Genomic DNA, 50,960 nt, shown 5'->3' on the forward strand with positions numbered 1-50,960 from the left:
AGTTACGTATTGCTAGGCTGATGCATCAGTAATCGAAGACGATTGTTTAACAACGGAACAGGTTTGGATATAAACTATTTGTTTGTGCGGTGTCATTCCTCCACACGAACTCGAGACTTGGAGCGAGGTAGGGCTAGAGGTAGATTAGATTTGCTAATTTATCATGAATCAAATCGAATGATTGCACAGTTCGATAGGAGAATAATTATTTCTAAGTTAGAGTTAGAAAGAATATCTGAAGTCTCCAGCTTCTTCTATTTTTCCGAGCTTTCAGGATTTGGTCTTGAAACCTTGTTTCTTAGATTGAAGTGAGAATTCAGAGATCTCCTTCCTCTGTTTTTATTAATGCTCATTGTTGAGCGTGGAGACGTGACCTTCTATAAGGTTTTTTCCAGAACGGTGTCCCTGCAGGATTACCACCGCTTGTCGGAATTTACTTCCGCAAACGGGTCCAACGTAAAACGAAGGCACGGTCCAAGCAAATATCGTATCGGGATCAGTGGATACAAAGCGCTTAGAAGCACAGTTGAAATTAAAATAGCTTCAGTATTAAAACTTCCTTCGCAAAGAGAGAGAAAGAACGCAGAAAGCACGATGTGGTACGTGGATAAAAGATATTTTAGTTACCAGAAGATTGTCGCTTCGGTTCCCTTTGTTCTGCTGTCGAAACATGTGGTAGCTAACTGTCAAATCGTATGTATTTTCCTTCATTGACATTTAGATCCCTTTCTCACCACTCCCTTAGCGCGTGCGGTAAGATGCGCGGCTAAAACAAGACCATGCTGAGGGTGGCTGTTCGATTCCGGTGCCGGTCTAGGAATTTCGGATTGGAAATTGTCTCGACTTCCCGCATAAAAGTATCATCGTGCTAGCCTCATGATATACGAATGCAGAAATGGTATCCTGGCTTAGAAACCTCCAGTTAATAACTGTGGAAGTGCTTAATGAACACTAAGCTGCGAGGCGGCAATGTCCCAGTGTGGGATGTAATGCCAATGAAGAAGAAGAAGATCCTCACCAGCAAAAGATGTTCTGGACAGCGACGAAGCGACAATGTTTATCTTGTAACTAAATATCTTTTGTGTGGATGACGCCACTGAATGGCCACCACCAAAGCCGTTGTCGAAGCAGAGTCTCGAACGTCAACTGCAGTGTTTCGGCTTTTGAGACTCGAGCGCAGCATGATTGCCGGACTTGCGAATCAACAGCACCGATTCGGAAGTCCAGGTATATAGAGATGTAGTAAGATTCCAAATTGTCCTGGAGTTGGAATCAAATGGTATTTCAATCAACCAAAGCCTTCATGATGTTTCCAGCCGGTGTCAACTCTTGTTCTCTGAGCATTGGTCTTTCACTAAAGTCTCAAAACAGGCATATGAGATATTGTAAGATCTCCAAATCTGGAGTTTGAATCAAATGGTCACTGACCACCAAGGCTTCCACGATGTCTCCTGCGATGTCAACCCAATTTGTCTTCTGAGTATTAGTTCACTTCGTCTCAAATACAACATATGAGATGTTGTAAAATCTAAATTGTCCTGAGTTTAAATCAAATGGTCACGAATAAACGGTTCCATGGTGTCCCCAGCCTCGGTGTCAACCACTTTGTCCTCCGAGTATTTGTTTCACTGCGTCTACAATTCCTGCATGTTTGAATTTGTAAGATCTCCAAATTGTCCTGGAGTTTGAATCAAATGTTCTACCGAATCTACTAAACCTTGCATGATGTCCTCAGCCGGTATCATCAAAATCATGCCCTCCGAGTATTTATTCACTTTGCGTCTCAAGTCTAGGTATAGGAGATGTTTTAATGTCTCCAAATTGTCCTGGAGTTTGAATCAAATGGTCTACCAAATCAACCAAGGCTTCCATGATGTCTTCAGTCGCGGTATACACTCAATTATATTCCCCGAGTATTTGTCTTTCACTTGTCTAAATCCTGGCATATGAGGTGTTGTGAGATCTCAAAGTTGTCCTGAGTTTGGATAGCTTAATTTCGTCTCAAATTCTGGCATGTCAAATGTTGTAAGATCTCTCAATTATTCTAGAGATTGGATCAATAGTCATGAATCAACAAGGCTATGTAATCCACTAAATCTTTGGATCACATGGGATGCAAACCATTTTGGGATGTATCCAATTAGGTTCTGATATTTACAATTAGGTTCTATGGATCAAAAGAGCATGAAGCATTTTTGAAAGAAGCTAACAACCCTTTGGTTATGCGTATAGATATTGAAGCCTACCTACAGAGAAATCTCGATGACCTGGAATGGAATAATAGTTGAATGCGTATCTAATATGGATCTATGGATCAAAGGGATGAACCATTTAAAATAATAATCCTGTAGACCTAAAGGCCAGTACTCATGATTTTCTTAAATTACCTGGAATGGAAAAATAGTTGAATTTAGTCCTATGGATCAAAACGGTATGAGCAAGTTTTATTTAAAGAGATAACACCCTTTGGGTACGCGTTAACCGTAAGGAATGGAAGCCATTGTTGATTCGGTAGACCATTTGATTAAAACTCAGAACAATTTGGAGATCCTACAACATGTCATATGCCTGGATTTGAGACGTAAGTGAAGAATAATACTCAACTGACATAATTGGGTTGATACTGCGGCTGGGGACATCATGGAAGTCGTGGTTAATTCAGTAGACCATTTGATTCAAACTCAGGACGATTTGGAGATCTTGCAAATCTCATGTGTCTAGACTTTAAACGCAAGTGAAAGAAAAATACTCGGAGAACATAATTGGTTGATACTGCGGCTGGGGCATCAGAAAGCCTTGGTTGATTCGCCAGACCTTTGATTCGAACTCAGGACAATTTGGAGATCTTAGAACAACTCATGCCTACATTTGATACGCAAGCGAAACACAAATACGGAGGACATAATTGGGTTGTTACCACGGCTGGAGACATCATGGAAGCCATTGTTGATAGGCAGAACATTTGATTCAATCTCCAGGACAATGTGGAGATCTTGCAACATATCATATGTTTGGATTTGAGCAAATGAAAGACAAATATTCGGAGGACATAATTGATTAGGCAGAACATGTGATTCAAACTCAAGGGCAATTTGAGATCCTAGAACAACTCATATGCCTGGATTTGAGACGCGAGCGAAAACAACTCAAAAATCAATCCAATCTATGTTCTCCAAGATTTACTTGGAGGACATAATTGTATTGATACTGGATGGGACATCCAAGCCTCAGTTGATTCAGACCATTTCATTCAAACTCCAGAACGGTTTGGAGATCTTACAACATCTCATATGCCTGGATTTGAGACGCAAGTGAAAGACATACTTGGAGGACATGATTGGTTGTTACCGCGGCTGGAAACATCAGGAAAGATTGGTTGATTGGTAGAACATTTGATTCAAACTCCAGGACAATTTGGAATTCTTAGAAAACTCATATGCCACATTTTGAGCGCAAGTGAATGTCAAATACTTGAAGACATATTTGGGATGAAACCACGGCTGAGGAGTCTATAGGAATCGTGTATGACCTGGTAAGGAACGGCTGCTTAAGGCGTATTGAGTTTTTGTTTAATAGATCATATAGGGAATGCATATTTTAAAAGAGATAAAGCCCTTCGGTTAAGCGGGTATTCTTGGATGACCTGGAAAGTTTGGTTTAATATATCATAAAGGGCATGAAGCATTTAAAAAAATATCTTAAGTTACGCTTGTAGACCTTAGGTCTCGTTACGCGTATAGACTCGGAAATTCTTGGATGACCTGGAACGGAACAATTGTTGAAGAAATGATGTGTATACAAAGCATCTACTTTGTTCTTTGGGTTTCTAAGATGCCTTCTTTAAGCTACTTTTGGATGTCAATATAAATTCTTTTACGTCACGTGTCGTAAAAGGAGGCCGTAAAACAAGTGACGTATAAAAATTGCCGTAAAAGAGGGTTGAGTGTATAACGCCTTCTAGTACCACTAGTAACCACATGAAGTTGCTGGAACGCCGTTTTATCGGCTATCGTCCAAATCGTCTCGGAGCTACACAGAAGGTGGCGCGTGGACTCGAGGAATGGCTAGTCAGGCGCAAATAAGAGGTGGTCCAAGGGTTCGGAGTCTTCATGGGTCATACCGGTGCCCTGTGGTCGAACTCGATCCTTATCGAACAAGTCGCGTGAAAACAACATGGATCGTCGCTTTCGCGGCGTCGGTCAACGGGCGGGCCGAGCCCGAGGACGGAAAGGGCCTCGTCAAGGCTGGGGCAGGCGTAGGCACCGCGTCGGCAAGTCTCTGTGGTGGCGAAAGGCCCTATCGCAGAAAGGTCATTGGGTACGCGGCACATCATTCTTGATACCAGTCGCAGAGGAAGCAGGCGCGAAGTCGACCCCCCCACCTTCCGGACATAGGGCGTGGTAAGGCCACCTGAAAGCCGGCAATGCGCTGGCACGATACCATGGTGTTCTTCTAAAAAGGAGTCACGATGTTCGATGCTGCGACACGCATAACCTCGAGGTGCGTTGTGACTGGCCCCTTTGAAGCATTACTTTCTGGTTTGAAGGGACGATGGCTTGGCGGCAATGGAAACGGTTTAGCTGGTCGGGATGCAGTCCTGCCTCCCTCATTGAGGCCCTAACCCAGCACTTCCTGGACAACCCAGGATGTCTGTTGAGGATTCCCTCCATTGTCTAGGAAGAAAAAAAAACCACTAGTAACTTTGTTGGTTTCGTATTCTTCGATGCTGGGCTGATTTCGTAAGAGAAAAACAATTTAGAATCACTTTTGACTTCAGCACGCTTGAAAAAAGCTAATCCTACAGTTGTGTTCCGTTTAGCAGGAAAATTTAATGTTCTAAGGCAGAGGTTCCCAAACGGGTCGCCACCCCAGGGGGTCGAGCTGTTCAGTGGGGTCGCGAAGACAAATCTTAATTCAATGTTATTATTTTGTCCCACAAATCTAATCCATATTTTAAGTTGGATCTAAGTTATGATTGGATGATTAAGAACAACAAACCTGACGAGGTCAATCTTTTTTTGTTATACGATATTTGGGCAAGTGGAAAGAAGTCCATACAATCTAAATCGAAACCCGAACTCAATCCAAAACCAATCCTAATCCAATTGAATCAATCTAAATCAAATCCAAATCTATTTTAAATCAATCCAAATCTAATTCAATAATCCAAATCTAATTCAACCAATCCTAAACAAATCGAAATCAGTTCAAATCCAATCTGAATAAATTTCAAATTCAATCCAACCAACGAATTCAATTAATCCCACCCAAACATAATCCACATCCAATTAAAAAACTGACTAAGTTTGACAAATACAATGATGGGATAAAAAGCAACTATTATGATCTGTCCACACGCGAACTCATTTTTTATCTAATTTCACAAAATCAATAAGGTACACTGGGGAAGTAAAAGGAAAAATCGATAGTGCATGTTTGAATTAGTGTAAAACCAGTTTAAATGATTTAAATGCGTTCAATTAATATGGGCTATCAAAAAGTCAATTTTGCACCAACTGTGCGGTAACTATACCATTTTGGTCGTTGAAATTTATGAAATTGATATTAAAATTAGAGTTATTTTTCCACTTACCCTAGTGGGATGGGGTAAGGAAACCCATTTACCTTGACTTTCAAAAGTGATGAGTAATTAGAATAACTAAAATCAAAACGGTAATTGGTCTGAGTATCTTTTGTTGAATAATTTCATTGGCTTAAGGAATAGGTCTCCAAGAAATTCTCAATAGCTAGTGGAGGGCGGTTTTTGCCTTCGAACATTAAGTGTACGTAAATCTATAGGTTCCTCCAAAGATGAACTTTTCAGGAAAAATGGGGATTCAGGGTTATAAACTAATCAATCCTTTAACGAACTGAGGTTATGTCTGTGTGTGTTGTATGCATGTGTGTGAGCAAAACACGACAAAATTACCTCTATGTTTAAGCACTTGCCTTTAACCAATTTGTTCGCACAAAATTTGCATTCAACGGCAAAACTTGCTATAAATATAAATGAATGTGAATTATGGAATATATTCACCTACTGTTATTTTTTATTTCATACATTTTTTCATATGTAAAACATGTGAAAGGCATCAATACCAATAGGTGGATTAATCAGGCATTTTCATGTACATAAGACCAATCGCAACTGAAATCACAATGGTAACAAAGAAGGACATATTATTATTCACAGCTATCAAAATAAACCCTGGGGAACTAAAAAATGCGTGATCAGAACATTTTCCACTTCAGCAGTGTTTGATACCTGGGTAAGTGTAAAATCTTGAATTATTTGCTTTCTTGGTACAAACTACTACCAATTGAATGGGATTAGTTTATGTGTATAATGGTCACCTGTGATATAAATTCACTTGAAAAGAACAATTGGTGCAAATAAGAATTGGTTTTATGAATGCAAAAATCAACTTTTGCGAAACCTAAATTACAGTTCACGCGTTAACCGTGTTATGATGTATTATCATAAATTTCAACATAGTATTAGTGTGAGCATCAAAGATATTCTTGCATAATGTTATGATGTGGTAAAACTGTAAAGTGTACAATTTCAATTTTTCGAGTCGATTTTACACTTACCCCTTTTCCACTTCTCCAGTGTACCTTACATTTGGTACCTGGTGGTCTCATTAGATTCTCTAGGTGTCGCATATAAAAGTTTAGGAACCTTTGTTCTAGGGTTCACCAGGTACAAACTGACCGATTGAAAAAACTAGCAAAAAAGCCAGAAATACCACAAGATTAACTGCGAATGAGTTAGACCAGCGTTTCAATATTTGTATTTGTTTGTTAAAATATATATTTTTTGTGTTATATAGGTTTTGAGATTTTTATAAGAATTGATCATGACGCTTCAAATGGGCTTGAAGCAATGGAGAGTATTGAGATAGTGCTGATAAGTATATTGGAAAATTATTCCAAAATATAAAAGCTACAAAGCTCAAATATAAAGGTAAAGGAATTTGTTCTTGGATTTACTAGTTGAATAACATTCTATTTGATTTTTCGCGAATAAAATGTGGAAAAGTGTTTTTGCTTTGTGAAAGCAACTTATAAAAGCTAATAGTCGTGTAAGAGCTTGAACTTTTCAAGGGCGAAAATCTAACAAGATTTTTCTATTGGAAAATCTCACGCTTACCCTGCCAGACTTCATATCTAGTGACTTTAGTTGGGTGTACTGATGCACACACAATGTGAACCTGCACATGAGCAGCACGAATTTAACTGATGAAGAACGTTCGATAAAGCCATTGCGTCAACGTTAGCAGCCAGTTCAAAATCGAAAACAAAATTATTCATTTTTTAAGTGGTGTCCCGCTTTTGGTGAAAATTGAGTCAAATTTTCTTGGGAAAAAGAAAGTAATACAATTTTTAGACGCTTAATAAATGAAAGTTAGAGATCTATAGATCGACCATTTAGATTCAGGCTGATAATGAGAATTCTAAAGCAACTTGATGAATTATTTATCTAAATTCTTGCAAGACACATGTGTTGAGGGCTCTATTACAAAATTATAAAACAGGCTACTAACATGCTAGTTTAGCCATGCCAAATCGTAGCCAGGATGTCCCGGGCAAAATTTTTTTCATACTACTTTTCATTGATGACAGCGTCTGTCTATTGATGATGATGACACGCGCTTGTTACACTGTATAAAAAGCATAAATATCGAACCCATTGGTACAAATTAAATCAGAACTCACCTATCAGCAGCCCCGAGCAGGGTGAAGATCATTTCGCAGTTGTGGGTGAGCAGAAATACCACGTTGCTGCGATCATCGCTCCGAGCCGGTCATCGTATCAGACAGAGCGCCATTGCCCTAATTCCAGCAAACCGCATCCATCCGGAGCATAACCGGAGCGCCACACCGGTAAAACCCCACATGAGCCGAGCCGAGCGCGCGCACACGCAATGGTCAATGCATTTCAGTTTTGATTGGAAGCACCAACGAGGAAAAAACCGTTGGATTTCGGCGGGTTAGTTCGGACGCGTGTATTTCCACGGGCGGCGATGCACGCAGTCGCGTTGCATTAATTCGGATGTTTGCATTTTCGTTATGTTCCGAGATCAGTCGGTCGGTTCCGCCATAGCACAGGCGTCGGTCCAGGCAGCAGCATTGGGGTTGTGGAGAGGGAGTAACGAATAAATGATTAATCTCATAATTGTTATGGTGGATGGATGGATGGTGCGATGTTGAAAGGGATGAACATTTGTCTATCGTTGGTGGTGCGCGGAGAAAGCGCGAAAGCGATACGCCTGGTGGGCTTTCGGTATATTGGGAGGCGTTTAGCCTTATTTGATAGTGATGAATATTGAGAGGACTTCTATATGAATTCTTCATGCCTGCCGTATCCTAACGGAACTATCAAATCTATACTTTTGCATTTCTATCTCATTGTAAAATAACGTTCACGCAAAAGTTATATATCTATCTCATTATTTAATTAGATTTGCCTTCTTCCGACTCATTCGTATAAATTTCGTTCAGTTCGCAAAGATAAACACTAACAGCCTATCGCCCTACTGATCTTTTCGTTTTATTTGCTTTCATTTGTTCCTAGATAATCAACGTTGGAATAAATAAAGGAGATAAGACTCAAAATAAGCGGCAATTGGCCTTTGCCGTAAACTCTACATCATATTATAAAACGTTTATCACGATCGTCCACATTCGCCAGTAGATAATTGAAAGCGCTCACTACATTTCCGTTGAATATCCACCAATCAAGCTGCTCATGATTTCTAATTTTCGGTTGCCACACTCATCTACCTTGCTGGCGCGAAAGTAGGGCACTTCCGCATTTGTTTACAGGTGGTGCGCGCATTTCAAATCCCTCTTAGCAAGCACCACATGTACGCTAGCATTGCATACACCGTGGTGGTCGCGGCTTGCCAGAGATCTAATGCGATACGGCAGATAGGAAGCCGACTCGCTTTCTCCCGTATAAATCCGATATCGCTCGTTTTAAAATTGTGTGTTTTTCCACTGTACCGACTTCAATGAACAAATCAATCCGATTCTTTCCCCATCACTTCTATCGCCCAAATGGATCGTATTTAGCCCCGGCGGTAACCGTCGACGGTAAAGTGATGATGATGGTCGTCTCTGCCGGATGATTGTAATGACGTGCACCCAAACCGATGCAGTGCAGCAGCGTGCCGCGATCGCATCGCCGAGTCGTCGTCGTCGTCGTCAATACTCACCGATAATTAGTTGGAAATAGATCAACCGATATGGCGCTGAGCACCGATCCGCAGCAACCAACGGCGAGGAAAACCACGATCACCAGCAGCGTCAGGTAGAAATCGGAAGTCCACAGCGCGGCGACGCCGCACGCGCCACACGCCACGTACCAAATATCTGTTAGGGTGATAGGATGGGGAGAAAGAAGCGAAATAATGTTATAGGAAATCAAATGAGTTGGAGATTTTCGTGGCGAGGGAAACATTTTCAACAAAACGCAACCAGGTGGAAAGAAAAATGTCGAATGGTCGATGCTCCAGATATTTTAATGGTTCGGTCTGTCTACCTGAACGGCCTTGTTGATGTTGGTTTAGGCTGAAATGGGGATCAGTTTTAATGAAAGTACAAACGAAGTTAATCATTCATTAATGCAATGGGATTAATAATACTTTTGTGGTGAAGGATTTTTTTTAAGTTATAAGGGTGCCTAAAAGCATAAGATTCTCTTACTACTTCATTTATTCATTTATTTAGTCTACATCTAAATAGATAACACTGAATCAACAATTTGACGCCACAATACACGGTTCGAGGCCGCATCTCGAATACGCCCCACGCTCGCCAAGTCGTTTTGCACCTGGTCTGCCCACCTCGCTCGCTGCGCTCCACGCCGTCTCGTACCTGCCGGATCGGAAGCTAACACCATCTTTTCAGGGTTGCTGTCCGGCATTTTTGCAACATGCCCTGCCCATCGCACCCTTCCGGCTTTAGCTACCTTCTGGGTTCGCCGTAGAGCTGGGCAAGCTCGTGGTTTATTCTTCGCCGTCTCTCGAATACTCCGAGTGCTTGCAAGGAGGACTGACGCCAAAAAGGTCACTGAGAAAAGGAAGCTGAAGATCGGCAGGTCAGTATGCCCAGTAAGCGTGCTCCAGCCACCTTCAGTGGACAGGTGCTACCGGTGCCTTGAGTCCGGGAACAAGTCTTATGACTGCAACTCTAGCAGCACATATATTTCACATAGGTTCATTCATTTATTTAGTTAACATCTAAACAGATAACACTGAATCAACAATTTGACGCCACAATGCACGGTTCGAGGCCGCATCTCTCCATCCTCGGATACGCCCCACGCTCGCCAAGTCATTCTGCACCTGGTCTGCCCATCTCGCTCGCTGCGCTCCACGCCGTCTCGTACCTGCCGGATCGGAAGCGAACACCATCTTTGCAGGGTTGCTGTCCGGCATTCTTGCAACATGTCCTGCCCATCGTACCCTTCCGGCTTTAGCTACCTTCTGGATACTGGGTTCGCCGTAGAGGTTGGGCGAGCTCATGGTTCATTCTTCGCCGCCACACACCGTCTTCTTGCACACCGCCAAAGATGGTCCTAAGCACCGTCTCGAATACTCCGAGTGCTTGCAAGTCCTCCTCGAGCAGAGTCCATATTTCATGTCCGTAGAGGACTACCGGTCTTATTAACGTCTTGTACATGACACATTTGGTGCGGTGGCGAATCTTTTCGACCGCAGTTTCTTCTGGAGCCCGTAGTAGGCCCGACTTCCACAGATGATGCGCCTTCGTATTTCACGACTAACGTTGTTGTCAGCCGTTAGCAAGGATCCGAGGTAGACGAATTCCTCGACCACCTCGAAGGTATCCCCGTCTATCGTAACACTGCTTCCCAGGCGGGCCCTGTCGCGCTCGGTTCCGCCCACAAGCATGTACTTTGTCTTTGACGCATTCACCACCAGTCCAACTTTTGTTGCTTCACGTTTCAGGCGGGTGTACAGTTCTGCCACCTTTGCAAATGTTCGGCCGACAATGTCCATGTCATCCGCGAAGCAAATAAATTGACTGGATCTGTTGAAAATCGTACCCCGGCTGTTACACCCGGCTCTCCGTATGACACCTTCTAGCGCAATGTTGAACAATAGGCACGGCAGTCCATCACCTTGTCTTAGTCCCCGGCGCGATTCAAATGAACTGGAGTGTTCGCCCGAAATCTTCACACAGTTTTGCACACCATCCACCGTTGCTTTGATCAGTCTGGTAAGCTTCCCAGGGAAGCTGTTCTCGTCCATAATTTTTCATAGCTCTACGCGGTCTATACTGTCGTATGCCGCCTTGAAATCAACGAACAGATGGTGCGTTGGGACCCTGGTATTCACGGCATTTTGAAGGATTTGCCGTACAGTAAAGATCTGGTCCGTTGTCGAGCGGCCGTCAACGAAGCCGGCTTGATAACTTCCCACGAACTCGTTCACTAATGGTGACAGACGACGGAAGATGATCTGGGATATCACTTTGTAGGCGGCATTAAGGATGGTGATCGCTCGAAAGTTCTCACACTCCAGTTTGTCGCCTTTCTTGTAGATGGGGCATATAACCCCTTCCTTCCACTCCTCCGGTAGCTGTTCGGTTTCCCAGATTCTGACTATCAGTTTGTGCAGGCAAGTGGCCAGCTTTTCCGGGCCCATCTTGATGAGCTCAGCTCCGATACCATCCTTACCAGCTGCTTTATTGGTCTTTAGCTGTTGAATGGCATCCTTAACTTCCCTCAAGGTGGGGGCTGGTTGGCTTCCATCGTCCGCTGAACTGACGTAGTCATCTCCTCCGCTGCCTTGACTTTCACTGCCTGTACTCTCAGCGCCATTCAGATGTTCCTCGTAGTGCTGCTTCCACCTTTCGATCACCACACGTTCGTCCGTCAAGATGCTCCCATCCTTATCCCGGCACATTTCGGCTCGCGGCACGAAGCCTTTGCGGGATGCGTTGAGCTTCTGATAGAACTTGCGTGTATCTTGAGAACGGCACAGCTGTTCCATCTCCTCGCACTCCGCTTCTTCCAGGCGGCGTTTCTTCTCCTGAAAAAGGCGGGTCTGCTGTCTCCGCTTCCGTCTATAACGTTCCACATTCTGCCGGGTACCTTGCTGCAGCGCGACCGCCCGCGCTGCGTCCTTCTCCTCCAGAATCTGTCTGCACTCTTCGTCGAACCAATCGTTCCGTCGACTTCGACCCATATACCCGACGTTGTTCCCCGCTGCGTCGTTAATGGCTGCTTTAACTGTACTCCAGCAGTCCTCAAGAGGGGCCCCATCGTGGTCACCCTCTTCCGGCACCGCGGCCTTGAGATGCTGCGCGTATGCAGTGGCGACATCAGGTTGCTTCAGTCGCTCTAGGTCGTACCGCGGCGGTCGTCGGTACCGAACATTGTTGATGACGGATAGTTTTGGGCGCAGTTTAACCATCACCAGATAGTGGTCAGAGTCGATGTTAGCGCCACGATATGTCCTGACGTCGATAATGTCGGAGAAGTGCCGTCCATCAATCAGAACGTGGTCGATTTGTGATTCTGTCTGCAGTGGTGATCTCCAGGTGTACCGATACGGGAGGCTGTGTTGGAAGTAGGTGCTACGAATGGCCATATTCTTGGAGGCGGCGAAATCAATTAGTCGTAGGCCGTTTTCGTTCGTCAGCCGGTGAGCGCTGAACTTTCAATAGTCGGTCTAAACTCCTCCTCTTGGCCAACCTGAGCGTTCAAATCTCCTATGATGATTTTGACGTCGTGGCTTGGGCAGCTGTCGTACTCACGTTCCAGCTGCGCGTAGAATGCGTCCTTATCATCATCAGTGCTTCCGGAGTGTGGGCTATGGACGTTGATTATGCTGAAGTTGAAGAACCGGCCTTTGATCCTCAACCTGCACATTCTTTCATTGATCGGCCACCACCCGATCACGCGCCTTTGCATATCGCCCATCACTATGAAAGCTGTTCCCAGCTCATGTGTGTTGCCGCAGCTCTGGTAGATGGTATGATTACCTCTAAACGTTCGCACCATTGATCCCTTCAACAAACCTCCTGCAGCGCTACGATGCCGAATCCACGGTCCTTGAGCACATCGGCGAGTATGCGTGTGCTCCCGATGAAGTTGAGAGATTTGCAGTTCCACGAACCGAGTTTCCAATCGCTAGTCCCTTTTCGTCGCAGTGGTCTTCGCCGATGGTTCCGGTCCGTACTCTCTTGTTGATTGTTCGTTGCTTAAGATTTTTTAAAGGCTGGCTTGCAGGGCCTGACACCATAGGCCTTCACATAGGTTACTGCAACTCATAAATGACCAGATTTAGTCATATTCAAGTTGCTGCAACAACTTTTGTCTGACTTGTGTTGCTCGGGAAGGGCCCAGACCGAAGCAAGATGTGCCGTCGCTGCGGCGAGGAGGGACACAAGGCGCAGGAATGCGACAAGGCACCTAGGTGCCTTATCTGCGCCAGTAAGAAGCAGGCCCGGAAGGGCTGGCCTGCGTGTTCCTTCGGAGAAGCCAATCGGAAAAAGCCGTGCAAGTAACCACTGTGCACCTGCCCAGCAACTGCTGTGGCAGGCGGTCTCGGAGTCGAGGACCGATGTCGCCCTCCTGTCCGACCCGTACAACGTCCCTGCCGACAACGGCAACTAGGTGGCGGACGGGTCTGGGTCGGTGGCAATCTGCACAACGGGAAGGTACCCGGTTCAAGAGGTTGTACACTCCTCCGCGGAGGGTGTCGCGATAGCCAAGATCAATGGGGTGTTCTATTGTAGCTGCTACGCCCCACCAAGGTGGCCAATGGAACAGTTCAACCAGATGATCGACAGGCTATCGTCCGACCTAGTAGGTCGGAGCCCGTTCGTTATAGCGGGAGATTTTAATGCTTGGGCAGTGGAATGGGTCAGCCGCTGCACCAATCAGAGGGGACAAGCGTTACTCGAGGCACTTGCAAAACTCGACGAAGTGCTTGTCAATGACGGAGCCAGTAGCACATTTCGTAGGAATGGGGCCGAGTCATGGATAGATGTAACGTTTGACAGCCCCGGTCTGGTCTCTGACCGGGACTGGAGGGTAGACGAGGGCTACATCCATAATGATCACCTAGCAATTCGCTTCAAGATCAACTATGGTGTGCACCGTCCGAGGACGGGTGATCCTTATCAGGTCCGTGGGTGGAAGTCCAATCACTTCGACAGCGGCCACAGGAGGCCAACACCGACAGTCTAAGCGGGGATGCGCTGATAGCTGTCCTATCACGCGCGTGCGATGCTACTATGCCGAGGAAAGCCCTGCCAAGAAATGGCAGACGCCCGGTATACTGGTGGAGTGCCGAAACTGCAGCCCTACGATCAGCCTGCCTCAAGGCTAGACGTAGGACGCAACGAGCCCGCACCGAGGAGGAAAGAGCGGTCCGCCGGGAAGTGTTTCGAGCTGCGAGACTGGCCCTTAACAAGGCCATTAAGAGCAGCAAGAGAGCGTGCTTCGACAACCTGTGCGAGGGTGCCAATGCGAATCCGTGGGTGACGCCTATAGGATCGTGGTGGCCAAGACCAAAGGGGGCTCTACACCCCCCGAACGGTCACCGGACCGGTTGGCGAGGATTATCGAAGTACTCTTCTCGTCCCGAGCCACAAGTCCCTGGACTCCTCCTGCGCTGCAAGGCGCTGGGAGTGTGGCCGAAATGGTGGCTCCGGTGACGAACGAAGAGTTACTCGCAGTGGCTAACACCCTTGCGATGAAAAAAGCTCCAGGCCCCGATGGAGTTCCAAACAGTGCACTCAAGGCAGTGATCATAGCGAACCCGAACATGTTCAGGCTAGCTATGCAGAGATGCCTGGATAAGTGTCGTTTCCCTGAGAGATGGAAAAGGCAGAAGTTGGCACTGCTGCCGAAGTCCGGGAAGCCTCCGGGCGACCCATTGGCGTACAGACCAATTTGCCTGATCACGACACGATGGGTAAACTGCTCGAGAGGATCATCCTCAACAGGCTCACCCCGTACGCAGAGGGTACGGATGGCCTGTCGAGTAATCAGTTTGGTTTTCGGAAGGGTAAGTCTACGGTGGACGCTATCAATTCAGTCCTCAAGACTGCAGAGGTAGCGATCCAATGGAAAAGGCGAGGAATTCGATACTGTGCGTTGGTGACACTGGACGTGAAGAACGCATTCAACAGCGCAAGCTGGGATGCCATCGCGCTCTCGTTACACCGGCTTAGCCTGCCGGTGGGACTGTACCGGATCTTTGAAAGCTACTTCCAGGACCGTGTGCTGCTATACAAGACCGATGCCGGTCAGAAAAGTGTTCCCATTACCGCAGGAGTCCCGCAAGGGTCAATCCTGGGCCCGGTACTATGGAACCTGATGTATGACGGGGTTCTGAAGCTAAAGTTCCCACCTGGTGTGAAGATCGTCGGCTTTGCTGACGATGTAACCCTAGAGGTCTACGGGGAGTCAATCCCCGAAGTAGAACTAACCGCAGAACACGCGATCAGCACTGTGGCGGACTGGATGAGTGCGAGAGGCCTTGAGCTCGCTCAACATAAGACGGAGGTGGTTATCGTCAGCAACCGTAAGTCGGCACAACATGCAGTTGTACACGTGGGAGACGTCGAAAAGGCAAGCCCAAGAGGAGTGCCAACTGGCACATCAGGATTCATACCAGTAAGATCCTGATTATGGTATACTGGTCACGGCAAACGACATTGGACGATTCTCGGTTTTTGGATAGGATTAGGCGTATATGGGCTGACAGTCGAGCTATTCTGTTTCCTGAGTAAAAAAGAGTGACATCTTTTGAAATGGCAGGCAGGCTAATGGTTCGACTGCCTCCGTCCCGGTAAACAACCTGGCAGGCCTCCGGTAACGCTCAACACCTGTCACCTAGACTGGTGGGTAGTAGGTTCAGATGTAACATTCCTGATCTACGTCGATCCGGCTCTGAACACGGTGCTATAAGGCACCGAGTCAACCCTGCATGGACCTCACTGTTTACAAAGGCACCCATGGGATCACAAAGGCGACTATCTACAACGGGTAGAGATAACGGCCCGGAGGGGACCCTTTTAACATGGAAACGAATACAAAAATCAACGACGAAGGAGCAGGCGGAGCGATTGTTTTCGCAAAGAGTGGGAAGCTTCAGCGATCTCCAGTGATGGCGCAGGCAGCAGTAGCAAGTACCAGCAGTTTGGCCAAGACTTCTGAGAACCAGGCAGGCCAACAGGAGCTAGGACCCGAGAATAGGGTGTCCACACCAAAATCGGCAAGTAGTGTTATTCAGGAGGAACTACAACTTGGGAGGTCCAACCTGATGGAAGTGCGGAAGCGAGTCAACGAGCTTTATGACTTCGTGAAGGACAAACACAATGTCCACACTAAGATAAAGGTTCTAGTGACGAGCATCAAATCCGCCGTTAAAGCTGCCGAGCACGAACAGAACGCGCTCAAAAAAGAGCTGACGCAGCTGAAAAAACGCTGAGAGAGGGAGCGGAGCATGCAGCAGACACACAGCAGACACCAATGAGCATCCAAAAATACTCTCGCACGGAGAAGCGAAGCAGGGACTCGCCAGGGGAGCAGGAAGTCCCGAAGAAGCAGCGGAACGTGGACGATTGTGCTAACGTACTAAAGGATGGCGCCAAGAACGGTGAATGGCAAACCGTAGAAAGCCAGCGAGAGAAAGGAAGAAGCAGAAGGTGACTGTGGAAAGAAGAAGGAACAGAAGAAGAAGAAAAACGACGATCTTGTCAGGAGAGGTTTAAGGGCGACGCCCTCATCCTCGAAGTGAGCGACACGACGACGTATGCAGCAATCCTAAGGGAAGTCCGAGAAAACTAGGATCTCAAGGACCTGGGAGAGAAAGTAGTGAGGACTAGGCGTACCCAGAAGGGGAGTTGCTGTGCGAGCTGAAGAAAGATCCAACAATCAAAAGCTCGGCCTTCCGGGAGCTCGTTGCCAATTCCTTGGGCAGTGAAGCAAACGTAAGAGCTCTTACACAGGAAGCAGTAGTCGAGTGCAGAGACCTGGACGAGATTACGTCGGAAGACGAACTGATGGAGGCTCTTGTCTCACAATGTATGCTGAGTGAGGTGCAGATGACGATCCGGCTTAGGAAAGCGTACGGTGGTACACAAGTAGCAGCGATACGATTACCAGCAGTTGCTGCCAACAAAATGGTGGAGGTGGGCAAGGTGAAAGTCGGATGGTCGGTGTGCCCGTTGAGACTCACTCCGCGGGTCACCAAAGAGATGGAGAGATGCTTCAAATGCATGGCGTTTGGACACCAGGCGCGAAACTGCAAAGGTCCGGATAGATCCGGTCTATGTAGAAAATGTGGCGAAGAAGGACACGTTGCTAGGGACTGTACGAAGCAACCGCGATGCCTGCTCTGCAAACCGGAGGACGGAAACGACCATACGACGGGTGGCTTCAATGCCCTGCATACAAAAATGCGATGGCGGGCCGAGATTAATGGAGATCCTCCAGTTAAATCTCAATCATTGCGACACCGCACAGCAGCTGCTGTGGCAGTCGACAACATAAGCAATGTGCGACGTGTCAATTATTGCTGAGCCGTGTCGGATCCTTTCTGACAACGGCAACTTGGTGGCGGATGCTACAGGGATTGCGGCTATCCAAGTAATGGGCAGATTCCCTATCCAAGAGGTGGTAGACAGCTCTAACGAAGGTTTTGTTGTCGCCAAAATCAACAGGATCTTCGTGTGTAGCTGCTACGCACCCCACGGTGGACTTTAGAGCAGTATAACAGGATGCTGGATGCACTCACGGAGAAGCTGATCGGCCTTAAACCCGCAATCATCGGAGGCGACTTCAATGCTTGGGCAGTGGATTGGGGAAGCTGGCTGACCAACGCCACAGGTTACAGTTTGCTGGAGGCGCTTGCAAAGCTGGAAGTCAGACTGTGCAACGAAGGTACCGTTAGTACATTTCGCAGAGACAGCAGGGAGTCCATCATTGACGTGACGTTTTGCAGCCCGTCGCTGGTGAGAAACATGAACTGGAGAGTTTGTGAGGACTACACTCATAGTGATCACCAAGCTATCCGGTATAGTGTTGGAACACGGCTACCGACGACGCGGAGAGGGATAAGGACTACCGGGCGAAGATGGAAAACGAAGGACTTTGACAAGGAGCTTTTCATCGAAGCACTTCGAGTTGACAGCGGCGCAATAAATCTGGAAGCAGATGAACTGACGGAAACGTTAGCGAGGGCTTGCGATGCGTCGATGCCAAGAAAACTGGAGCCATTAGACAGCCGACGCCCAAATTACTGGTGGAACGAATCTCTTGCCAATCTTCGTGCTGCCTGTCTCAGGGCCAGGAGACGTTTTCAGAGGGCAAGGTCTGAAACGGTAAGAGAAGAACGTAAGATAGTTTTCCGGGAAGCTAGAGCGGCTTTCAAACGGGAGATCAAAGTCAGCAAGTCCAACTGCGTCAAGCAGTTGTGCCAAGAAGCTGACGCTGATCCTTCAGGGCAATGCTTATCGGGTGGCAATAACGAAAATCAAGGGTCCAGCGACGCCAGCGGAGATGTGTCCGGACAAGCTGAAGATCATCGTGGACGGTCTTTTCCCGCAACATGATTCTACGATGTGGCCGCCTGCACCGTACGAAGATGAAGACCGTGTCACCATTGCAGGTATGCAAGTCTCCAACGACGAGCTGTCATCAGTGGCGAAGGGTCTGAAGAAGAAGAAAGCTCCGGGTCCGGATGGAATTCCAAACGTGGCTTTAAAAACTGCGATACTGGCGTTTCCAGATTTGTTCAGGATGGTGCTGCAGAAATGCCTAGCAGATGGTTACTTTCCGAATAAGTGGAAGATTCAGAAACTGGTGTTGCTGCCAAAACTAAGAAAACCGTTGAGGAGTTCAGCATCGTATAGGCCTATATGCCTGCTGGATACACTGGGGAAGCTTCTGGAAAGGATTATCCTTAAAAGGCTGACGCAGTTCACGGAGGGTAAGATCGGCTTATCGGAGAAGCAGTTCGGATTCCGAAAAGGCAGATCGACGGTGGATGCAATTAAGGCGGTCGTTGAAGTTTCAGAGAAAGCATTCAAGAAAAAGAAGTGCGGCAATCGGTTCTGCGCCGTAGTAACGATTGACGTTAAAAACGCGTTCAACAGTGCCAGCTGGGAGGCCATCGCCGTAGCGTTGCATGGAATGCGGGTCCATTGCTATTTGTGTAGAGTCCTTGAGCTACTTCCAAAACCGGATTCTGGTCTACGATACGAATTCGGGCAGAAGTCGGTTAGGGTTACGGCGGGTGTTCCGCAAGGCACCATACTCGACCCAATGCTTTGGAGCGTTATGTACAACGGGGTGCTAAAGCTGAAGTTGCCCAAAGGCGTGAAGATATTCGCATTCGTGTTAAACGGAGAATCGCTGGAAGAGGTAGAAATGCTGGTGGCGGAGACGACCGACACAGTTGAAAACTGGATGAATGGAGTCAAGCTGCAGCTTGCTCACCACAAAACAGAAGTGATGCTGGTCAGCAACTGCCGAATCATACAGCGAATGCAGATTATCGTCGAAGAGCACGACATACCGTCCGTGCGGGCTTTGAGACATCTAGGAGTGATGATCGACGACCGTTTGAATTTCAACACCCATGTCGACTATTCCTGCGAGAAGGCGGCAAAGATGGTCAGTGCGCTTGCTAGGATCATGCCGAACGTTGGCGGACCGAGAGGCAGCTGTAGGCGTCTTCTGGCGACCGTATCATCCTCAATACTTAGGTACGGCGTTCCAGCCTGGGGAGCTGCGCTCAAGACGAAACGTAATCGCAGGAAGTTGAATAGCGTGTTTCGTCTAATGGCCATTCGAGTGGCGAGTGCGTACCGAACCATTTCGTCAGAGGCAGTTTGCGTTATCGCATGGATGATTCCAATCTGCATAACCTTAGCAGAGGATATCGAGTGATACCAACGGAGAGGTACCAGAAATGTGAGGGAGACGATGAGACTGGACTCAATGGTGAAGTGGCAGCAGGAGTGGGACAATGCAGACAACGGAAGGTGGACCCACCGGCTCATCCCCAATGTGTCGACGTGGGTGAACAGGGAGCATGGAGAGGTGAACTTTCACCTCACTCAGTTCCTATCCGGACACGGTTGTTTCCGCCAATATCTGCACCGATGTGGCCATGCGTCATCGCCATTCTGCCCGGCGTGTATCAACGTAGAGGAGACTCCAGAGCACGTGTTATTCGATTGTCCGAGGTTTGCGGAAGCACGTAGAGGAATGCCTGCCCTAAGCGTGGACAACATCGCAGAGCAGATGTGTCACGATGAAGATACGTGGAATGTGGTAAGCAGAGTCGTGAGGGCAAATATTGTCAGAGCTGCAGCGTAGATGGAGAAGGGACCAGCAAACAAGCGTCGGCTCGGAGGAAAATCCAGCATAGTGAGCAGTGTTGGCCTCGGGTCGTGGGAGCGCCGGTGAACCGGAAGTTTTCTGCCAACCGGAATCGTCGGACCGACTTCGGCACTCGATCAGTCAACCTGCTGAAGAAAGAAGAAAGAAGTGCTTCGGGTATGTATGGCACCGCCAGTGCGGACGTTATCCACCACCGGAACTGTCGGACCACCTCTGCAACCCGAAGACAGAAGTCGGCGCAATGCGCGAAAGCGTCCCCTGCGATAGCCGCCGGTAGTTGGGGCACCATCAGTGCGGAAGTTTCCTTCACCGGAACTGGTGGACCACCCTCGACGCCGGGGAAGTCAGGAGGATTCGAGTGAGGAAGTTTGCGGCACGACCGCCGAGGATCGAGACAATGTAGCAGTGGATCTCAGCAAGCCAGTCGGCGAACTAGCCTAAGCTAGGGGCCGGAATTTTAGAAGAAGTGCATGAGCACAGCCCCCCCCGAAGTAGTCGCAGCATCCAGTGGTCCCGGGGGGATCGAGGCAAGGAGGAAAGGGACCCGGTTTATCCGGGAGGCACATTTTTAGCAGGTCGGGAGGAGCCCATCCCTGTTCGCCTTCGAGCATAGTGTGTGTGCTCGAGGTGTCTGTCGCGCAGATTTTTGATGGCCTTTAACCCTTGTAAAAAAAAAAAAAAAAAAACGTGGGAGACGTCGCGATCACTTCAAAGCGGAGTCTGAAGATTCTTGGGGTCATCATAGACAACAAGCTTACCTTCGGTAGCCATGTCGAATATGCGTGCAAGAAGGCTTCGACTGCTGTGGTGGCTTCTTCTTCTCTTCTTCGTTGGCATTACATCCCCCACTGGGACATTGCCGCCTCGCAGCTTAGTGTTCATTAAGCACTTCCACAGTTATTAACTGCGAGGTTTCTAAGCCAAGTTACCATTTTGCTTTGTAGCCGCGCGTCTTACCGCACGACTAAGGAGGGCCCTACTGTGGTGGCATTATCGAGGATGATGTCCAACAGCTCCAAGGTGTGCGCCAGTAGACGTAGGCTACTGGCAGGTGTTGCCGCATCTATCCTTAGGTACGGTGGCCCGTCCTGGACAAAAGCACTGGGGGTAACCAGTTACCTGCAGAAACTGGAGAGCACCTACCGCTTGATGTGTCTCAGGGTGATATCGGCCTACCGCACGGTATCGCACGACGCATCCTGCGTGATAGCGAGTATGATGCCAGTCGGGCTGGTCATCCGGGAAGACGAGGAGTGTTCTGAGCTACGTGGCACCAGAGGAGCCCGCGAGCGTACCAGGGTGACTTCGGTTGCCAGATGGCAGCGCGAGTGGGATAACTCCTCGAAAGGTTGGTGGACCCACCGGCTGATTCCTAACATATCAAGCAGGGTGGGGAGACCCCACGGGAAGGTTCACTTCCATCTGACACAATTCCTGTCAGGCCATGGCTGTTTCCGACAGTACCACCACAGGTTTGGGCACGCGGAGGTCCCCGTCTGCCCTGACTGCCCAGGTTTTGACGAAACTGCAGAACACATACTGTTCGTATGTCCTCGTTTCGACGTCGAAAGAAGAGCAATGCTAGACGTTTGCGGCCGGGACACAACTCCGGATAACCTTATCCAGAGGATGTGTCAAGCGGTGGAGAAGTGGAACGCAGTCTCGACTGCAACCACTCAGATTGCCTGCAGCTTGCAGAGAATCTGGCGCGCCGAGCAGCAATCGACGTGTGTGAATGGTCTGCCCATGCAGAGGTATTGGCGCAGCGGGTGGCAACCGAGATCGTCACCTCGAAGCATGGCAGAGGCGTGGCCGAGGAGTGTGGGTGAGCATCCAAGTCAGTCTCACACGGTACGAAAGGAATAAGCATACAAATCAGTCTCACATGGTATGTTTGAGTTGAGCGAGGTGAGTCAGACTCACATGGTATGTCAGTGGGAACCTAGGTGAAATGTCCCACAAGGGATGCCAGAGCGAGTGTTAGGTCGAATGACTAGCAGTGTTGGTAGAATCATGCTCAAATGTTTCTCACTGAAGCCTCATGCGCGAGCTGACTCGCTTGCGATTCTGCATTTAGAGCTTCGCGGATGAGTTTTTCATGCAGAATCGCATCATTTCGCTCATTCGCCAGAAAATGATTTCGCTCCAAAAAGTGTCAATACCCAATCGAAGTGTATTTTTAGTTTACGTATGGATTAGTTATCCATTGTTTTAAGCAAAGGAAGTTATTCCGATGAATTTAATGAAGAAGAACACGCAAAAATCACGCAATGATGCAAATCGCGAGTCTAATCATGGACGATTCTCTGGGCCATGAGTCGGGTGATGTTTGCCTCGCGCTTGATTTGAATCGTGGATGAGATTTGAGAATTTGAGTTTTTACCAACACTGGATGACATCGATCACGTAGTTTGGTCCTGCTCGGAAAATGACGCCTCCAGAGAGCAATTATTGGATACCCTTGTGGCCCGAGGTAAACAACCCTTCAGGGAAGTTCGAGGTGTTTTGGGAGATCGTGATGTTGTCTATATGCAGGCCATTTATAGTTTTCTTTGTGCTTCTGACATCAAAATTTAATATTTTGTTTTTTTTTCTTCTTTCTTCAAAGTTTTTTTTGTTTAGTCTCTGCCTTTTTGTTCCGTAGAGCTCCATAGCTCTTGCCATCCGGAAGATGCTCCCAGTCGAACCATTCCTCGAGCATGACGACACGCCACATCGTCACTGACGCCAAATACCCGGATGAGAAGCTGAAATTTCCTTATCCCAAATCCTAAGCCCCGTCCATCCTTAAACTTTGTAAACTAACCTCGAGTCACCACGAGTACGCTGGGTCCTTCCCCTCTCTTATTAACTGTATAATAAAATGATATTGATTGTATATATCACAAAGAACCATGGCTCCGTAAAGTGTTATACACGCCTTAGCCTACCAAATAAACGAACTTGGAAAAAAATAAAATAGTTCCCACCGGGATTGTTTACCCGATCTTCCCTAAGGTTGCTCGTATCCCGGCCAGCACTACGAGGAGGTAGGGATAGGAGTAGCTGGGTAAGAGGCTAAGAACCGCAAGATGGGGTCTATTTTATTCCTTCAGGTACGCGAAGTACCAATGGTATGCTTTACTCAGCATTTGCCGTTCTCACTTCTTATTATTCTCTTTTCCCTACTTACTTTTAACTTCTTATATCTCCCTTCTGATTTCTTATTTCTCACTTATCACTTGAAACTTCTATCTTTTCACTTCTTACTTTTCACTTTTCACTTCTCACTACTCACTTTGCACTTCAAATTTTTCACTTCGTATTTCTCACTTCCCACAACTCACTTCTTACTTCTTACTTCGTACGTCTCATTTCTCACTTTTAACTTTTCGTTTCTCATTTCTCACTTCTTGCTTTTTATTTCTCACTTCTCACATCTCATTTCTCACGTCTCGCTTATCACTTTTCATTTCTAGCTTTTAACTATATCGTGCATGTAACTGTATGGTCAACCTACCTATGGTTGTCAGAGGGCAAACCACATCTTCCTTCTTGAAGGAATATTTACGTTGTGAAATGATTTCGAATATCTCCCATTAGCTCCAATGCCCCATAAGATCAATAATTTTGAAATAATACTCAGTTAAATTATTGGGCCACGCAGGGCTGACAGAATAAACGATTTTTTGCATATGGTTTGAACAATCAATCTTTGAAGCGTTATAACTTTTATTGAGGGCGATCCAGTAACGGACTTCTTTAACAAAGTTTATCGGCATCCGTTAAGTTATAATACGTTTTCCCATCCTAATTTCCATACAAACTACAAACGCGATTGGGAAAGCTAGGAAGCAACCAATCGGGATCAAATTCTGCACCCAGGACCCAGAAAAGTTTCGAAAAAGCAATGATTTGAAAAAATGGCCATGACGCCCCACTCTACTGCGGTGCATTAAAAAGAATGTAAATTAATTTGGAAATAATCGAATCTACCATCCTTAAGTGCTGTTTGAATTAATATCCTTGACTACGTACGAGTGTAATCTTCCTTTCATTATTCAGACTACATACAAGCTTTATCACTTGATAAATAGTATCTTCATGTGAAAGTTTACATCACTATTTATCACTGGAAATAAAGTATACAGCGTTTTTTTATTAAGCTTATCTTTATCAAGCTGGTACTAAATTAACGTAATCTTTATTATCTGATGTGAGATAACCATATTGTAGAATATTTACGATCCCGTATAATAAAAAGTGATCCCCAGTAGCGCATAAAATAAAAGTTGTGTCTTCTGTTATCTACAGATCATAAGCTAGACGGTACTTACTTAACAGCAGCTTCTTTCCAACAATGTTAATAACAGCTCCGTTCAGAATGTAACAGGCCAGGAACAAGATCCCCATGATAGTGGTTATCATGAAAATAGATGCGTCGATACTCACAGGACAACTGGTATGCATTTCCTGTAAACTGAAGTTGATCGGAATTGTAAAAGTACGAAACAAAGCATCCTCAGTGTAACATTCGAAACTCACTTCATTTGGGTTCTATTGTTTTGAATTATTTCCACCACATCACAGATGGTGACCTTGGCATCCTGGTAGTTGACGTAGGTGTTCAATATGTCCGGAATCCACATGAACAGTCCCGAGGAGGACATGAACAGCCCGAACATGAGAAAAGACGCTCGTAACGTGTTACCAACCAAAGGTGCTCGGAATAGGGGAACTGTTTGCTCCCAGACGTATCGTAGGCCCTTGTTCAATTCATTGTTCCGTTTTTCCACAAAGGCACCATCGATGGCGTCCAATGTGATCGATTTGATTGGGAACATCTGAGAAGATTGAACGAATTTGTTTACTTGAACCGACACAGGAATTAAAATATGGATCTCACATAATCAGGTTCGCCTTTATTCCATCTGTACATTTGTCTCAAAACATCTAGCACCCCATCATGTTCACCGATGATTAGTAAAAATTTCCCACTTTCCGGTAGGCAAAGTATTCCGCAAATGATGAGGACACTCGTAAATGAACTCAACAGCAGATAGAACCTCCATAATCCGTAGCGCATTCCAAGTAACTCGCTATACAACTCGAGCTGACCGTCCAGCGGAATGATGAAATAGGCCAGGAACGGTAGATAGATCATCCCGAAGGCCATGAACATCGCTGCCCAGGAGATCGAGTTGGCTCGCGTTTTGTCCGTGTGAAACTCCGCCAAGTATGCATAAGTTGTGGCTGCGTTGCCAGAAATACTGAAATTGGACGAAAATCTGTAGATGTAAACAACCTTCCCGTACCAGTGACACTTACAACACCCCGACCAAGAACCGTGTGACGGTGAGCATCCATACGTTCACCGAAAAACTGGACAGGATAGACAGCGCCAAACTGACGCTGGTTGCCAACAGGATCACCTTCCGTCGGCCCCACGTGTCGGACAGAAATCCCCAAAAGTGCGAACTGATCACCACTCCGCAGAATGCCGCCCCGTTGAGCATTCCCTTGTCGGAGAAGGTTAGGTGCAGGTCACATTCGGCGGCGGAAATGATGAAGCCCATGTTCAGGGTTTCGTTGATGACACTCATCAAGCAGAAGCCGCAGATGAAGAGCAGAAAGGTGTGAAACTTTCCAGTGCCTATCAGCTCCAGCGCTTCGTTGTAGCTGTGGGATTGCAGTTTGCTGCCGCCGTTGCTACTGCCGCTGTTGTCGTTGCTGGCATAGTGTCGCAGCTGGATGTGGTGGATCTCGATGGCTTGACTTTCGGAGCTGGGGTCCTCTGTGGAGAAAATCATAGATGTTTTCGTAAGTGTGTTTATATTACCAAAGATCTTTGCGCGACGAGCTATACGTAAAATAGTTCATAGTGTATTACATTGAATCACCCGTATTCTTGTTTACGGACGCAAAGGCGATTCCCTTCGAAATCCGGACAAGTGATTTCCTTCGGAATCCGCAAAAGCGATTCCCTTCGGAATCCACAAAGACGATTTCCGTCGGAATCCATAGAGACGATTACCTGTAGAATCCGTGGAGGTTCCGAAGGGAATCCTTAGCGGATTCCGAAGGGAATCCTTAGCGGATTCCGAAGAATCCTAGCGAATTCGAAGAGATCATAGCGGATTCGAAGGAATCCTTAGCAGGATTCGAAGGGAATCATGGCGGATTCGAAGGAATCATGGCAGATTCGAAGGAATCCTTAGCGATTCGAAGGAATCCTTAGCGGATTCGAAGGAATCATGGCGGATTCGAAGGAATCCTTAGCGGATTCCGAAGGAATCTTTAGCGGATTCGAAGGGAATCCTTGGCGGATTCGAAGGAATCATGGCGGATTCGAGGGAATCCTTAGCGGATTCCGAAGGGAATCCTTAGCGGATTCCGAAGGGAATCCTTAGCGGATTCCGAAGGGAATCCTTAGCGGATTCCGAAGGGAATCCTTAGCGGATTCCGAAGGGAATCCTTAGCGGATTCCGAAGGGAATCCTTAGCGGATTCCGAAGGGAATCATAGCGGATTCGAAGGGAATCCTTGGCGGATTCGAAGGGAATCATGGCGGATTCCGAAGGAATCCTTAGCGGATTCGAAGGAATCCTTATTCGCGGATTCGAAGGGAATCCTTGGCGGATTCGAAGGAATCCTTGGCGGATTCGAAGGAATCCTAGCGGATTCCGAAGGAATCCTTGGCAGATTCGAAGGGAATCATGGCGGATTCGAAGGGAATCATGGCGGATTGGAAGGGAATCCTTGGCAGTTCCGAGGAATCATGGCGGATTCGAAGGGAATCATGGCGGATTCGAAGGAATCCTTAGCAGATTCGAAAGGGAATCCTTAGCGGATTCGAAGGAATCCTTAGCGGATTCGAAGGGAATCCTTAGCGGATTCGAAGGGAATCCTTAGCGGATTCGAAGGAATCATGGCAGATTCGAAGGGAATCCTTGGCGGATTCGAAGGAATCCTTAGCGGATTCGAAGGAATCATAGCGGATTCCGAAGGGAATCCTTGGCGGATTCGAAGGGAATCCTTAGCGGATTCGAAGGAATCATGGCGGATTCGAAGGAATCATGGCAGTTCGAAGGGAATCATGGCGGATTCGAAGGAATCCTTAGCGGATTCCGAAGGGAATCATAGCGGATTCGAAGAATCCTTGGCAGCGGATTCCGAAGGAATCATGGCGGATTCGAAGGAATCATAGCGGATTCCGAAGGGAATCGCCAGCGGATTCGAAGGAATCCTTGGCGGATTCGAAGGGAATCCTTAGCGGATTCCGAAGGGAATCATGGCGGATTCGAAGGAATCATGGCGGATTCGAAGGGAATCCTTGGCGGATTCGAAGAATCCTTAGCGGATTCGAAGGAATCCTTGGCGGATTCGAAGGGAATCATGGCGGATTCGAAGGAATCCTTGGCGGATTCGAAGGGAATCCTTGGCGGATTCGAAGGAATCCTTAGCGGATTCGAAGGGAATCTTAGCGGATTCGAAGGGAATCATTAGCGGATTCGAAGGGAATCATGGCGGATTCGAAGGGAATCATAGCGGATTCCGAAGGAACTCAGCAGTTCTGAAGGAATCTCAGCGATTCCGAAGGGAATCAGCGGATTCGAAGGGAACTTAGCGGATTCCGAAGGAACTTCAGCGAGTTCCGAAGGAATCCTTAGCGGATTCGAAGGGAATCCTCAGCGGATTCGAAGGGAATCCTAGCGGATTCGAAGGGAATCATGCGGATTCCGAAGGAATCCTCAGCGGATTCCGAAGGAATCCTCAGCGGATTCGAAGGGAATCATGGCGGATTCGAAGGAATCATAGCGGATTCCGAGGGGAATCCTTAACGGATTCCGAGGGGAATCCATAGCGGATTCTGAGGGGAATCCTTAGCGGATTCCGAGGGGAATCCTTAGCGGATTCGAAGGAATCATGGCGGATTCGAAGGAATCGCCAGCGGATTCCGAAGGGAATCATGGCGGATTCCGAAGGGAATCCTTAGCGGATTCCGAAGAATCATGGCGGATTCCGAAGGAATCATAGCGGATTCCGAAGGGAATCATGGCGGATTCCGAAGGAATCCTTAGCGGATTCGAAGGGAATCCTTAGCGGATTCGAAGGAATCATGGCGGATTCGAAGGGAATCCTCAGCGGATTCGAAGGAATCATAGCGGATTCCGAAGGAATCCTTAGCGGATTCGAAGGGAATCCTTAGCGGATTCCGAAGGAATCATGGCGGATTCGAAGGAATCCTTAGCGGATTCGAAGGAATCCCAGCGGATTCGAAGGAATCATGGCGGATTCCGAAGGGAATCCTTAGCGGATTCGAAGGAATCCTTAGCGGATTCGAAGGAATCCTTAGCGAATTCGAAGGGAATCATAGCAGATTCGAAGGGAATCGCCAGCGGATTCCGAAGGAATCCTTAGCGGATTCGAAGGAATCCTTAGCGGATTCGAAGGAATCCTTAGCGGATTCCGAAGGGAATCCTTAACGGATTCGAAGGAATCCTTAGCGGATTCGAAGGAATCCTCAGCGGATTCCGAAGGGAATCGCCAGCGGATTCCGAAGGAATCCTTAGCGGATTCGAAGGAATCATGGCAGATTCGAAGGAATCATAGCGGATTCGAAGGAATCCTTAGCGGATTCGAAGGGAATCCTTGGCGGATTCGAAGGGAATCCTTTGCGGATTTCGAAGGAAATCCTTTGCGGATTCGAAGGAATCCTTTGCGGATTCGAAGAATCCTTTGCGGATTCCGAAGGAATCCTTTGCGGATTCGAAGGAATCCTTTGCAATTCGAAGGGAATCCTTTGGATTCGAAGGGAATCCTTTGCGGATTCGAAGGGAATCCTTTGCGGATTCGAAGGAATCCTTTGCGGATTCGAAGGGAATCCTTTGCGGATTCGAAGGAATCCTTTTGCGGATTCGAAGGAATCCTTTGCAGATTCGAAGGAATCCTATGCGGATTCCGAAGGGAATCCTTTGCGGATTCGAAGGAATCCTTTGCGGATTCGAAGGGAACTTTGCGGATTCCGAAGGAATCCTTTGCGGATTCGAAGGGAATCCTTTGCGGATTCGAAGGAATCCTTTGCGGATTCGAAGGAATCTTTGCGGATTCCGAAGAAATCCTTAGCGGATTCGAAATCAGTGGATTCGAAGAAATCCTTTGCAGTTCGAAGGAATCCTTGAGTGGATTCGAAGGAATCCTTGGCGGATTCGAAGGGAATCATGGCGGATTCGAAGGAATCATAGCAGCGGATTCGAGGAATCCTTGGCGGATTCGAAGGGAATCATGGCGGATTCGAAGGAATCCTTTGCGGATTCCGAAGGGAATCCTTTGCGGATTCCGAAGGGAATCCTCAGCGGATTCCGAAGGGAATCCTTAGCAGTTTTTATTTCTGTAGCTCGACAAAATCCTCACAGCCGCTTGCGCAGCAAAAAAAACTGATATCCCGTCAAAAATAATGTTTGTTAGCTGGTTTTCGGAAAATAATTTGCTGATTTTCTGCAATTTTGACAGAAATCTCGGCAAAAAACACGTTTCCTAGGGCTCGGCTGTGCGAATCTCGGTAAAAGTTCAACAAATTGCTGAGATCCAGGTAAAAAAAAAGTGTGCAGCACAACACTAACCACATGACCGCATGGCTACGAAGCTCAGTTATAAGTGGTTATAACTTAAATAAATCCATTTGAATTTGACTTTTCAATTAGGTCTATTCGAGTTACCAAAGAATCGGAATTAAAATGATGTCACTCATCCTTCATGCTGGATGAATAGAAATATCTACATCAAAAGATTTCGATAATCACGGCGATTCCGACTATCGACTGCCCTACTTCAGAGTGGTTTTTTTGACCATCCAAATTCAAAAAATTCGACCATCGATAAACTCACTCAGAGTGGAAATTTTGCTGACTCATCTTAAATCAAGTTGTGCATACATGAACGACAAGGAAGCCTCCAGAAATTCCTTTGTTAGCTATTCAGCCTTAAGCTATTCGAACATATTTAATTGCATATTTTTCGGCAACTCAGCCGCACGAAATCTTTTTTTTTGTTAAATATCTAGACTGTGCGCATAGCACATGTTTCGAAATGGACAAATTGATATGAAATTTGCGAAAAACAAGCCCACGTGTCTTGGAGGGACTCGAACCCTCCACCTCCAGCAATTGAAGGTCACTTTTACTGAAATCTTGCCAAAAATCAGGTTCGCTCGGCGATGCCCACTTCGGGAAAATAAATAGAAAAAAATACAGAGATCTCGGCGAAAACATTTAACCTTCCGAAAAAGTATAACACCTTAGTCCAAAAAAGCACGCTTGTCGTTCATAAGAGCTGTGGGACTGCGTGAGTGATCCAGGACCAAGCGAGTCCCGGAAGGTTCAGTGCGTACCGTTTATCGTAACCGATGTCCGCTAGTTGTAACTAGGTATAGATACAATACCAAACCATTTTGGAAACCTGTGGTCAACGCTTCTCAAATTTCGTTGAGGTTATGAATATTTTAAAATTTTCGATCCGCTGATGCAAGAATTGTTCGACTAAAAATTCGGATTTTCATCAATTTTGGGTTTTCTTTTGTTATCATATTAGGAATTGCCTTAGGCACACCTGCTAAATTAAAGTTATCTTACTTGCAAACAAAAACTAGTTTGCATTAGTAATTGATTTGTTTGAGAAGGAGTTTTATTTGAGAAGATAGAATACAGATAGGATAAATAATCTGTCCCTGGGGATGGTGTAGTTAACTTTTTTCTCTACGTATATTTTTTAAAGCAAAAACACAGGAAACTTTTACAAGCTAAGTTCTGGTGCAATGACCTGAACACACAACTGCTGAACTGAACTGAAGTTTTAATCCAAGTTTTAATCCAAGGGTTCAACGCGTTGCCTGTGGCATCCCTTATCTCGAATAACTCGCCAAAGATTTACAACTAATATTTTAATGATAAAACTAGCGGTTAGCGGTTGAAAACAAAAACACATTCTCACTAGCACCGTTATCATCTAACGCCGAGTAGCTGCCAGCACCACCACGAAAACACCACGTCCGGTAAATCCCGATATTTACTTGCCACGGCATCCTTAGGATCACTACTAGAACGATGATCCCCCATCTCGTTGCTTTATACGAACTTCCTCAAGTGGAGCAATCGATCCGCCGTTCGGTTGATCGATCGTTCGATCGTCTCCTTGTTTGTATTCCACCCGGGAAGGGCAATCACCGAAAAGCCAATATTATTATGATTCACAGCACACGCGCCTCCCCGAGAACGATCTTCCACTGCACAGTACCTATACTGTTCCGATGGTTAACGGCGCAACGCAAGCGTACTATCGCGGCTAGTGCACTTCGCCGGTGCCGTTGACGTCGTCCTAGAAGCGAATCTTCCGCACAACTGTTCGACTCTTGTTCGCTGGTTCTGTACTCTACATAATTGTACTCTCGCGATGTTTGCGCCCGCCCGTCCGCGCTACTACCCGTGAAGACACAATTCTTCGGTGTCTTCCCCATCTCGAGCGGCTTGAGTGTGTCCGGCGTGCATTTTAGGACAATACGATGACGCTGACGATGACTCGACGATGCAGTTCGGTCTTCGTACCGGGAACTTGAAGTGTCGGAGAATATGAAGGGGTTATCCTGAAAGAAAGTCGTTACAAGTGACCTTCCATCTTTCTAAGACATCTACAAGTTCATTTCCTGCTTTCAACATAGTTTTTTTTGTATGTCGACGGCTATTGAATCGATGCCTTTTTCGACTAGACTAATTCATCTGATTCATCAATTGTATTAGTATCTCAAAATCTTAATCTATACTGGCTTTCTGCTTAGATTTTTAGATAATAGCTTTCCTACAAAGTGGGACGTAACTCAATCGAGCATATTATTTTGTCACCATCTGTTCCAGAGTAATGAGGGGCCATCACTGATGGCTAATCCAGATAAAGCTAATCGAGAGTCGGTTGTATTCCCAACTTTTGCACTTATCTGTAGAGGCATCCACTGTGCACCGTCTATCAGGAATTATACTAAGCGTCAGGAAACTAATTAAATTCTTCAGTTGGTCCCTGAACGGTAGCAAATAAATCCACCTTTTAAATTGTTTGCAGTTTTCCAAGTCTCAAGTGTGGGTTCTCTGTGCAGTGCATCCACGAAGAGCCGCTCGCTCGTCGTTGAGGTGCGATGTGAGGAATTGTGTCAAAACAAAAATAATCTCCGTTTCTCGTCACTATCCCACATTGTGTGTGCAGCGCACTCAAATTTATTGCAGCAGAAGATGGGAGCAGAGCAGAGGACTGCTAAAATTAAGTTGCCAAGAGCCGCAGTCAAGTTGTCGTCATTCGCAGGTGGCTTATCAATGAAGCCTGGGGGCAAGTCTTTATAGCACTCGAAGTAAGTGTGAGTTTCGTTTACTCTATAGGAATTATAGAAAGAGTACGGTTTACCTATTTTTGGCTGATATTCTACCCAAATATCAAATATGTGTACAACGCAACGTTAGGTGAAATTATTAGAACGTTAACTTTCAACAGTGTCCCAGTTGAGCGGTATTGCGCTTCATTTTATGGAAATGGAAGAAAGCAAGAGTGTTGCATATAAATAAAACTTTAAAGTCCAAAAAATAATTATGAGAAAGCAACATCGGAATTCAAGAAGGTTATCGAGGAACACAACTCTAAATTGCAAATAATAAACCTGGAGGGCTAAGACTTACAGCTCAAGCTGGAAAACGTAGATCCAGATTAATTTAAATAGTTTCTCAAAAAAGACAAGATCATCCTAAATTTTTTTCATGATGGAGTAAATCAAAACATCTTTTATCAAAAATTGTCTTGTATCAAAATATACCGCGACACACTTGAAAGAAGTACACTACATAAGGATATAGTATAAATAATAAGAAATTGACTGATTGCCAATATTACAATGCAGCAAAGTGAATAACCTTTTTCGATGTTTTATAGACCGTATCTTATCTACTACATTCTTCTTCTCCTCTACTCTCCAGGCGTGTAATAAATTCAAGACCTTAAAGCTATATATTGTTAATTATTCCACATCAATTACTAATTAACTTATTTGTTATTGTCAAAACAATAAAACAAAAACAAATAAATAAAAAAACCTCATTTCAAAAGAAAAAAAAATCTTATTTAAATTCAATCCAAATTCAATCCAAATTCAACCCAATCCAAATCCAATCCAAATCCAATCCAAATCCAATCCAAATCCAATCCAAATCCAATCCAAATCCAATCCAAATCCAATCCAAATCCAATCCAAATCCAATCCAAAACCAATCCAAATCCAATCCAAGTCAATCCAAATCCAATCCAAATACAATCCAAATACAATCCAAATACAATCAAATCAATCCAATCCAATCCAAATCAATCCCAAATCCAATCAAATCCAATCCAAATCAATCAAATCAATCCAAATCCAATCAAATCAATCCAAATCAATCCAAATCAATCCAAATCAATCCAAATCCAATCCAAATCAATCCCAAATCAATCCAAATCCAATCCAATCAATCCAAATCCAATCAAATCAATCCAAATCAAATCCAATCCAAATCAATCCAAATCAGTCAAATCAATCCAAATCCAATCCAAATCAATCCAAATCCAATCCAAATCCAATCAAATCAATCCAAATCCAATCAAATCCAATCAAATCCAATCAAATCAATCAAATCAATCCAAATCCAATCAAATCAATCCAAATCAATCAAATCAATCCAAATCAATCAAATCAATCAAATCAATCCAAATCAATCCAAATCCAGTCAAATCAATCAAATCAATCCAAATCAATCCAAATCAATCCAAATCCAATCCAAATCAGTCCAGTCCAAACCAGTCCAAATCAATCAAATCCAGTCCAAATCAATCAATCCAGTCCAAATCCAAATCAATCCAGATCCAGTCCAAGTCGAGTCCAAATCAATCCAAATCAGTCAAATCAGTCAGATCCATCCAAATCAATCCAAATCAATCCAAAGTCAATCAAATTCAGTCAAATCCAGTCCAAATCAATCAAACCAGTCCAAATCCAGTCCAAATCAATCAAGTCAGATCCAGATCCAATCAAGTCAGTCAGATCAATCCAATCAGATCAATCCAAATCAGTCAAATCAGTCAAATCCAGTCCAATCCAGTCAAATCCAGTCCAGATCCAGTCCAGGTCAGTCAAATCAATCCAGATCCAGTCCAGGTCAGTCAAATCAGTCCAGATCCAGTCCAGGTCCAATCCAAATCCAGTCCAAGTCAGTCAGGTCAGTCCAGATCCAGTCCAAATCCAGTCAGGTCAGTCCAGATCCAGTCGATCAGTCCAATCCAAACCAGTCAGATCAATCCAGATCGGTCAGGTCAGTCCAGATCCAGTCCAAACCAGTCCAAGTCCAGTCAGTCGATCCGATCCAGTCCAAGATCAGTCCAAGTCCAGTCCAGATCGGTCCAGATCCAGTCCAGGTCAGTCCAGATCAGTCAAGATCCGGTCAGATCCAATCCAAGTCAATCCAGGTCAATCCAGGTCGGTCCAGATCCAATCAAACCAATCAGATCCAATCCAGATCCAATCAAATCAGTCCAAATCAATCCAAATCAATCAAATCAATCAAATCCAATCCAAATCAATCCAAATCAATCCAAATCAATCCAAATCAATCCAAACCAATCCAATCAAATCAATCAAATCCAATCCAAATCAATCCAATCAATCAAATCAATCCAAATCAAGTCCAAATCAATCCAAATCAATCAGTCAAATCAATCAAATCAATCCAAATCAATCAAATCCAGTCCAAATCAATCAAATCCAATCCAAATCAATCCAAATCAATCCAAATCAATCAAATCAGTCAAATCAATCCAAATCAATCCAAATCAATCAAATCAATCCAAATCAATCCAAATCAATCAAATCAATCCAAATCCAATCCAAATCCAATCAAATCAATCAAATCAATCCAAATCCAATCCAAATCCAATCCAAATCAATCAAATCAATCCAAATCAATCAATCAATCAAATCAATCAAATATAATCCACGTCGTAGCTCTATGCACTAGGTAATTGACTTTAAATGAGTCAACAAAATTTAAACTCTGAGTGAATTTTTCGATGGTCGAATTTGTAGGACAAAAGGTCGAAGGTCAAAAGGTCGAAGGACAAAAGGTCGAAGGGTCAAAAGGTCGAAGGGACAAAAGGTCGAAACAAAAAATCTGAGTCAAAAGGTCGAAAGGACAAAAGGTCGAAATAACAAAAGGTTGTAAGGACAAAAGGTCGAAGGGTCAAAAGGTCGAAGGGTCAAAAGGTCGAAAGGTCAAAAGGTCGAAAGGTCAAAAGGTCAAAACAAAAAGATCTGAGCCAAAAGGTCGAAGGTCAAAAGGTCGAAGGTCAAAAGGTCGATGGTCAAAAGGTCGAAAGGTCAAAAGGTCGAAAGGTAAAAAAATCGAAACAAAAAAATCTGAGCCAAAGGGTCAAAAGGTCGAAAGGTCAAAAGGTTGAAAGGTCAAAAGGTCGAAAGACAAAAGGTCGAAAGGCAAAGGGTCGAAAATGAAAAGGTCGAAAGACAAAAAGTTGAAAGAAAAGATATAAATTGCGGTTGTTGGACAAATGGTCGAAGGTTGAAAGAATTGGGCAAAACGTCGAGTGTTGATCAACCATTCCTTTGCACATTTATGTTTTTCCTGATATTTCATTGTTGATTTTTTCCTTCTGTTAGTCATAGGCCGTTCTTTCTTGATTCACATATTTATATTTATTTTTGTTTCGTCTGATTATATTTTATTGTTGAATTTTTCCTTCTTTTAATCAAAGGCTTGTCATTCGAGTTTTGCGCATTCATATTTATTTGTGTTTAACCTTATTTTCATTGTTGATTCTTTTCATTATTTTATTCATAACCTTTTGTTTCGAGTTTTGCATTTTCCTACCGCGTATGAAATACCAACACTTGAAAACATTTCATTCTAGAATTTTCTTTTTGTTGAAACATAGGGTATTCTTATTTTTATCAAAGTATTGCTAGGCTTTATTAACTTCAATTGTAGTTCATGAAAATAGTTCTTCACTCATTTTCATCAAAATGATGATTCAAAATATATAATTTTAGCTTAACATACCATCTTCTAATGACAGTAATTTTATTTTTATGTGCTCAAAAGATGATACGTTTTTGTTCACAAAATTTGTTTTAAGTAACTATGCACGAATGTACAAAATACATTTTTATTTATTATTAGAAACCGTTACGTTACACTGTAAAGTTGGGAGGGGTTTGGAATTGCCAAAATTTGCATTAGGGAAGATCCATTAATTACGTAACGCAAAAATAGGGAATTTTCAACCCTCCCTCCCGCTCCCTCCATGTCTGACTTTTTGTAAGAAACATCTGAAAATTTTGTATAAATCGTCACACTTCGCTCAACCCCCTCCCTTACGTGATTTCTGAATGTTTGTGTTTCATTTTGAAGTCAACTAGTAACCCTCTAACGTCCAAGACCGCCTTCAGACGGGAAACTTTAATATTGTTTTTGACCTGTTTTTCATTCAACCTGTTATTCTGTTATTTTTTATTCTGTTATCTGTTATTTTTTCGACCCTCTTTTCTTTCGACATTTTGTCATTTTGACCTTTTGTACTTTCATTTTTTTGACTTTCAAACTTTTGACTTTTCGACATTTTATCCTTTCGACCTTTTGTTTTCGACCTTTTGTTTTCGACCTTTTGCCCTTTCGATCTTTTGTCCTTTCGACCTTTTGTCCTTTCGACCATTTGTCCTTTCGACCTTTTGTCCCTTCGACCTTTTGTCCTTTCGACTATTTATCCTTTCGACCTTTTGTCCTTTCGATCTTTTATCCCTTCGGCCTTTTGTCCTTTCGACCTTTTGTCATTTCGACATTTTTTTCCTTTCGACCTTTTGTCCTTTCGACCTTTTGTCCTTTCGACCTTTTGTCACTTTGACCTTTTGTCCTCTCGACATTTTGTCCTCTCGACATTTTGTCCTCTCGACATTTTGTCCTCTCGACATTTTGTCCTTTCGACCTTTTGTCCTTTCGACCTTTTGTCCTTTCGACCTTTTGTCCTTTCGACCTTTTGACCTTTCGACCTTTTGTTCTTTCGACCTTTTGTCCTTCGACCTTATGACCTTCGACCTTTTGACCTTCGACCTTTTGACATAGATTCAGATAAGTGACATAATTTTAAATCCGCTTCCTTGTTAACTCGAAAAGACCTAATGGAAACAGTCAAATTGAAATGGATTTAATCAAGTTCGACTTCAAGGCCGTTTTGTTGATGTCGACTCGCACTGTGTTGCGCTGCGATCGGATTCTCACTTCAGCAAAGCTTCTCGCAAACAAATAAAATTCTCGGATAATAGGTTATTTGGCCTAAAGTCATGTGCCATAATGCCATTTTAAGCATAAAGTTTTCTGGCATAACGGACATTTGGCGTAATTTTGAACAGCGTTGAAAATGAGTCATTTGGAATTTCTTTTGTGTTCACTAAATAAGTTGTTTGACTGAAATAACCATGGAATAGTGAAAATCGAACCAGTCGGTAGTAATATTTAAAAGACGTATTTTTCTACGGATTTACTTACGTGCTTGACCACAAATTAGTTAAAAAACTACACGTTAAAATTCTTAAAGAACGACGATTTCTTTCTTTAAGACGGCTCTATATGGAGTCTATCAATTCCAAGTTCGTTTCCAGAGGTTTTCCACTGTCTTTACTTCGCATTTCAATCCATGCATCATTATCACATCAGCATATACCAAGCATCTAAACAAGTTGTCAGTTGCCAAATTAGTTTCTTGCCTGATGTAGTCTACTTAGCAATATACAACACGTATAGGTACCGAACAAACCAAACGTACTCCACATCGATCAAAACAATTAACATATTCGCTCGATGGATGTCGGCCTGATGCTGTTCAGAGCTGGCTGATGCACCGCTGCCTATTCAACGCAATTTTACCATCTTCAAGCTACCATTTGGCTGCAGCTGTGTCGGCTCGGCACTAGTTTCCAACCATTATCTCATAAATTATCGACACATTATCGGTTTTATAATTTTGCCATTATCACCGCAACCGCAGCTTCGGCAATACAAGCAGCCATCATCGCAATCAGAGGCTATGAAGCTTTCCTTTTCGTCTGCGTTTCACCTGTTTTTTCTCCACTGTTTGAAGTTAGGCCTAGACATTTGTGCAAACGGAACTGGATGTATCGGAGTTCCACAATTGCGTTGCGAAAAAAAGAGGTAAGTTTTAGATCTCCCAAGTCGCACGGCCAACTACCTACCTAATGATTGCATATTGTTTTGACGAAGGAACTGCGATCAACACCTGAAGAGTGTAATTTGTCTGGAGGTATCACTCAATTCGGGTAAATTGCCAAATGTTGAACAGCTAAAATTCTTGCCTATTGTTGAATGCTTGATAAGAAATACTCACGTGCGTTCAACAATAGGCGAATTACCATTGCTGTATAGGAGACTGATAATGAAAACGGTTAAAAACTGAAAAGTTTGGTTTCTTCTTCTTATTGGCATTACATCCCCACACTGGGGACAAAAGCCGCCTCGCAACTTAGTGTTCATTAAAGCACTCCACAGTATATTAACTGCAGGGTTTTCTAAGCCAGGTTACCATTTTGCATTCGTATATCATGAGGCTAGCACGATGATACTTTTATGCCCAGGAAGTCGAGAACCAATTTCCAATCAGAAAATTGGCTGAATGACCGGCTTTCAGAATCAGTTGACCCAGCCTACCCTCAGCATGGGTCTTGCTTTGTAGCCGCATGTATTACCGCCATAAAACTCTCAATGAAGAGTATTTCAAAGAGAACATTTCCTCTTGAACATTGACGTCCTACTTCAAACAGGAATTTGAAGAAATCTAGTAACCCATTGCACAACTGACATATCAACGTGCTCTTCAAACTTGTGTTTTCATCACTCCGTGACAGTTTAGAAAGTGAATATGGAAGGTGTAAGTAATCAAAAGCTAGTCCTGTGTTTAACATCTTGGTATTTAACAATTTACCATTTGCAGCTGACACAGCAAAAAGTGACAAAACGTCCGTCTGACCCCTGAACCCAAAATTCATCGCTTGGGACCAGTTGATGAAACCAAGGGACCCCTTGTGCTTGAGATGGTTTTGGATGAAGTGAAACATAATCCTGAATTGTTTGAGGTATACGCTAGACCTTTTTTATCGTCTATGGTTACTGAAATTTTGGGACATCCAGGGTTATCCAAGCCGTCCTTAAGTTCAGAACTTGCTATCTACAGCTAACGCTCCAGCTTTTTTCGTCGCTTTAAGTTTGGATATGTATTCATCTATGTCCATAATACATTCCTGAAAATCAAGGGACAATAGCCTTTAGAGTACCCCTCCCCTCGGATATATTGCAATCTTTTGCCCGCGATGGGTGGAAGCTTACGCCATTAGCATTGATATAGCAGCCAAAGACATGCCTCCTGTCGTGGTGGTATCACCATGTTGGCTATTTTTATTTGGTGCCGCGTCACGCATATCTGGCATTGGCTAGCACTGATTTACCGCGTATGTGCATGTGCATCCAGCGGACATCTGTGTTTTGGAGCCTTGTGAATGAGTAGTGCAATCAGGCAGAGGCCTTTTTCATCAGTGAATAATGATGTGAGTTCTCTTCTTTTCAGCAATACTTTTCTGATGCGTTTCCCTGGCAATGACGCTGGAAGTCGTATACACGCTTACATTTAGCTTTAGCTTCAGGCATTTATTGAAAAAACAAAGTGATGTTCAAAGACATTCATGAAGGGGAATCGACTGCCTGAGATTCACTGAGTAGTAAATATTTTCAAAACTTCAAGAGACGTGGTGCCAGTTTATTTTGTTATTGCCTCGCATGAAGAGCAATAATGAAAAATACCACACATTATAATGATGGTGCTATGAACAATCTTATAACAGCTTCAGTCTCGATAATTTTTGGCAAATGCCGATTAGGCCAATGGGCGTGATGGGCTTTTGAATTTATACCACCGAAAAGAAGTTGAATCCTATAACTGGCGTACTTTGTGCGAGTTAGAACTTAATAGATAATCACCGTAATTATTAATCAACGATCAAAGCTACTTGTTAGAACAGTTTAAAGTTATGAAGCAACTTTGACAAAAAAAATTATAATGGAACAAACTAAATTCTTTAACAGTTTCCACTTTTACATGACATATCTTACATCAAGACCACTACCTCGTTGCAGTATGGCTGCGCTCAAAACTCTCGACGGTGTACAACACGCGTCGAGAGTCGAGACGACGCAACAACATTGAAGCCTACTAAGACGCTAGAGCTAAGCCCAGAATGCTCACGCAGCAGCTGGGTAGCACTCCCAACTGGAAGAGCAGCTGGGCTGCAGCGTCTCTGCAGAAGATGGCTGGAGAGATATTCGATCCGCCATTGTTAGCCCCTTTCCACAACCGCTGCACTTGGCACGGTGCCCCCGGATCAGGGAAACGACTGATATGACGGATGAATGTGAGCAGTTAGTGGAAGAAGAAGAATGCACAGCATGGGCGAGGTTGCTGCAACACCGCACTTTTTGAGGGCGAACGAGGCACGATATAAACAGGCGCATGGAACAGACAAAACTCGATTTTCCGGAGAAAAAAGCGCCAGCGAGAAGATCGAGACCGTGAAGAGACAGGAACAACTGTACCGCGCTAATAACACACGAAAGGATTCTATGAGAAGTTAAACCGATTGCACGTAAGGGCCATGTGCCACAGCCTGATATGTGTCCTCTTGGGGACACCAAGCAGGAGACCTTCTTACGAACGAGCGTGAGGTGAGTCAAAAGAGTGGCGGCAGCACTACGAAGAACACCTGAATGGCGATGTATTGGCAAGACGAAGGGACTTTGACGACGGTATGGTGATGGACCTGGAGAGAACGCGCGCGGGACATAATCTTACCGGCTCCGAATCTCAGGAAATCCAGGAGGAGATTGGCCCGGCTGAAGAACAACGAAGCCGGCCTAGGGTTGACCAACTACCAGGAGAGCTATTTAAACGCACGGTGGTAGAGGCACTGGCTAGAGCACTGCACTGGGTCATTATCAAGATTTGGGAGGAGGAGAGTTTTGCCGCAGGAGTGGATCGGAAGGTGCTCCGTGGTATCCCATCTCTACAAAAAGGGCGATCGCTGGGTTGTAGCAACTACCGTACAATTTATTCACATTTGCTGAACGCCGCCTACAAGGTTACTCTCCCCAAATTTTATGCCGTCGATCATTATAGCACCAATTGCAAAGGGAGTTCGTGGGGCAGTACCAGCCAGGTTTTATGGGCGAACAGCTCCACCTGGACCAAGGTGTTCGCCATACGTCAGGTATTGCAGAAATGCCGCGAATACAACGATGCCCACACATCATCTGTTTATCGACTTCAAAGCCCAGCCATATGATGCAATCGATCACGGGACCAGCTATGGCAGCTAATGCACGAAAACGGATTTCCGGATGGTAACTGATACGGTTGAGTCAAAGGGGCGACGATGGATCCGGGTGATGTGCGTTAGTTCGGGATTTCAGGGGCATTCTCGAGTCCCTTCGAAACTGCGTAGAGGTTGTTACTGGCAAGGTGATGGTCTTCTCGTGTCTGCTATTTCAGCATCGCTTTGGATAGGAGGTAATACGAAGGGCAGGGATTAACACGAGTGGTACGATTTTCCACAGAAGGAAGTCCGTCCAGTTATTTGGTTTTTGCCGACGACATTGATTACTCATGGCACGTAACTTTGAGAGGATGGAGGAAGCCTACATCAGACTGAAAATGACGAAGCTAAACAGATTGGACTAGTCATCAACACGTCGAGACAGAAGTTACGCATGACAGGAAGAGGCTCAAGAGAGGTCAATGTATGCGCCACCACCACGAGTTTCTATCGGTGGTGACAGAAATCAGGTGGTTGAAGAATTGTTCGTTAATACTGGGCGTCACCTGGTGACCGCGATAAATGCTGATACCAACAGAAATTCGGAGACGCATAGGGGCTGGGGAAATCGTACGTGCTTTGGACTCCACAAGACGCTCGATCCGAATGGGGATTAACCATATTGCCATGTGCCAAACCGACTATCTGACCCAAAACGCTTATAAGACCGGTAGTTCTCTACCCGGACACGAGACCTGGACGATGCTCGTTTGGAGGACTAACGCTGCCTGGGAGTAAATTTCGAAAGGAGAGAGTGTTGCGTACCATCTATGGTGAAGGTGCAGATGGCGGACGGTACGTGGAGGAGGGCAGATGAACCACGAGTTGCAACAGTTGTTGGGAGAACCGTCAATCATTCACACCGCGAAAATCGGAAGACTGCGGTGCGTCGCGCCGGGCACGTAGCCAAAATGGCGGACGGTAATCGGTGAAAATGGTTCTCGACAACGATCCGACAGGAACAAGAAGGCGAGGGAGTGCACAGCAGGCAAGGGTGGATCGATCAGGTGGAGGACGACTTGCGGATCCTCCGCAGACTGCGTGGTTGGTGAAGTGCAATAATGGACCGAGCGCTGAATGGAGAAGTCTTTTATGTGCCCAACACAGAGCCACTCCAGCCTTAGTCTGATGATAAATAAATAAATAGCTTCTTAGGGTTCGGAAAAGTTCTGAATTACATATTCAAAAGCTTATCTCAATTTTTGATTTTTTTCCAAAATGTATCTATCCTTTACAGTTCAGAACTTTTTCCGTATCATGCTTTAATCAGATTTTAATTATATTTTGTCTAGAATTTATTATAAGCATTCAAAATGATCTTCCTATGCTGTGCTGTAGGATCTATCGAGATGTTAACACCGTCGTGTGTCTGTACCCATTTTTACTTGGATTGATCTATAGAGAAAAACCTGGTGATGATGGTGCTGAGAGTGGTAATTGTTGGGGTTGTGATTATCAGTTGTTGAAGAATTTGGTTTTTACCTTGGAACGGATGTGACATGTGGCAATAAACGTTTCCCGTGACATTGAGATTCTCATCGAATGTGTGGCGAGTGGTGATAAAAGGAAAGAAACTGCTGCTCCTAGATGGTGCAACTCAGCAAAGATTGGGTAAAATGAGTATGTTTCTATATATTTTGACTCTTTGAAAATCATTGCTTGATGACCAATCATTTTTGAGGTTATGAGCAGAAGGAAAACAAACATGTTTTTACACATGACATGTTACACATTACACATGATAAAGAAATACATTTGGCTGATTAGCAAATTTATTATACCCTTTTTGACGTACATAATTAATAGAATCAATAATAATATGTATATTAAATGGACTATCCCTAGTGGTTTGATGGTTTTCCGTGACAGAGATTTTCAGACTTTTCTCCTGCCTATATGGATTGAACTCTGCCTGATGGGTAGTGGTGGCAGTCGTTATTACATCTAAAAAAGTAGGAATTAATAGTTATTCGATTTTAGAATAGATTTCTAGTATGTCTAGAAGGTTACGTATTAGCGATTTCTTTGAGGAACGATAATTTTTTTGCTTGGCGGTCGTCGGCCAAGCCTCTCTCATGTTTGGTTGGAGCCCAATTTTTCCCGAGCATCATCATATCCTGGACAGTTGACTATAATGTGTTTGACAGGAATTTTTACTTTTGTGCAATTGGATCTGTTTTTTCTAGTAGATAGGCATGCTAATTTGTATGGCCAATTCGTAACTGGTTAGTATAACGTCCTCTGCGATTTCCGTTGTCTCTCTAAATGGTGTAGTGGTATTTTGCATTCTCTTAATTTGTTATTTCTGGTTGATTCCATTCCAATTGCCATTTGTTAATCATATTTCTTTTAATGATGGTTTAATTTCTTTGGATCAAATATTCTTTGCATAATGGTGTTAAGCTCGAGGGCTCGTTTGGCTTCAGATCGGCCTTTTCATTCCCAGGAATGCCGATGGCTTAACCAACAGAAGGTAGGATGTTCCTATCGGATAAGTTGACAGTGTGGTTATTTCATCTTTGAGGAAGATTTTACCTTTCTCTTTTCGATAGTTGTTATCAACTCAAGAGTCGGCATATGAAAGTACTCACTCTATCTTGGTTTGATATCCACTTCAGAGCTTCATTACCGCCATGGTTTCGACGCTGTAGATGCTAATTGAGGGTTCTTTACGATTACGTCTTCCACAATTACATAAAGCCGGTTCTGGAGTCTGTTTTTGATCCGTCAGTGTATAAACTGTAAGGAATCTGTATTTAGTACGCATTCGTTGAGTTGTCTTAAATCCAGATGATTGTTTCCGGTCTGCTCTGCGTAGAATGTATTATCAACAAGTATTTGTTTTCTTTCCATGGTGGAGTGATGGTATGTAGAAAGGTTTACTTGCTGGGGAGTTAGTTCTTCGATGATTCGGCTACTTCTAGTTCTTATGGTGTTTGGTTCAGTAGTTGGTCCTTGATCAAAGTTCCCTGAACTGTGGAGTTCTTCTGTTCTTTTCGCTGTTTGATGGTTGACGAGCATTGTTGGCTACCTGCTCAAATATCGCTAGTTTTTGGTTCAAAGAAATCTGATGTTTGGGATGCCTGCTTGGCCTGGATGCTTATTATTGGGAGGGAATGCTCCCGATAATTGTAGAGTTGCTGTGCAATCTTCGGTCATGCTAGTAACATTTTCGGTAGAGATTTTGAAGCCGGTGGTCCATGATTCAACTGATTTAACGCTGATTGTAATTTTTGTGAGATTTGTTACATCTGGAGGCGAAAAGATCACGATCGGCAAAGGAGTATAACTTCGGCAGGAAGCTATATGGTGTCGATTGTACTAGGAATAGCGTAACACTTATCACTGATCCTGACATAGGCCATTTTCCATTGTTCCTGTGACAGAGTATTGTTAATCTTAAGGTCCTTCGTTCCAGGATTTTGATGTATTTAAAAGATTGCCTCCTATTTTCCACTCACAGATTTTGTTTAGTACCAGCCACGCCAAGTGGTGTCGTAAGCCTTTCTAATGTCGAGAAAGATTGCTTGTGTAAAGATCTTTTAAGCTTCTAACTGTGGTGTCGCGATGGACTGATGTAGGTTTCCTTTACGGAATGCAAATTGGTGGTCATAGTAGCCTACGTTCTTCAATTAGGTGCATTAGAGGTTGTTCACCATTTCTCTGAGGATCTTACCAAAACTATTTAGGTAGATTTTCAGTTTCCTGACAACTTCTTTTCCTTTTCCCTTATGAGAAACTATGGATTTGGCCCAGCTTTCATAGGAGCCTCACAATCGGTTATATGTAAGAAGATGTTTTTCTATTGGCAGTTTGGATCATCACAGTGGATGCCAGCTGGGCCTGGAGAAGATCCTAAGTCCTTCCATTGCTTCTTCAGGCTCGTTTCGGAAAAAGTTATATCCGGCTCTTCTTCCTGGTTTATAAGCATCGGGGATTGTTCGATGTTATTTTATAGCCAGAAATGCTGAGAGGCCTCATCACTGGATATTTGTCCGAAGTGGAAGCAAGACTATCAGCAATTCCTTTGTTGTTAGTTGTTTTTCATTATTGAATTTGATTTCTCGGATACGGGCTTTTAAATTTTCCTTGAATTTTGTGAAGTTTTTCACATCTCCTTGGCAGACGTGGACGAATTTTTGAGCAAAGTCTTCCAAGATTTCTTCTTGGCTTTTACGATGGTCTCGCTTGATATTTGTATCCTGAATTGGATGATGTAGAGTCTCTTTTGTCTTTGCAAGCTTCTAGTTTCTTCTTGCTTTAATGGTGCTGCAATTCTTTATTCCACCATGGCACCTGTTTACCTGTGATGGTTCCTTTTGTTTTGGATCGATGTTTGAGCAGCTCTGTTTATCTGCCTTGTTATTTCTTCGACTCACACAAGTTATTATGTAGGGATTTCAACTCATTTTGGTATTTTTCCAATCTGTTCATCATTTTCCACTTAGGGAGACGAGTTTCCTGTAGTATTTGCATCATCAATATATTGGGTATGTGGTCACTTCCAGAGCATCTGAGACGGTAAGATACCAGCTAGTACCTGAACAAATATATCGATGCAGGATCCAATTCCTGTAGCACTACATATGTGTTTTCATTGTTGAGCACTACAAGGTTTTCGTCAATGATTGACTCTATAATTTTTCCTTGGCAACTGATTTCGTCTGAACCTATAGTGTTGCATAAATCACCCATCACTATCATAGGTTTAGGAATTTGAGCGAGTAATTCGAAATATCATCCTTTTGAGGTTCCGAGGGGAGGTGTTTAGTATGTTAGCATTTATTGGTGCACCTACTTTTACGGCTACTGCTTCCAAATTTGTATTTAGGTCAATCTCTTGCTGTCTCCTCTTTTACTGCGTTATTCTCCAAAGCTGATCTGGCTTCACCGGTCTTTGACGGTGGTATATTTTATACTTACTGATGTTAGCTTTGTTCTTTTTTCAGCATTGTTTCCTAATATACTACCAATATGGAGGCCATTAATAGTTTTAAGTTGGTTCTTCTTTCCTTAATCCTCTGACATTCCATGAGACCGCAAAATTTTCGTTGTTTGCTTGATATTTTGGTATATTTTATATTATTTGGGATTGTTTTGACTACTTGTTTATCTTGGGTATGGTGTTGTGGTCTCGTTAAGCTGTTAAATATTCTTACTACATATTATCGTCGTGGTGGGTAGATCCATGATTGTCTGAATCCGATTCAACAAACTCCATCTGTTCATATTTGATGTGTTTCTTTTTTCTTCCTAGGTGGTAGAGAAAGGTGTTATCCAGACTCCTTGTGTGTTTGGGCTGTTTTTGTTGGTATGATTTCATAGATTTTCGATCTTGTTGCAATCTTCTTGAGTTTTTCCGCCTCTTTTCTGCAATTTTTCTTCTATGTTTTTCTTCCTTGTATGCTTTGTGAACTGAGTCTAACGTCTCCTATTTCCTCAATTTTTTTGCATTTCCGTCACTTTTTTCATTTTCCGCTAACATTTGATCAATTCTTCTTTGTATTGCATGAGCTTTGTCTCTAATTGTACTTCCATTTTAGCTTTCAAGGTGTCAGCATACATTTTCTTTCTTCATTTAGGCTTGATTTTAGCTACGTATTTTTTTCATTAGTAAGTTTTTAACATCTTCTTCAACTGATGATATCATGTATCTGAGTAAGTGTTTTGTCTCTGATTCAACAATGTTTCTGGCTTCCCAAAACGAAATGTTTCTGTCCACTTTCACTTTTGTAATAGATTTTTCTTTTGCAGAACTGGCAATCTTTTGAAAAGCAACCCCCAATTAATACATTTTGTACGTTGACTATCTTTCATGGTAGACTTCACTGCACCTAATGCATTTTTATCCTTGACGGGCAGCTAATGCTAGTATGTCCAAACTCTGAGACACTTGAAACACCTTAGCGGGTTAGGGTACCATATCTGTCTGCAAGAGGAGGTAACCAATTTGAATTTTGGTCTGGTTCCTTTCACTTATCACGAAAATGCCTGGGTATTATTGTCCTCCGCGCCTTCGTAATTTGCTTTACATTTACGCCTTGATCTGACAACATGTCTCGAATTGCGTCGTCCATATCGTTTTTCACGTCACGGCAAAACAATACCACTTTGGAAGAGTTCAATGATCTTTGATCATAAATCTTCACCGTAATTCGGTCTACTAGTTTTCAATTTTAGCCAGGTTTTTGGCCCTTTCATTCCTCACTGTTCAAATATTTTTCCTTCTCGTTTTTTAGCCGCATTATTGTGCCACAGTGGATTGTTTTTCCACTAATACTGGGGACACTCCATGGAAGCTTTTCTCCTCCATCCTTTCCATTACTATATTTTCCCGGCTACCAGGTTTTCCCATAGGGGAAATTAGAACTGTTCATTAAATAAGTTGCCTGTTGGTTGGTTTTAATTTGCACTCTTGGTAGAATCTGGTTGCTTATTCGCGTTACCGATTTAGTGAGTAATCACTTTACCGAAAGACGGGGCGTAATTGGACTTATCAATGAATTAACTGCGATCGACCGATTGTGCTGATGCGACTTAACTCGACCGTAGTTAAACACGGAATGACAACTTTTTGAGCCCAGAGTCCAATTTAGCAAATTTTCAATACGACGAAATTCCCCATCAAATGCAACTTATTGCGAGCAAACCGCTTAAGGATAAGTGCCTAAAACATGAGTGGGTTTTTTTTCACGCGCATACATACACACAGACATTCTTCTTCTTCTTATTGTCATTAATCCCCACATCGAGAGCGCCCTGCAGCTTAGTGTTCATTGCACTTCCACAGTTATTAATTGGAGGTTTCTAACCAGGTTACCATTTTATTGGTATATCATGAGGCTAACACGATGATACTTTTATGCCCAGGGAAGTCGAGAAATTTCAACTGAAAGTTGCCTACCTTAGATTGGTTTACCTATTTATGGGTACTTAATTCACTCATATAAAATCCAATTCTACCAATATTATTAGTGAAACTTAACAAAAAATTAAATTTACTGATGTTCTGAAAATTTTACTTTACCCATATTTGAGTAATCGCATTTACATATATTTGGGTGAAAAATAAAGATAAAAAAATTCGAACTGATTGCCACCGCACCGACATCGCCAGTAGTAGAAAATTTATTTATTTTATCTTTCACGCAGTCTTCGAAGTTTGAGAATAGTTGATCCGAAAGATTTTTAAACAAGGCTGAATATGAGGTAACTATTTTTGTATTTTATTAAGATTGTTGTATTTGAATTTGTTTTACACATCTTTTAGGTTGGAACTTCTCAACTCATCTTTTCAAAATCAACAGATCAGCACTCGTAATCTATGAACGACGAATAATCGAGACAGCAGAACGGAAGCTAGTTCCAGAACCATAGGCGGAGAACTTCTTGAAAGCTGCGAATCTCTCGACCACTTAGAATATTCTTGAGAGGCAATGAAATCAATAAATCCTCCAGCAACCGTCTAACAACTCCAACGGAATGTTCGTCTAATCTGCAGGTTTCTCATCCTGTTCCTGAAAAACCATATTTGGAAGTGGCTGGAAACGAGGAGAAAACAATTAACTCTGAAAAGGTAAAGGAAATTTAAACGGAACGTGAATTCCTAGCTGCTTTTGGATGCTGCTACTAAAATAACATCCGGATTTCAGATTTTGCGAATTGGATGGGTAAGTTGATTAGTATTTAATGAAATAATTTAGGATTGATATTTGATCTTTAAATTTTTCAGATCTATTTGCGGTCAGTCGAAACTATTTAATCGGATCATTCAGCATTCAGCATATCTGCGTCCGGGAGAGTTACCATGCCGTTCCGCACCGCTTACTCCACCACACCACACTGACCCGTAGCTGCTGCTGAAGGATGTTCCCCTGGATTCCAGAATGGCAGAACTTCCCCACAGTTTTAGTGCTTACTCCTCACTGGCACGAAGCTGCTGTCGAGGCTGCTGCTGAAGGATGTTCCGGTTCGTTCGGGATTGCTGCCATCAGCCACTTTTGTTGGTAATGCAATCAGCAACACGAAAGTTGAAGAATAAAATGGATTCATATATGTATACTATTTTATGAAAAACGCGGTAGAATAATAAAATAATTTGCATGTATATAACCAATCAAATATTTTACTTATATTATAAGAATAATTTTTATCCAATAATATTTTCAAAACAACAGGAAAATATCACCATATTTAGGTAAATTTTAACAGAACTTAAATAGGTAAACATTACCAATATTCCCATGAGCCACTTGTACCAAATGTAAATGGTACTTTACCCAAATAGGTATGCGCACTTTTCGAGATTATAGGTACCGTTCACCCAATTTGAGTGAACTGAACTAAGCGTGTAGACCGGCACCGAATCGAACCCAGCCACCCTCAGCATGGTCTTGCTTTGTAGCGCGCGTCTTACCGCACGGCTAGAGAGTCCTTCTCCGCACAGACATCAGCACTTCAATTGTCGAGCAGAGTCGATTGGTGTATAACAGTCGGCCCACCGATCCTTTTATTGCAAACGTGTTTCTGAAGTAAAAGTTTAGCCTTTTCGTTACAACACGTAAAGATGTGCGCCTCCGATGCAGGCAGTTTTATTATCACGCCGCCGCCAACATTTTTGCATCCGCGCCGCTGATCTATGATTTTCCACCCCGTTTCCGTCTGCATGTTGCGGGACCTAAGCTTACGTAATCCGTAAAAGGCAGGGGGAGAAGGCGGAGCACTGAATCCCTACCCCAACATGTGCGACACCTGGATTTGGTTCTTAAATGTAAACAACAGTGTTAATTCTCTACACTGAGAATATTCCACACGATTGAATCATGTTCTTTTCCACGAGGATCTAACGTGTTTCAATAGTCTTCATTTTCATCAATAAACCACGTTGAGTTGACAAGAAATAAACTTGATTTATTACTACTTGGAAAAACTGTTCATTATAACGTGTTTTGAACATGATTCTATGTAGCTGTCATATTGGTGATGACACGAACATATGCTATCAAATGTTCCAGAGTCAAGATTTTTGAGTGCTATTCATACAATAATTGAGATTGGAATTCATTGTATTATATTCAAATGTAGG

The 50,960-nt window shown here is 44.1% G+C and overlaps 1 protein-coding gene across 1 annotated transcript; it reads right to left on the reverse strand.

Moving 5' to 3' along the window:
- Positions 1–7,808: 7,808 nt before the first annotated feature.
- Positions 7,809–31,786, reverse strand: LOC134207039 (synaptic vesicle glycoprotein 2C-like). The gene is made up of 7 exons (XM_062682772.1): positions 31,366–31,786; positions 25,706–26,171; positions 25,284–25,647; positions 24,923–25,221; positions 24,715–24,857; positions 9,222–9,378; positions 7,809–7,836 (listed from the first exon to the last, which is right to left on the reverse strand). The coding sequence occupies exons 1-7, from the start codon at positions 31,454–31,456 to the stop codon at positions 7,809–7,811; spliced, it is 1,548 nt and encodes a 515-aa protein (XP_062538756.1). The 5' UTR covers positions 31,457–31,786.
- Between the last annotated feature and the right edge of the window lie 19,174 nt (positions 31,787–50,960).

This window comes from Armigeres subalbatus, chromosome 1, assembly GCF_024139115.2.
Source record: "Armigeres subalbatus isolate Guangzhou_Male chromosome 1, GZ_Asu_2, whole genome shotgun sequence".
NCBI classification, from domain to species: domain Eukaryota; kingdom Metazoa; phylum Arthropoda; class Insecta; order Diptera; family Culicidae; genus Armigeres; species Armigeres subalbatus.

What these genes read in the sequence shown, in the direction of transcription:
- LOC134207039 (XM_062682772.1), bottom strand. Translation starts at nt 31,456, where the DNA reads ATGCCGTGGCAAGTAAATATCGGGATTTACCGGACGTGGTGTTTTCGT. An exon ending in GTTAGATGATAACGGTGCTA is followed by an intron (nt 26,172 to 31,365) that starts GTGAGAATGTGT and finishes TTTTCTCCACAG; the next exon opens with AGGACCCCAGCTCCGAAAGT. An exon ending in CTATTTCCAACTAATTATCG is followed by an intron (nt 7,837 to 9,221) that starts GTGAGTATTGAC and finishes TGCTGGAATTAG; the next exon opens with GGCAATGGCGCTCTGTCTGA.